We start from the raw sequence: 72,089 nt of genomic DNA, 5'->3' as shown, positions 1-72,089 counted from the left end.
AAACCGCCTTCACTCTCCATTCTCATAAACAACAAGACATTTAGGTATGTTGCACTTTGCCACTAATGTGACTTTAATTAGAGAACATACTTGTTATTAATTATGAAATGATTGATCTTGAAATCCATAAAATTATCAATAAACAACTTGTTATCTGTATCAAAAATTTACAACAGAATGAAACCGAATTATGAATATGATTAATATGTAAACCGTGATTACATAATATATGACGTAATTGATTACATAATATATCAAACGTTCTTGTGGTCTGAAACCGCCAAGTACTTGATTAAATTTATACTTTAATTAAATTTAATCAAGTTCAGACCCCAAGAAAAAAAGAAGCAGAACAATAGGGCAAAGTGCAATTATACCTGAAAAATAAAAAGAAATAATTGTTCATATAAATCAGCAGAGATATACATATGCCCTGCTTGTCATTTTAAATGTTTGTATTATATTTCTACACATATGAACAGATAGGAATAAACATATGTCCTATCATGTACAACTAAGATGAAAAAGTCCAAGTCAGAGATAGACATATGCCCTGCTTGTCATTTTAAATGTTTGTATTATTTTTCTACACATATGAACAGATAGGAATAAACATATGTCCTATCATGTACAACTAAGATGAAAAAGTCCAAGTCAGAGATAGACATATGCCCTGCTTGTCATTTTAAATGTTTGTATTATATTTCTACACATATGAACAGATAGGAATAAACATATGTCCTATCATGTACAACTAAGATGAAAAAGTCCAAGTCAGAGATAAACATAATTATGCCCTGCTTGCCTTTCACAGAAGTAATCAAGTCTAATCATGTCAGTTCATTAGTAAAACTACTGCTACCGAGGGAATAAATATGCCACCAGTGTACTGTTTTTTTTTTTTGTTTTTTTTTATTCAAACCATGGATAAACATATGCCCTGGAACAAATATTTCACGAAAGGTTTATTCAACGACAATGATATAAACTTTGGTAAATTATAACTGATGACATCATGTAAACACGTGTTCTTGCCTAAATTGAACGTTTGTCACAATCCGCATGATGAAAGGTTTTCATCTAACCTATTATATATTTTTTCACGTTACTGCTAAAACTTGTCTTCAAATATTGTATGCACCAGAAATGATAAGGTGTCCAATGAAATGTCCAGGGCTGGTAATTTCCCCTTAACGCCGATTAAAATGGAAATGGCGGAAGAGGAGGTATCTCTACTGGATGTCTGTTCTGCCCAAGTATCCAGTTCCAGGAATTGTTGTACCTTGGAACAAGAAAGATAGTCACATAGAAAATTTTCTTTGCTTGACAAATGTCTTGCTCTAAAATAACTATTAAATTCTATACAGGTTAACACCAGTTATCTCAATAAAAACATAAGCTGTTTGCTTATTGATCACGTGAATCAGTGCTAGATTGTCAGTGTTAAACAAAATACATTTATAAGAAATATATTTTGATTACGTTTGCACAGCAAGTACTATAGGATAAAATTCCGAAATAGTCACATTCTGGTATCTCCAATTAATATCCCAATTTTCTCGAAACCACCAACTACCAAGCACTGCAGAATATCATACAACATACCCTGATGCATCAGTAAACAACTTTATTTTAGTAGAATTTAACAACCTGTTATACAAAACCATGGTAGATCCATTGTAATTTGAAAGAAAACTCAGCCAAACATTAAGATCTTCCTTTACTTCTTTTGTCAATCTTTTCTATAGTATTTTTTTATTAGGTATTTAGATTCCTCTTCATCATATCCAGCTTAACATTTTGCAAACTACTTACTTTTACTGGTGTCACCCCTTTGGTTGGAAGGTTTGGTAAATTCGTTGATATTTTTATTTGCTGGGGTGTGGGATTTTCTAAGGAAACGAAATGGCTGCTGTGTTTGTTTGTTACATTGATTAAATGGGTGATGGCTACCACAGTTGTAACACCTATGTTGGAAGCGAGAGGATAAACCTGCAGGACACTGCTTACCTGCATGATAATTTAAACAAGCCCCTTTTTGGATGGGCCCTGATGGTGCGTCTTTTACTTCACTACTTACTTTTGTCAATAGATCAGTTTTGAGTCTAGCGTTAACATACAATTCCATATGAACATCACCCCATGCAACCTGTCCTTGAGATACAAGTTGTCTAAATTCTGCATCGTAATATTTCAAACTACCTTTGGCATCAGCAATATCTCTAACTGCCTCTAAATGCTTAGCTAATTTTGACTGCTGTTCGGGATATTTTATACAATATATTGCTGCATACCTGTTCCAAGCTGTAATCCAGTCATGCATAGAAGAAACAGTTGACATGTCCTCAGCATCGTTCTCAATCTGGTGAATGGTTAACTTCCCCTGAGTATCGCTATTTTCTACTTGCAAAGAAAACTTACCCCTATTCTGTTTTTCCTTTGACAAAAGTTTAACAAAGTCAATGCACTGATTAGACCATATCTTAGACTTGATTTGGTCAGACACAAGAGCTTCTATTGGCACTGTAGTGCTGTCAAATCCTGTTTGTCCCTTACCTTTATTTGAATCAGTGGCTACGGGAAATACACTAGACTGAGAATTTACCATGGCCCTATTATCTGAGATGGTAATCTGTGGAGATGCATGCACATTACTATTATCTATACTCCCCTGATTATCCAAATCCGATGATCTAGTGTTGACAACCTCTTGAAGAAGTGTTGTTATTGAAGCCGTAGCCCTTTCAGTGACAGTTTTGGTGATTTGTTCCACCACATCATCAGGTACAGAGATATGGTTTGCTACTAATCGTCTTTTCTTTCCTTGTCGAGAATTAGTAGGTGGAACCGCTCGTGCCCTATTTGACTGTCTCTTTGGAGGCATTGTATATATAAACTGAAAATATATACTTTTAATTCTTTAGTAATGCTGTAAAAAGATAAACTTCTTGTAAATAAAAATTAATAGATATGGTGAGATTTATTTTCTCTAGATTTGTCAATTTAACAACGACAAATAGATAATTAAATGTATCTAAGGTCTCCCTTTTTATATGTATCATTTTTTATATATAATTTAGGCTTTTGCGAACAAGGCAGTTACCCTCTTAAGTAATGCTGATTTCAAAGAGAATAAAATCTCACCATGTATTGTTTAAAAAACGGAAATAAGAAAAAATATATATATATAATTATATTGTCCTCAGGAAACACTAACAACTTGTGTTGATCCTTATGAGGAAAACCCCAGTAGAGGAGTTTGTAATATTGTCCTCAGGAAACAGAAACAACTTGTGTTGATCCTAATGAGGAAAACCTCAATAGCGGAGTATGTAAAATTGTCCTCAGGAAACACAAACAACTTGTGTTGAACCTTATGAGGAAAACCTCGATAGAGGAGTTTGTAATATTGTCCTCAGGAAACACAAACAACTTGTGTTGATCCTTATGAGGAAAACCTCAATAGAGGAGTTTGTAATATTGTCCTCAGGAAACACAAACAACTTGTGTTGATCCTAATGAGGAAAACCTCAGTAGAGGAGTTTGTAATATTGTCCTCAGGAAACAGAAACAACTTGTGTTGATCCTAATGAGGAAAACCTCAGTAGAGGAGTTTGTAATATTGTCCTCAGGAAACACAAACAACTTGTGTTGATCCTAATGAGGAAAACCTCAATAGAGGAGTTTGTAATATTGTCCTCAGGAAACACAAACAACTTGTGTTGATCCTAATGAGGAAAACCTCAGTAGAGGAGTTTGTAATATTGTCCTCAGGAAACACAAACAACTTGTGTTGATCCTAATGAGGAAAACCTCAATAGAGGAGTTTATAATATTGTCCTCAGGAAACACAAACAACTTGTGTTGATCCTAATGAGGAAAACCTCAGTAGAGGAGTTTGTAATATTGTCCTCAGGAAACAGAAACAACTTGTGTTGATCCTAATGAGGAAAACCTCAGTAGAGGAGCTTGTAATATTATCCTCAGGAAACAGAAACAACTTGTGTTGATCCTAATGAGGAAAACCTCGATAGGGAGTTTTTATTCAATACCCCCTGGTATTGTACAAAAGAAACACGAAAAAATTGTGTTGATCTAAATGAAGTAAAATTACTAGTAAGTAAGAAAAAAAAATTAAAAAAATGAATAAGTCATAGATTAAATTAGACCGATTAATAACTTAGTAAATAAAGAAACAAATTAAGTAATTGATTAAGTAAACTGATGATCAAGGAAGTGAGCGTGTCTTAATTATAAGACACAACCAAAGTTTATAATCAATTTCATAAATTAATCATTCCTCGTAGGCCGAGGCTATCCGCACGACGGTCGTGCCGATTATATTCGATATCCGCACGACGGTCGTGCCGATAATATTCGTTATTCGCACGACGGTCGTGCCGATTAGAAATCTTATTCGCACGACAATAAAAAGAGAGATAACTCCTCTAAAATACCCACAACTTATTGTGCACGCTGTTTTGCTTTAAAAATGGCAGTTAAATGGCGTAAAATGGCAAGTCATCATAAAAATAATGTGGCATTTAAAAAATTGGCTTTAACCCCCCCCCCCCCCCCCCATGTAATAGGATTTTTATCTTTTTTTTTTGCTTGTCAATTTCTTCAGGTAAGTAAAAAAAAAATTCTGGGTACCCCCACGTTCACAAACGAATACCCCTCTATCTTATTATGTATAGAGGAGTATTTTTTGTATGGAACGGTTATCTTCAGTTTTCTTACTCAATTTTTCGCATAGAAAACATGAAAAGACAGTGTAATAAATATAAATTGTACAATGAAAAAAAAATCAAGGGGTCAGATATTGGGGGATGGCTTTTTTTTAATGTGTGGCACTGTACCTCTGGGGTCATCCAGGCATCCCATTTCCTTTTCAGACCAGATCTGCAGCTATTATACAAATTGTGCTACATGCCTGTTGTTAAAAAATTGGCTTTAACCCCCCCCCCCCATGTAATAGGATTTTTATCTTTTTTTTTTTGCTTGTCAATTTCTTCAGGTAAGTAAAAAAAAAAATTCTGGGTACCCCCACGTTCACAAACGAATACCCCTCTATCTTATTATGTATAGAGGAGTATTTTTTGTATGGAACGGTTATCTTCAGTTTTCTTACTCAATTTTTCGCATAGAAAACATGAAAAGACAGTGTAATAAATATAAATTGTACAATGAAAAAAAAATCAAGGGGTCAGATATTGGGGGATGGCTTTTTTTTAATGTGTGGCACTGTACCTCTGGGGTCATCCAGGCATCCCATTTCCTTTTCAGACCAGATCTGCAGCTATTATACAAATTGTGCTACATGCCTGTTGTTTGTTGTTGTTATTTAACACGTACACATGAACGGTTTCGCTTTAAGACTATTAATGAAGTCAAAATGTTTTAAGAGTTCGAGTTATTTTTGAGACAATCCTTTTAAAAAGTAAAAGAGTTATTTCTACATAATATGTTGATTAAATATTTTTTTCTCAATATCACGCTCTTTCTTTACATATATTTATGGGAAAGATATTTCTTTGTGATATATATAATATACAACTACTGGACGTTTTTAACCTTTCTTATATCGTAAAGTAAAAAAATAACCATATTTCTATGTTATTATTATGGCTGCAGCATGGGGGATTTTTCATTTAGGCCATAGTTTTTTTATTTTCTGTTTAACGGGAAGCGCCGACCCAATTTTTTCAAAATACCGAATAAAAATAAAAGAGGTCAATTTTACTTTTATTTTTAAAATTCCCGCCGACTGTGTCATTCATTGCTGGTTTGAAATAAAATCGGGTTTGATGTACACCTTATTTCTAATGAATCATGTAAGCGTTTGACAAAGCTTGTGATAATCAAAGTCTTTTACGAGCGTCTTGTTGATTACGATGTCGTAACCAGTTTAAGGAACTAGTTTATCACACTTCGCGGGTTCTGTCAACAAGCAAGAATGTCAGCTCAAGACATTTATAGACCGTTAGGTGGTAATTTTAAATCCATTGATGATGAAAACAAAATGTTCTTGAAATGAGAGTTTAAGCAATGACAACCTAAATACACCAGATGCACATTAAACTGTGGAGCATGTGTCCAATTAGTTGGGGTAAGTGTTGAAATAAGCTTTCTCAGTGTTTCTGTTCAATTATTCAGTGTTTGGCATTTCAATATTTTTTTAAAAAGATGTTTTCATTCTAGATTTTATTTAATCACATATTGTGCATAACAAGGTGAGGTAAAATTCGCGGTAAAATTTTACTTTACAATGAATCTTGTCTAACTATATCAGGACATAAAATTGTGATTAACAGATTAATACATTTTAGATACGAGTCCATATGTAATTGATTGAATAAATTGAGACTAGGGTTCCTACAGAACTACAAGAGTTGCCTCTGAGTTTGTATAGAATACTGACAAGTGAAGTGACACTAGTACTGACAGCTACATTGGAGTTGCACATATCAAAGTGGAAAGGTAGGGATACATGTAGAAAGAAGTGGACAATCATATATTTTTAGTGCAAAATGGACAAAGAATGATATTGTTTTTTTTTATTTATCTAAGGAAAAACTCTTAAAATATTCTGTGTCTTTATTTAGAAAAGAAAATAATCTCATGTAAATATGTTTTTTTTTATCTTCTACTTTTTACCACTTGCTACATGTATTTGATTATATAATTAATAAACTTAAGTATAATAAGGAATTTATTTTGCAGTTTGATTTCTTGGCAGAGACCCAACCATTTCTGAAGAGTTCAGAAGACTTCCAAGATGACTTTGCTGTTGTTCATCAAAAAGTTCAGCTGACAAATTTCCATTCGGAACCACAAAAATGTGTTATCCCTTTATACTAAGATAGCATTGTCAAGTTAGCTATCAACTCCATTGCTTTTTAAACTGTTGTTCATTCATACATGTAAAATACATGTAGCTTAAAACATTTCTTATCATGACTTTTATTAATTTTATACAATAGATAGATGATCACTTCAAGACCTGTGTAAACTTCTAAGCAGTACATGTGGTTTTTCTGTCATCCGTGTTTATCGAACTTTATTGTAACTATAAAATAATTTAAATTATTATAATATATATTGATTTGCTTTTATATTAGGATAACTCATGCAGTTGTATCTTTTTATCCATATTTGAAATCTAAATACAGGGTAAACAAAATTGTATTGTTGTTTTCTTTCGTTTTTCAACATTTTTTTATGAAAAAAAAAATTCAAACCATTTTTGGGTTTTATTTTTATTATGTCCCCGACTCGACAAATTTTGACCTTTTATTTTTATTTTTATTTCGTCCCGTCGACCCAACTTTTTCATAAAAATTCCCGTTAAACAGAATATAAAAAAACTCTGGCCTTATTAAAAGAGATGTTTAAAACATCAATTGACTGTGATAGGAGATTAGAACCGTAATACACTTTTGTTTATCAGCAGAACTAGAATTATTATTATTCTTCAAATCTTTCGAGTACTGGTTTGTCATAATTTTGGATATTGCACGTCAATTCTCGTTTTTAAAATTCCCCCGGGTGATCAATGACCCGCCCCAAGGTACGGAATCGGCCGAAGTTGGCCAGAGAGATCGGAGGATGCTGTCGCGGGAAAATGAGATATCGCAAAAATGGAGGAAGGGATGAATGTAGACGGCGCATTCGATTCTTAAATGAAGATTTTGAAAAAAGCCTTAGAAGCCTACTGCGAAAGAGAAAATGTTCAATACACCATCACAGACAGCAATACAACTAAAAGCGAGAATGTCAATTAGTGAAGAGACTTTATGATGAAATGAAATATATCACTATATAAACTGTGTGTGAACAGTGAATTAAATTATATTAAATTAATATAATAATTATAATTAAATTATATTTCTACAGTATCTGCAAAAAATGTTAATGTAAGATCAAGAAAAGCTCAAACTCAGTTGGAACGATGATGTTCAAAAATTTCCACAGAGCTGATTTGTCAGGAGGCTCATTGTGCACGAACATAAATCATTTTATATTGAATCATTTAATAAAACAATAACTGCTGCTTTTTATTCAGTCAATTAAATGATTTAGCCACCTTCGAAGTACTTAATTCACCTCGCCCTTCGGGTTCGATGAAAATTGTACTCGTTCGGGGCGACATAAATAGTCGTTTCAATTTGATGCCCTCTGAGCAGTTAAATTGAGATTTTAAATTTTACAAATTAAAGATTTTTATGCCTTCCATATGATAATAATGCAAATTTAAAACAAAGTTTCCTGCAGCTCTGTTATTTTTCAGATAGAATGAAGAATCAAGAATAAGTATTGTTGTAAATGTGTCATTTATAGATGACACAAATGAAACACATGAAATTCCGGAAATCCTATGTCTATCTATAATTTGTACCTCAACCTTTTTATGGAACTCCCAAAAATTAAAAAAAAAACATTATGACAATACTCAAAAAACACAAATATTTCAAACAAATAAGCTGTAAAATAAGGTGGCAACAAACAATAGGCCACGAAACAAAAAAAAAATATCAAATGCATCCCAAAGTAAAGTTCAACATAAAGGTTCCGATCATCTCCAGAGCTCTGATTGTTTGATTGATTAGTATTATTCCACGCAGCTGACTCTGCGATTTTTTTTAATGTGATATATACCCTCTTCGGTGTATGTATGTTATTTCATAGACCAGTAATTCCAATATGTGTAAGATTGATGTAATTTTTATTACAAACGTTAATTTTTTATTAGATTTTTATTAAAGTACAAGTAACAGCTTTTTAAAAAGCTTGCCTGACTATATCAATCAATTTATCTGCATTAAGAGTGATAACCCTTTTGAGCAATACTTTGTGGGTTTAAAAAATATCCTAACTTTATATTTTGAGAACCTTATGTAATTGAAATTTTGATTTTACTGAACTTCTGGAAATATCATCTCTACACTGCATACTAAAGAACTTTGTAGTTGAAGAGGAGGGGGGGGGGGGGTCAGAAAGTGGAGTGATCTGCCCTTGGATCTAAATTGATTTCAAGGTACATTGTAACACCTATTATGAAATCTGTTATCAAATCACGCATTTTAAACATTTTAAAAGATGGATATAATCAAAAACACATTTTGTTGGAGTGTATTTTCTCCTTTGAAGTAAACAGTAGTAATGTGTGTTCGTTGTTTTTTCCTTAAAAGGGGTGGGGGATGACACTTTCATATAATACATGATATATTGAGAATGAAATAAGTAAATTCAATAGTTAGCTTTGTAGAAAGAAGTATCCAAGATTATTCACTACTTTCTTATTTATTGTGTGCATCTGAACAAAGACATAATAGATCATGCATCTGGAGACGATGGCTTGAACTGCGTTGTTTGTTATTATTGGACTCGTCCATTTATGGAATAAACCAACCGCGGGATCGGTAAACAAATTAGAAACATGATTTCTTTAGTGTTACATGTCCATATACCATGTATACTGATGTATATGACATGTTGTTTGAAAGAATGGTATAAAACTTGTAGATAGAATTTCTGAAGCATTAAAAGGACAAACTTTATTTAATTCCATGGAAGTTAGCACACCCATTCATACAATAGAACAATCCAAGGTAGCTTACTAGTGACATTTGGCGCGAAAAGAGCGATTCACCCCTTTCGTAGAATATAAATGGACTGATCCAGTAGTAAAGAAATGCCGAAAAAAGGATACACGGATATGTTGAAACGGCAAATCATATGGAATAATCTGTTCCATGCAAAAGATTATTAAAGGAAGTAAACACTGCAGTAATTCGCATCAGTAATATGTTTCTTTTTTCTGAAAACTGTTTCTTTTAAAATGCAGGTAAAGAATTCCAATGTAAATCAGCTTTCACAAAATCTAGCTCTTTAGATATGGTCGCACATTTTCGGATCTTGGAAATATCAATCCTTATACTGCTTGACGCCGTGACGTCAGGCAATAACCTAATGATAAATATGAAAGAAAATCATTATCATTTTATAGATTTAATTGCTCACTTTCCTGTATTTTCGCTTTGTTTGCTTTATACATGTATCTTCTTTGATATTTGTATAAATATAATACTGTAAAACGAGAATATTTGGCGCACTTCTAATTTTAACGCCTTCGGCGCAAGGGCTCCTGAGCGCTAAAATTTATTGTGCGCTAAAGGATTTCTAAATATCATTTTTTTTGTATGTGTTCAAAGCTTTTACATAAGTATACATGCAAACCGGAACGCACGATTACGTAATGTCGAAGGATCGTTAAATTTTATATACACACTAGCAATGCACATGTTCGGAAGCCAGAAAAGTCTGCCAAATTATAATTTTATAATAATTAAACTATCGTTTACCCGGTAGTTGTTACCCGATTATTATGATTAGCACCTTCAAAGTTTGGCTTCTCGGCATGTCAATCATCTATCGCCTCGATGTAAACTATGCAATCCATTGGCGGATCCAGAGGGGGGGGGGTGTTCCGGGGGTTGGACCCCCCCCTTTTTTTGCCAAGTGGGGAGAGAAAGAGAGAGAGAGAGAGAGAGAGAGGGGATAAAACGTTTCCCGAGAATAAATATTTGTACGTCTAACTTATGTATTGAATAGATAGAGTTTCACACATTTAGTTACCTCCACTCACTTTCACTTTTACTTTTTTATTGGTTGTGGCAAATAATAACTTTGTTTTTCGTCCTTTTTTTCTTTGAAAATGTACTGTCCTCCCTGTGCGAATTTTAAAAAAAAACGGAAACATTTCAAAAACTTTTGAAGCCTTAAATTAAATGGATTAGCAGCATTTCCAAAGAGTATAAAGAATTTTCTTTTAGAATTTGAAAAAAAAAGTCGGGGTGGGATGCGGATGGGGGTGTAAACCAAGAGTTATACAAGTTGGTTCCTTCAAAGGATATATGATCAAAAAACGGTAAATACTCTATATTATATAGCTAACAAAGCCTCAGATCGCGGGAATCTAATATTAAATTAAACCTCCCATGTTACATATCATATATGTTATATAAAATAAGTAGAATATGTAGGGGGGGGGTGGTCAAATGGGCACAACCCTGGAAATCCCCCCCCCCCCTTTAAAAAATTGCTGGATTCGGCCCTGCAATTAAGCATGGCGATTGAGATTGCAGACAATACCTGATTAGGATTACCGTTTAATTTAAGTTATTTTCTGTCGATGCATGCATTGTTTTGATATGATTTGAATGAATAAATGCTCCATTTCTTTTAATTGAAAATGGATATAAGATAAATTTCAGCATTGTACTACGTCCATGTGATAGCAACACGTACCACGGTAAAGTTAACGAATGTTTACCGATATACGGGATTTAAATGTGTTTCCGTGCTTGACCAACTGAGCCAAATTTGGGTGTGGATAAAAAAAATATAACATTTATATATTTTACTGACAAGTGCAAGTGCGCTAAAATTTATTTGCGCCAATACATTCCCACTTGTGTTTGCGTTAAAATACGTATGCGCCAAATTTTCTCGTTTTACAGTAATTAATACTTTTGTAGATAGTATTCACGACGCGGTTTCTAAACCTCAGGGATGGAAATAGCTTTGCATTTTTGCATGATATTTACATAAGGCATAATATATGTCCAAGTAAGTTACAGACTGTATCAATATTAATCTAAAAAGTTTTTAGTTACAATTAGAAATTAGTAATGAATTTCTTAATTCTACAAAACACGATGAAAGGAACTTGTCACATTTGATTCATGTAAATAAACTGATATCAAACAAACATTTACCTTTAACTAATAATAGTTTTAATAATCGATATACAATCGAAATAATCTACACATTATTTTAATATTTAGTTTTGAAACTCGGTTGTCATCTTCCTATTTATTAATATGTATCCATTATTTAATTGATATTACCATTAATTAAACTTAATAAATTTGGGGTTTATAAAGATATCTCTAAGATATCATCAGTCGACCGTTTCACTAACGCATCACTTATCGAAACAGATCTGTACTCTTAAACATAGGTACATGTACCATATTAAAGTCCTCGGGTTGCTAAATCGTCGTTTAACCTAAAACATTACAATACTGCTGCAATATAATTGACCATACTACATGTATGACAGTCCTGATTAGTTAAATTTAAGAGGTATAATTGTCCCTTTCCCGAGGATATTTTTTTTTATTTGATAAGTCTTTTGGATGACTCCATGTAAAAAGAGTTTATGTTACGACAGATATTTACTTTCACTTTTGTTCAAATCCTCTCAGTGCCAAAAAAGTATTTAAATGATAAAATTGATGGATGAGTTATGACTGCTACAATATAAAAAAGTAAAACATTGTCCAGATAACGACTACCGTTTCCAAGATTTCTATTTAAAAAAAATTAGGACGAGCTGTATGTCACACATGTGCATTTGTATCTTACTTTGTAAATTTTACTAATTTATGAGAAGAAATTCAGCTGTTGAACTTTTTTTAGGCAAAATATGCATCATTGGCAAGGACTTCTCTTACATTTTCTACGCTATTCTACATGTACTTTTAAGATAATTTATAATTTTTATTTTTTTTATGTGTGTGTTAAGATTTATGCAAGTATGTATGTGTGAGAAAATGGTTCGTGAGGGTATGTTTTAGCTCACATGAGCCGAAGGCTCAAGTGAGTTTTTCTGATCAAAATTTGTCTATTGTCTGTCGTCTTTTTTGTTGTTGTAGTGAATTTATCTTCTATTCAGGATCCGCTGGACCAATTTCTCCCAAGTTTGTTACACAGTTTTCTAAGTTTAAAGGGATTCAAGTCTTTTCAAATGAAGGGTCAGACCCCGTTCCAATGGGTGAATATTTTGAATTAATGAAACATACTTGGTAAATGACATCTATTGCAAATCTTCTCCAGAGCCCTTGGGTCGAGAAGAATGAAACCCAGGAACTGAGGAATCATCCTCAAGTAATTTCGTTTCATTATTTTCCAACTCATGACCACGATGGCTGTTTTAATAAATGTTTTAATTTATACGAAAAATATTTTAAAATATTCTTCTCAAGATCAGCAAAGCCATGATTTATAATATTTTATGTAATATGGAAACATCCTCAGTTAGAGTTGATTGAAGTTTGTTCATATCATGACCCATGGAATAGAATGAGTCCTAATAGGAAATCAAGGCTTTACATAGAAATATATAGGAAAACTCTTTAAAAATCTTCTCAAGAACAACAAATACATGGCATGATTGGTGATATTTATATGGAGGCATCCTCGGGTAAAGTAGTTTTAAAGTTGTTTAAATTAGAGTTCTTGGGAGTAGGGTGGAACACAATATGCAATCATTTTTTACATAGGAATATATACTAAAATATCTATAAGGTAGTATTTTTCTCTGATTTCTTACTAGATAAAATATTCAAAGTTCATTTGCTTTCTGTGTGTTATATGCTTAGGTGTAGGAGATTTAAAAGACAATACTTTTCTTTCCTCGTCACAACTGTACGACTCTAAATAGAAATGGTAAACCATGTTTGAACCACTAGCGGGGAATGGTGGCGTATGAAAGAAGGATATGGAAATAACGAACAGTATTCAATCTCAAAGTCCATAAAACCATACAAAATAAAAGCAAACCAAACACAGACCTCCCAAACATCAGAGGTGTGATCAGGTGCATTGGAGGAGTGAGCATCCCCTGCCGACCGGTCACACCCGCCGTGTGTAATGAAAATATCTTCTTTTCTGCCTCTCAAACCATTATAGAAAACGGATTTAGTCATAATTCCACACAATAAAAGTCTTGAAAAAAAATTAAATCGAAGTTTAATTAAATTATTGATAAGCGACTCAAGTTCATAAATATTTCAAATAAATATAATTTTTCAAACAAACAAGAACAGTATTAGCTTTTATATGCATCCAATCTGAGTACAGATTTGAGCAAAAGATTCGTAAAAAAGTATTCTTCTCTCTTAGTGAACAATCAAAACTTTATATTTTCTTTAAGTTTTTGTATCATTTTGTTTCTTTATGTGACAACAATATTATTAATGCCCAGGAAAAAAGGGTAATGAACTCGACCTGACCTTGCCTCTTATATAAGGCGGGTTTGTTAAGGCAGCACAAGGACCAGAATGCAGCGAAATGACACTTTTTATGATATGTAACACAAACAACTCAGAAATTAAAAGTTATAGATAAAACTTTTGCTATTATAACAGAATCTATAGACTTCAACGGGACTTAAACTACAGAAAGCACTACACCTCACTACGTGACGTCTATAATTAGAAAATATCCCTTAATAAAAAGTGAAAGGTTCAACACTAGCCCGAGGATAATAAATTTCAATTTATATTAATTGGTATGCAATAATATCTATGTACCATGAAAAGTGTTGCTAGAATCCTACTGTCCTTTAACAGAAATAATTATTCAATCCTTTTTGAAAACTTTCCAAAATTTTTATACTTTGTACATAAGATAAAAAAATACATCCATTTTAACATACGATTCTAGCAACACTTTTCAAAAACAATAGAATGAGAACTTCAGATAGAAATAAGAAATAAGTTTCAAAGTATATTGGTGTAGTGTTGAATTTTTGCGATCAGGATAGGCTGATCGACAAGTAAACACATTGTCTGCTTTTATTGTACGAAGAAATTGTAGAATTATGTAAGCATATCTTATTCATCAGCTTCATTCCCACATGAATCACAAAATATATTCATTCTAAATGCTTTTAAACTCCGATTTCTTGTGTTTGTTTACCTGGGTTCTCGTTACGTTTCACTTTCACTCTGCCAATACTGATAAACAGTTTTATTGTATACATGTACCTAATGTGTATCACCAAATTTTACTGTTGAATTTGCGCTATCACGTGACGTCGTGATCTGATTTTCCGGATCGCCAACATGTTGTTTTCTGAATCCATATCACCACTCTCTGAAACTGATGACGTACTACGCAGAAATATGACGTTATTTTTCTTGCGCGTTAAAAAGTTCCTTGTTTTTATGCTTTGTTTTATGGATAAATGTCATGCAATTTGATTTCTGAAGTTTCCTTTTGCTATATTTTGCTAGTTATGAGGGGATATATAATAAATTTATCATTATAACAGTAACTTGATCCGAAGAGCCGTATCACGTCTCGTTGACAGGCGCGGATCATCAGATCAAACTCGACGCTTCGCGTCTCGTTAGATCTGATGATCCGCGCCTGTCAACTCGACGTGATACGGCTCTTCGGATCAAGTTACTGTTATAATAATATATATTTGACGTCACGGGTTTGGTATTTAACCATTGTGATAAATACATAAACCGAGAAACGACAAGATTTAGTTGATATTATGACTCAGTATATTTAGTTTCATTTTTACGACCTCAAATCAATCGCAGATACCGATTTTAAGAAATTGTTAACTCTAAAGTTCACGTCATAAAGCTTACTATAACGTCATATCATATAGGCAACTAGAATTTTTGGTTGCAACCTTAACATACCTGCGAACACAGTCAAATTTAATTTGATACAATAACTAAGTGATATTGTCTTTTTGATTCTGTGAAAATCTAATATATTTTTAAGTACAAGAAATATACGAAGAATCCTAAATTAAATTTTTTCTTGAGAAAACCCAATCCCTGATTAAATTTTTTTTTCTATCTGGTTGATTTAGAGGCTTGTTTAAATCATAATCCTCCAGGTTAGGGTGTCGCCACAATGAGATATTAAAGTTTTGCATAGGAATATATAGAACAGATCTTTAGTTTGAAGGAAGGGGTTATTAGTAAGGGTTCAGAGTGGGATAATCTTGGAACATCTTCTCTTCAAGTATAACAAAGTTCTACATGTTTGCTTTATTGATCTAGTGACATTCTCAAGTAAAAGAAAATTCAAATCCCCTCTCCGATTTTTTCAACACTGAGCTGATTTGTGTTTTTAACTAGCCTATTTGCTGACGTGAGCAATGTGGCTTATAGGCCACTTGTTAAATTATTTTTTTTCATTTTAAAAGTGTCCTTCGTGTTTTATCTTTTTCATTTGTTTTTATGTTGATGTCAGTTGTACAGATGCCCTTGATATGCATGGTTCTAGACAAAAACATTTGATTATTTATTGGGTAAATAACAGTTGTTAAATGTAAACATTTCTTTATTAAACATTTTCACATGATATACTGATTTAATTGGGATGTTCTGTCCTAGGGTTTTTAGAATAGAAATTTGTGAAATTAATAAAAGAAAACCAGTAAATTTCACAGAAAAGAAAACATACTTAGCCGTAACATTAACAGCTTCATTTTGTTAATAGCAGGGACTTGTAGCATTACCTCCAATCTAGAATAAAAATTTCAAACTCTGTAATCTCTCACAAGGTGTAAAATACAGGTACATGTACATGTATTTCAAGTTGACCCCCTTATAAACATAAAACGGTTCGAAGACATATTCAAAATGCTCTAAACTGCTGTCTGCCATTAAAAAAGGTGGGGAAACAAAATAAGAAATACCCACAATCCAATCAGAGATTTGATCCACCCACAAGATTTATATTAATATTAAACAAGAAAATGTCACATAAATGAAATTATTTGCAACAATTACTATTTTAAGTTTGCACATTTCTTTCGATTCTTGATTTAAAACTTTTTTTAAAAACCAAAATAACATTTAAATCTTACTATTTTTTTGTTTTTATCTCTGTGCAATTATTTGTTGAAGGTACTGTTATTTGCAATGATGGAGGATTTCGTTGCCTTGAAAGTCAACAATGTATCAACGGGGCCATGTATTGTGATGGAAAATACGATTGCAGCGACAGAACTGATGAAGAAAATTGTAAGTTATATAAATAGTTTGATATTCAAAACAAAAACTGTATAACAAGGATGAAAACAGAATACGAAGATTTTTTTTCACAATTACTTGCATGTATGTAATAATTGACTCTCTCAAACAAGAGTTAGAAAATATTGCAAAAAATAATTTTTAAAAAAAGCAATTTTCTCTTTCAGGCATTTATAATACAAACAAACGTATAATAACCGGTATATCAGAGTATTCAATGAGTTCTCCCTGTGGCATCAATTTCAACAAAAACAATATTAGCAAAACGACTGATTCAAAAGAACCTTTTGGAGTGCCTAGAGAAGAATTGAATAAGAACAAAACGTTAAATATTACTAAAAATGTAGACAGGGATGATAAATGTGCGATATTTTCAAGTGTTTGCACGTGTTTTCTTAGCGGACCCACTCTCAAATCGTCGTCTTGGAAGAAATGTTTCAAAGATTACAAAGTAAACTACTATCACTTTTTAAGATTGCAGAATCTGACTTGTTTAAATGTTTCACTTACTGGGAACCATTCTCTTCCTTATATATACTCCTTAACCATAGAAAATTCAAACATAACAGATCTGCAGATTAGACGATATTTTCTCAAAAATTTACAACATATCATAATTCGTAATAGCATTATTCAAAGGCTGTACATTTGGCAGGACAATGATAGGACAGTTCAGATACAAATGCTGCAATTGATAAACTGCACGATAAAAGAAGTTACAATAAGGATGATGAGTATACTTGAAACCGATAAAATTACTCTCACTGCTTTTGATCCTATATCCATATTAAAAGGCGTTGTCGCTAATTTATCCTTTTATAACGCTAACGTTCAATTAAGTTTGCAAACAATGGATACATTTGATAATATGCGTAATCAAATTCCCTTTCGAATTGAATTTCAGTGTGAGGATACGGCATCAAGAAAGTATTCATATGTTTTTTTTGTAAATATACTTCAGACATCAGTAACTTTTCAATATGTTTGTAAAATAAATTTTTACTATTTTTTTACGAAAAGCTATATAAACTCTTTTCGAGATGCCAAATTCTCAAACGATTTATTTCGATGCAGTTACTTTACAAGGCAAAACAATGCAGTGAACAATATCAGTGAGACAACGTTACAGCTACGGGACATTCAAATGATTGATTTATCCTCCAACGAAATAACAATCATAGAAAAGGGAGATTTTAGGGAGTCTACTTCCTTGAAAATACTCAAATTACAGAATAATCTTATCCGAGACATTATGGACCATGCATTCAAGGACTTGATATCGCTATTTTTTCTTGATCTCTCAAATAACTCAATTACTTTTGTCAGCCTACACCATTTTATATCGTTAAAGAACCTTCGCTACTTGTTTTTAAACTATAATAGGATAAATGTTATTCATGCAAAAGCTTTTTCTAATCTAATTGCTCTACATACCCTAGATTTGTCGTTCAACAACATGAGGTATTTTGCCGAAGGTCAATTTTTCGGAATGGAAAGTTTGCAAAATCTGTATCTACAGAACAATAGAATTTTTTCTGTAAATGGAATGTTTTGGGGATTGTTTAATCTAAAGTTTCTTGAAGTTGATGAATTCTCTATTTGCTGTGCGAAGCCTCGTAGCCGTAATCATTTGCAATGTGTTTCTCCAGTAAATGAGATAGCTTCTTGTGAGAATTTAATCAGTGCTCCTGTCTTAAATGTTGCCATTTGGTACATAGCTTTTCTAGCTACCGTTGGAAACATTATTGCATTGATATGCAGTACTTCTACGTTTAAAAGATCTTCATTTGCATATTTCATTTTCTCAAGAAACTTGAGTGTTGCTGATTTCCTAATGGGTATATATTTATACATCATAGCCATTACGAATCTGGTTTATACAGGGAGATACGGGTTTGAGGATTATTCTTGGAGACATAGTTTTCTCTGTACGTTTGCTGGGATTTTAGCCACAGTATCAAGCGAAGCATCTGCACTTTTTGTTTTAATGATAACCATAGACAGAGTCGTAGCTATCAAAAATCCCTTTTCACGGCGTAATAAAGTATGGGTGATAGGATCATCTGCATTGGCATGGGTTATTGCTTTTTCTTTGGCTGTGTTTCCGGTATTACCGTTAAAGTTGTCAATGTTTGAAGACTTTTATGCCCAATCACCTGTTTGTATATCTCTTCCATTATCAGTTCATAGACAGCTTGGTTGGCAATATTCAATGGTCATTTTCATTGGCTTAAATTTCCTTATATTTCTTGGCATCATTTTTGGACAATTTCTTATCCTGTATGAAGTAATAAAATCTGGAAGCAATAGCCAGGCCTCAAACATACGTCGAAGGGAGATAACTCTAGCCAAGACTGTTGTTTCCGTGGTTGTCACTGATATTCTCTGTTGGATACCTATAGGAATAACTGGTGAGTTTTAGCGTTATGCTTAACATATGTTTGCAGATGCTGTCATACATTTTTTTCACTAATTTTATTATGTTTCTATATAAATTTCCTCTTCCTCTTTAATAAATAAAACTTTTACAATACCAATTAACTTAAGTGGATTTATTGGACATAAAGTACAATGTTTTATCAGACCTTATTTATCAAATGATTTTTTGGAATGGCTTTAACTACGCTTTTAATCAAATTTCTATTTCCATCATTTACAAAACATTTTTATTAATTTCTTTTCGCTTTTTGAACATATCAATGAATCAATAGATACGTTGAATAGAACTCAAAGTCTAAATTGCCTTACTTATTCCATTTACATATATAACTACGTCATAAATTCCATGTTTGATATGAATAACTATTTGTAGAATATGTCGCTAACAAACCTACGTTAACTTCGTTTGCTTCAGATAACCAATTGTACATGTTATATACAATTATATAGAATTAACCCATAAACCTTATTTTTTGCTGATGAAAGGAATGTTAACCTTTTACGGAATAGATGTCACAATGGAAATCTACGCTTGGATCATAGTGCTTGTTTTACCTGTAAATTCTGCAATTAATCCAATCCTTTACACATTGACTGCTATAATACGGGACAGAGGACGGAGGAAGGTAAGTTTCATGTACATGCATTTATCGAAAGTTTTTTTTTTATATTTAAAGCAAAACTTAGCCGTAAAGTGTATTTGAACAATGAAAAATGATTTCTTTTATTTGTCATTATATTATACTGTAAACGAGTTTTTTTTTTTAGCGTTTAGCAGATTTAACGACTTGTCATTAAAAATCAGAATTTAAATTAATCGAGAAATGATTTAAATTCTGTGGTGCCTTGAAAAATAATGGTGACAATGTCTTCATAAAATTTAACTTAAACTAGATCAAGAACCTCGCTAAAATTGAATCTGCGCTAATATTCCTGATTACATATATAGCTTATCTTATTACATGCATTGGTATAAATAAGATTGAATAAAAGGAAAATACAGACTTTCCACATATCATTTCGCTACTATTTTTATTCATACACATACGGCCAAAGGTTTTTAGTAATTTGATACGGTTGTTTTGATAAGAGATTTTCACTACAACGGTGTAAGAGCATTTGTATATAAAAAATAAATCCCTAACGTCATAATAGAGAAACAACGACATATTACGAACGAACGTAACCAAAAACAGGGATCAGTTATTGTATTGTATTCACGGTTGCATTATTGAATTCTTCAATTGTATTGGGATTTCGATAGATAATACCCAAACAAGATACCTCAAAGCCACGTCTTATCCTAGTCGCTAAACCCAAAAACTTTAAAGACATTCTTGTTCAAAATACTATATGCTGCGAAAAATAAAATTAATATGGCTTTAATACATAGGTATTGTAACCATATTTTAAATCCAAGGGGATGCCCGTTCGTAATTTGTCGGTTGATTAAGCTTCTTCTTACCAACATGTATCTTAAAAATCTTTATATAATTCTGAAGGGTGCTTGTGGAGAGGACCCCCCCCCCCTTAACATCCCAGACCCAAAGCTATTTTTGAATTTCATTGTAAAAGCTCAAAGGCTTCTCGAGATACAAGTATTGCTTGAGACAAAAATGTAACAGGTGTAACAGATCTAGACGGACAGAATTATAAGACGAACGGGCAGACCGAAATTAATATCCCCAACTTTTGGGGGAGGGTGGAGGGAGAGGGGTTGGTGCAAATATGGATGTTTAGTGAATTGTGTTTTTTACATAATTTTAGATATTTGAGAGCAAGTTCCATATTAGCATGCCATCATAGGACCTATGTCCCCATCCCTCTCAAACCTTGGAATATATATAAATCCGGGTCCAAGGAATTTTTTTGGCTTTCTTTCAATAATAACATTTACAATTTACAACATACAAAATGGATACCTGCAAATAAAAACGTTAGAGGTGGTTTGAGATACTACGGGATTTTTTTTTTATTAGAAGTTAATTCTATGTACTTTTTGGATTGTTCATATGAAATATGAAACAGTATCTTCTGAGATTATGTATTAAATTGCGATTTAACCTCAATTATCCTGGGCTGCTTTTATTTTATATATGTAACAGGCATGAAGCAAGCAATTTCAGTTGGGGGGAGGGGTGGCAAACAAACAATTTGAGTTAAGAGTCACTACTAAACAATTCCTTGGAAAGCCAAAATGAAAGATTTTTTTATTGAGGGGGCACAATTATACAGTAGCTAAGTTTTCTATAATATTTCATGGTTTATTTATCGACTTCATTAGGGGGCGGGGCTTATCCCCAACCCCTCAACCCCGTTCCTATATACGAAAGTGTGTACATGATGTATATCTCTCTATACATTTGGATTATAATAAAGGCTGAATACGCAGGGGTGATAAGGAAGCATACAAAATATTCTACCTTGACTAAATCAGTGCTACATTATGACGTCATAGTAAGCGAGATGACGTCAATTTTAAAACACAAGTTTTCGTGATATTGGTATTAGAGAAGTTATTTAACTCTAGAAAATAAAAAGAAGCGTGTAAACATTAACAAAAATAAAATATTTTTATTTTGTTATGCTGTATCTGTCTCTTAGTTAAAATATACAATCGATGATGTCATAAATGTACATCAAGTAACTTGGGAATTCATCATGTCGTGTAAAGAGAATTTGGCTATGACGGCTTGTACAAAGATACGTGAAATGGAGTTTAAAAGCAAATATCATTGATTTTATGTAGAATTTATATGGATTTCAGTTGATAAAACAGGTATGCTTATTTATTTTCATCAATGATATTCTCTTTCGAAGACAGTCGGCTATAAACGTATCCCGGTCGGACTTTCCTCTGTCATTTGTGACAAAAATAATGCAGCAGAACAACAATAAGCTGGGTATTTCAAGACATAAGATTTGTACAGATGGAAAATTTTGCCGTCTGACAAATTTGGAAAGTGCTGCTAGAATCCTGAGATAAGCATAAATTTACGAAAAATTTCGATTGATATGTATGAAATTCAAAACACAGGGTAAGATTTTGTGCGAATGTGTGGAATAATTATTTTACTGACAGGACAGTGGGATTCTAGCAGCACTTTTTAGGCAAAATAGATGTTTTTCAACTATATTATTTACTCAAAGAAATTAGTAAACTCCGGGGTATTGTTGTTCTGTTAGCTTTTTTATTAAGGAAAATTTCGCTATAAATAGAAGTCACGTGATCTTGTGGCAGTGGTGCACGTCTTTGTTCTAGACACTTTTTTTATCTGTATTCAGTTGTTAATAAAAGTTGACGTTTATCAGCGGTTTTGGTAATTTATCAAACTAAATTTTCTATCAAAAGTCTACATTGTCCGAGAAATGACTAATATGCTTCCTTAACATACCCGCGTATATGCATTTATGTATGGTGGTGCATTTTTTTTTAGTAAAGTTCTTTTCTTTACTGCTCCACTGTGTCATTGTTTGTTAACCATGCATTAATCGTCAAAATATAAAATTAGAAGATACATTTTATACTTTTGACCACACACAGAGTTATTTTGATCGAAGGTCCAATATACATATAAAACCATAACCAAAATTATAACTTGCTTCATTTGTAAGGAAAAATATATATTCACTATCCTGTTGTAAGAGAAAAAAATCTACCATGGGGGAAATCTACCATGAATGCTCGTTTATTTCTTTGAAGCGATATTCTATTAAATTTAAAAAAGAATCTCTCTCTCTATTTCTCTTTAGATCTTAATGTAAGACGTTCGCTTCATGATCGGGATGCCCGGGTTCGATTCTCGTTCCCGGCGCCGCGTCAAACCTTAGACGTAAAAATAGGTAGCGACTGTTCCTTCGCCAAGCGCTCGGCATCAGAAGTGAAAGTCACGGGTCTTTCGGATATGACCTTGAAAACGAAGGTCCCATGTCACGGTAGGCGCTGGTACGATAAAGAAATCTCACTGCTCAATGGCTCTGAGTGCCGAGTATAGGTCTAAATTTGAAGCCCTTCACCGGCATACGGTGACGTTTCCATATGAGTGAAAAATTCTCAAGAGGGACGTTAAACAATATACAATCAATCAATCAATCAATCAAGACACTTTATAATGCGCTCTACCAATTTACTTGACTGCACAGATTTATTTTTTTAAGCTGTAAGAAGTAACCTTTTCCCACAGGGTGATTTATACCTATTCTTAGGAGAAAAAATTCTAAGAATTTTCCACTTTTCTAAGCTTGTGACATGATATTAAGTCTCCTCCATAGACAAAATTTGTTTGTATCATCTCTCCTTATTCATTCATTAATGTTCTTATTCAGATTTTAAAACTATATGTTAAAGATCACTGGTCGACACAAATAAAATTAAAAGGAACATTAATATCACTGTACTCAAAGGTAAAATAAGTGTTTGGATTCAGCAAGATTAGTAAATCATATATATATATATATATATATATATATATATATATATATATATATATATATATCTTTAAATTTCTATAATATTTCAAAATTTATAATAGATCATAATTCATACATATTTTAGAATATCCCTGCTGTATTATTTTTCTTTGATTATTCTTTATCAAGTATAGTTACGCCATATTGAGAGAATGAAACAATGTACGATTTACTGATTGTCGTAATTAATTAGCATAATTAATTCGTTCAATTATGTAAATCGCACTTCACCCGAGCATACCCGATAGACCGGACGTATTTCTTAGCGGTCCGGATTTCTTTCTTTAACTATAGTGTTCTTAAAAATTTCCAATTCAACATGTAACTAAGTTTGTAGTAATAAATATATAGTGTTTAGTAGTTTAGTAGTAGTGCTAGTTGTTTTTGTTTTTCTTTTTCCTTTGTTCTTATGACCTAATAATTTTTTTCTTTGTCCTGAGGAAGGGACACAGCGTCCCGAAAATTTGACAATTTTTATTGTTCGTGTCGTTGGTCATTTTAGTGCTTTATATATATATATATATATATATATATATATATATATATATATATATATATATATATATATATATATATATATATATATATATATATATATATATATATATATATATATATATATATATATATATATATATATATGTCAAAGGTTAGTGAAAGCAACATCCAAAAAGAGAAAGAACTGTTAGCCCAGGAAAACTCTCGTCTTAAGCAAAAATTGAAAATCGTAAGTACTTCATTACTTATTTTCAATCTTGAAGCAGCGAGTTTAATTGTGGATTAATTATACCGGATGCATTTTATTTTATATTTTAAATCACTAAACATGATTTAGCAGACAAAAATGCCCCCAATTATCTATAACGTGTAATTGCAAAATGATATTGCTTAAAAATGATTTTGGTACACTCGCACTGATTTATTATATCATCACTTAATCCGTAACTAGTCTTAACTCAAAGTTATTGGCATATCATGTACAAAAAGTTTCTTCAGTCTTTAATTGATATATTTTTTCTTTTTATTTTCAGCAAAGAGACAGTACTAATAGCTACATGTGAGACAAGAAGTATTTATTGTGAATAATTGCTTATTTGCCTCTTATAATAGACACATTCTAATTTGTTTTTTCTTCAGTCGTTTTAAACTGCATATTGCTTTTTTAAGTTATAGCATTGAGGAAATAAAATTTGATTGTAATATTTCATCTGTCACAATTTTTCAAAAAAAAAAAAATACTTATTAGAACTTAGCGTAAAGAGGAACTCATTGTTTTCACTAGTTTTAACGTACTTTTTATCTTGCCAAATTATTAAAATTCCTCTAAAATACATGTATAATACATAGATCCTCATTTTCAGCTATAAGGTATGTGTACCTCTGCAAGGCTCAGTCAGAACGATACCTGTTAGATTAGCTAGTGAAATAATAGCATATATAGCTTACCTTACATGTTCATCTTATTTTCGTTAAGGTGGGGAATTGGGGTAGGGAAGTAAAGGTAGTCATAATGAAAATCATTCTAAGTATTTTCATCATTCAAATATGTATCAATGATCGACATATCATATCTTAATTAAAACCAAAATAACCACAACGCTGCAAGTTGTATTGACCATATTTTTATATCAAGATAGATTTGATAATCAATTTTCTATATTACGTAGAATTCAGAATGGCATTCATATATTGATATTTCCAATCATTTGCAGACTATTTACAATCACAACGATTATGAACATCGATCAAATCATTTATATAATCTATATCGGTAATTATTCTGTCTTATACTTGATTAAAATATAATAACAAAATTCTGTAAACATAAAATTCAATCATTCATCTTTTTAAAGCATGAATTCTTAAACAAACATTCAGTCGCCAAAATAAAATAAACTTTGAAATGTTGAATCAAATTTATAAAATGTCGAACAATATTGCACGAGAAGAATAAAGTAAACTGTATAATTCTTCTCATTTATTGCATATTATTTAGCCATAAGACATATTTCTCTAAAAAAAATTAATAGAAGATTTGAAATTTCTTATTGGATAAATTTAGAAACATAGTTGTAATGTGCAGCATATTTTCTATATTAATTTTTTTTCATATATTTATATACAATACCATACTTAGCAATCAAGCACTGAACATAACACTACCTGTTAAAGGTAATTAATAAAAGAATCTGATTTTTATACATGCATCAAAATATAAACATTTTTTTTATATCTAAAAATGAAAAAAATGAACCTAATTTGACTTCTCTTTTCCCAGAAAATGCTGTGATTATCATTTGCTTTACCAACTGTATTTCCTGAAGATAATCCCGTGATTTTTTTTAAAATTCTTTAATTTTTACATTTATCATGGATGCGATTTTTTAAATGCATGATCAACGTATGAAATGTATCCCCAGAATATGACACTTTATCTCCTGACGGTAATGTCTGTTGATTGATTTTCATTTGAACAATAAACGTAATTTTTTTTAATTAATTCAGCTGATAATTGATACATTTGTACATTGACTCTTCTCTTCTTTCCACCCATTTCTGATCTTGCAGATTTTGGTTCAATTAATTTCTTTTTAAATTTGTAAACCGATTGAAAGGATTTCATTTCAATTTCAAAGATTCTAATTTAATGGTCTTTAAATAATTTATAGATAAATACAAACACAAAAGCATGATTGAATGATACTTTAGCTGGAAAGAAGCCCTTTAAGTGAAGCTAATGATTAATGAAATAATCTGAGAAAATGATTAGATAAAACGAATACAAGGGATTTATTTAAAAAAGAAAAAAATACATTTAAAAACAAGATGTGTTTGTGAAATACTATGCGCCCGGCGGCAACAAAGTTCAAAAAATCTATTTTTAGCATATTGGTCACAGTCAAGGTCAGAAGGTCATTAACTTTAGTGTCGTTTGAAAAAACTTAATCGGTGGAGTACAGAATGTTGTTCTCCTCCATCCATGCTCTGGTGGACTTGTATGTATTTTTACTGTCGTTGTCCTGCATAAAAATGAAATATTTTTTTTAAGTTCCAGATTCCCTGATTAAGCCTTTTTCTTCATATCTATGTGTCTTAAATATCTTAAATGTCAAGCTACAAATATCAACAGACAATACTTATTGCTGTTCTTTTCTGTATAATAAAGTACATGATATTTAGGCTTTATTTCAAAAGACAGATGTAATCAACGTGTTGGTTACCTGATATAACCGATAGCCATCAGAAAACTTCTCCCTTGTAAAAGGCAGCAGATTATCCTGAAGAATCTGTTGGTAGATCACAGAGTCCATGATGCCATTGAAAATGCAAATGCTCGTTCTCCCTCTATAAGAAATCGCCGCCCAAACATTAATCTCTTAAGAAACAAAATGTGTTAATATTTTGGACATATATATACCTTTTTTGCTCACACAAACACCATTTTCAAAACACAAGTATCAACATGTTCAATGTTGTTGAAATTAAATTAAAATTTAAGTAAAATATTAGTTAATTAAAACTGAGTTTGGAAATATTGGCAGGAAGACTTCACTTCATTTTATTGAATATGATTTTATTTCTAAAATATTGTGTTACCTTATAGGCATGTTTCGGTTTGGGTACACGGTCACATTTCTTTTGAATATCTGAAGACTTCTGGTGGAAAATCAGCCTGCCACTTGAGCACATCTCTACACAGCTTTCATCAACAAAGATAACATTTCTGAAATCTTCCTTTCGCGATAAGGAATCCATACACCACTGAATCCGTACCTATAGAAATAAGTCAAATAAGCATGAAAAGCTTTTAAAATTGTAATATAACTAAGCCTTCCACAAATAACAGAAATAATTTACATAAGCTTTAGTAATATTACTATACTTTCTATAACACTTTAGCACTAAACTTTGGGGTGATAAAAACATTGTTTTTGTCTTTACTCTTCTGTAGACAGTAGAGCCATCAAAATTTAAACTATGAACTTAGTATTAAATGAAAAGACAAAAAAAAAATAATTAAATTTAGGAGACAGTGATTTGGTGAGATATTCATACGTACCTTCTTATTCTTTTTGCTGATCAGCTGACAGTTTTTGTTGCTTGACTGCGCCTCCCATCCAAGGTTTAACCGTCTCCTCTTGCAAATCAAACTATTAGACACGTTGACACCAAAAGTCTCAAACATACGTCTCTGTAGTTCTACAGCCTTAAGTTCTTGATTAGCATACATCCACGAATCCAAAAACTTGAGATGCAGTGTCTTTAACTTCACTGAATGCGGTTTAACATCTCGGCGTTTTCTCCGTAAGAGTCCAGTATAACTATATCGCCTCAGAAAATTATAAACAGCTGTCTGTGAAAATTTCACGCCATCCTCTTTCCATAGAATACGTATAACATTCTGCACTGAAGTTTGATTCGCACGAAGGTCTAAAATCTTCAATTTAAATCGCACCGAAAGTCTCCCTCCTTTACTCCTTCCGCCATCTTTAGAACTGAACATTCCGAAAAATTTTCACAAAACGAAAAAAATGAAACGAATACGCACGATTGAAAACACACACTAATGATTCTGATACACTCACGATCGCGCACGTTACACGGACGATCGCGCAACTTACACGAACGATTCTACACGATCGGTTTGTCAACAATAACGTTCCAGCCACTGTATGCATACCAAATATGAATTCCCTACCTCCTATGGTTCAAAAGTTATGGCAAAAAGTGTAAAAAGCTATTTTTAGCATATAAGTCACAGTCAAGGCCACTAGAACATTGATCTTGTAGTCATGTAAAAGGACTTTATTAGTGGAGTACGTATACCAAATATGAAGTCCCTATCTCCTATGGTTCAAAAGTTATGACAAACAGTGGAAAAAGCTTTTTTTAGCATATAGGTCACAGTCAAGGTCACAAGTTCGATGACCTTGATGTCATTTGAAAGGACTTTATTAGTGAAGTATGCATACCAAATATGAAGTCTCTATCTCTTATGGGTCAAAAGTTATGGCGAAGGTTAAAGTTGACGACAGACAAACAGACAAACAGATAAACAGACAAACAGACAGGACAAAAACAATATACGCCCGGGATCTATCGATCCGGGCGCATAAAAATAACACTTGTTAGATTGTGAACACTATAAATTTTGATCGATTACATGCATGAAATCATTGTTTATTTGTTTATTCAATTCTGAGAGATGTCATTCCAGAACATTCCATCTGTTCTGGGGTTTTCATTGCCAGCTTAGGCGGACCCTTCCGTAAGAACACTAAATTCGAGATCCTGGTCAGCATTTACGGCGTCAGAAGTTATAATCTCGGTATAATCATAAATGTTTTTCTCTTCCTGTTTTTTAACACTCTGTGTAGTATCATAATCACAGTCTCCACCCTCTACAAATCTCGCGTGATCATAGATGATCTCATTACCTACTCCCCTGGGATCTGATTCTCTTAGATGATCATAAACTCCTTCCTCTTTATGACAATATGAATTCTGTGACCTCAGCAGTTCAATATCAGCAGGATTGTTAGAGTTTGTCATCTGTGTTTCAAGCTGAAAATGATTCCTGGCTTTGTCCACTATTGAGTAGTGATTAGTATCATGTTTGTGAAATGCTCCCGTTTGGACATTTTTCTTTTTTCTGCTCTGTCTTTTTCGTCTTGAAATACACAATATTAATGAATATATATCCATTTACATAGATACGTATATGAAGCAAAAAGGTTCACTAAGGCTATCTAGATTATCTCTTGCTTTTGCAAAAGCATTAATACATTATTTGCTATATATAATACAGATATGATAAATATGAAATAATCTTCATTTGATTAAAGTAAATCTGTTAAGTAAAAGTGTGTTCGGCACATGTTGTATATCAGATTATGCTTAAATAATATTAAAAAAAATATTAATAATAATTGGCTAAATATCAGCGGTAAATAAAATTCAAATTGTACGTACAGTAACGTACACAAAGTGTTTTGGAATATTTTGGTTGTTTTCCACAACTGTCGATTCACGCAACTGAAAAGTATGCTTCATCGCCTTTCATCAATTGCAATCGAATTGGATAATGTGTAGTTTGCTCAAACACATTTTCATATTCTGATATCATTTACTTTATTTATATATAAACATGCAATTAAATATACATGTTTATAACATATGCCATACATGCATATCAAGATAATTGTATACTTATTATTTCCTCAATGAATGTTTACAATTTTCAAAATACGCACCGTGAAATTGGAAAAAAAAGTGACAAATATAAAATCTAATAACCCCTTTTCCCCTATAATGAATTTATCAAATAATAGAATATATTTATTAAAGGTATCTTATTCCTTAATTCTCTTAATTATAGAAATATTTTTTTACCTTATAAGGATCACACTAATCAGTACTGTGACAACCACAACAATTGGGATAACGACACTGAAGGGAATAGTAAGATTAAACGTTGTGTCTGTCTCTATAAATAAGGCAAAACAACTTTTATTTTGAATAAGCTTCACACAAATATTTTTATTTAATGATGTGAATGACTAATTAAGTACGGCTCCGTGTAAAAATCATGCAGAGGGTGATTCATGGGGGGTTTCAGAATTTCTTCAAACTTTGCATGTTGGTAGAGTATGCTAAGATACTCCAAAAAGAATTATAATTTTTTTTTAATTCTGCCATTGGTATCCATGGCAACCGATAAACTGTTTTGGGCAAAAAATGGCTGAAATTTCCTCTAAAACAGGCAAAAATACCAGTAATGAAGATTAAATGAAAAGAAAACTAAACAAAAAAACACATTTATGTTTATTTCTCATTAAAATACAACATAAGAAGTTACTGTCCCTATCTAGTCAAAATACTTTTATGACCAGTAATGTGTTCTAATTTTAAGCTAAAAAGGGGAGATAATCCATATTGGCAAAAAATGTAAAATATCCATTTTTTAGGATTTTTATTTATCAAAAATTTCTAAAAACCCCAAAGCCAAACTAAAAAGCCATGCTAGTTTCATAGAGACTGTAGTCTAAAGCTAATAGAATTATTAAAACATTTTTGTGCAAATGATTATTAATTTCCCAAAACAACTGATGAATTTTATACAAAAATGGTAAATTTCACTTTTTTGTCACAGTCCAATATATGCCTTTGTATGTTTGCATGTAAAAAATAAATAGCATTTCAAAACCATTTTTTTATATTTCCATTTTCAAATACAATTAAATTATTTACTTCTCATAATTTATCCAAATATTACCACGTCCAGGAATAATTTTTATTTTTAAGCTGAAAAGGGGAGATAATCCATGTCGAGAAAAACTGAAATTTTCAATTTCAAAAGGATTTACAAGCTAAATTCAGCTATATGATAAAAAATTTAAAGAACAAATACACTACAGCTAAACAGAAAGGCAGTGTTTATTTCATAGACACCATACCTTATGGCAAATAAAATATTAAAAACATTTTTGTGCAATTGATTATTAATTTCCAAAAGCCATTGAAGAGTTTTATACAAAAAATGGGAAATTTACTTTTTCGTCACGGTCGAATAAATGTCATGTATATATTTATGCATGTTAAATTATAAATAGCATTTCAAAACAATTTTTTATAGTTCCAAATCCAAATACAACACATTTATTTTCATTAATCAAATTATATCTATATCTACAGTATTATTTCTAATTTCAAACAGAAAGGGGAGATAATTCATGTTGACAAAAAACAACAAAATATCATTTTTTGAGGATTTCAGTTATCAAGAAAATAAAATATATCTATGATTTAAAAAATAGCCAAACAAAAAAGCTGAGTAGGTTTCATAGATACCATACCCTATGGAAAATTTAAAAAAATCATGTTCACGAAAATCATTGTGATTAATAATTTCACCAAAATTTTGTCAGAGTCCAATATATACACCATGTACACACGCTAGTACATGTTTACATGTAAGAATATCAGTTTACATTTTTAAATAAATTCTTTTACATTTCCAAATTCAAATACAACACTTATTTTTTTTTTTTCATTAATGAACAGTAAAATGTGTAAAAAAAAAAAAAACATTTGAAAATATTAATCATTTTAATATTGATTACTAGATACATTTATCATATAATCATTGTATATATATATACAATTTTAAGTTTAACATCTTTGTAAGGTGCAATCATGCCAAACAGAATATCACTAATCTCCACTGCTTCTCTTCTGCAGTAAGTGACTGTCCTTTGTTTATTAGCCTCTTCTAAAAGCACTTAAGATCCTTGCGAAGAGAATTGCTGCCTGATTGACATTATCTAAAGTACCCTCATGGAATCCACTGAACTCTAATCTTTGCTTTTTGACAGCTTTAAATATTTTATTTTCCATTATTCCTAAAATAATAATTACAATATACATGTACAGTAACATGTATTCATCATTCATCAATTTAGAACTCCTTAGTTTATGCTACATCATTATTGAGGTACTAAATGGTTATTTTGATTTTATAAATTACTTTACATGGAATATCAAGTTTATATAATGCAGTAATTTCATTAAAAATCTATAAATGGTTGCATGACATATTCTCCCACCTTTAGAGTCTTATTAGTTGGTGGTGTTCAATGATGTTTTCTTGCTGCCTGTAATAGATATTGTATCCTTTTCCTTCAAAACCATGATGCAGCCCATCGCGTACATTCTGTGAAAATAAAATGGGGTTTAATTCATCTAAAAAAAGTACTAATTTATGAAATACAGTAAAAAAAAGTTATAACAAAGTCACCGGGACCTATGAAATTACTTCGCTATATCAATTACTCGTTATATCCATATAAGGAATTTGTTAAATCTATATAGCTGGGGATCTAAAATAACTTCGCTATTTCCGTAAATTCGCTAGATCCATGTTCGTAGTAAACGAGTTTTGCTGTATGTTAAATATCTTTTCTAATAGTGTATTTTTCATCATTTGCAATATGTCTCCAGTTTTAACTTTAGTACAATTTAAACAGAATCTACACTACTTGAAGCTTCTTCCAATGACTTCAACAGCAGTACAATATTAATCATGGCTTTGCTGTTCTAGGGAAGATTCTCCCCTATATATTGCAATGTGAAACTTTGATCCCCATTGTGGCCCCATCCTACCCAAAGGAGGGTTTAACTTAAGCACTGTTGCTAAGAAAAAGTAGAAATTGGTTTATTATTGAAAAGTTTAAATCCAAAAGTAGTCCCATGACTGATCATGGCTTTGCTATTCTTGAGAAGAAGATTTTTAAAGAATTATCCTATAGGGTAGGGTGGTGTAATTTCGACCACCTGGTTAATTTCGACCGTTCATAAATACCTTTATATATTTTGTTTATGGCGTATAATTGTGTATGTACGTTTATATTATGCAGCAAGAAAACCTATTTTTAATATATTGTGTCCAAATTAATTTTATTTCCATGAGCTTTATTAAGATCGTTATTGAAAAATTACATTAAAGAATAGGCTTTATCACAGGAAAAAATTACAGACGAATATACACGGTATCTTTTGCCACTACGGAGAACTATCGACTCAGCAAAATCTTGTATGGAAAGACAATCAATGGATATCCCTCGCGTGACATTTATGAAATATTATTTTATTAATGAAATTTATACCTTTTTAATTTATAGTAATTAGTTTTTTACAAATTAAATTGCAAATCAGCTGAACAGAAATCGGTCGAAGTTATCCCTACATGAATACGGCGTCAGTGGGTAACTTCGACCAATGTAAAATGACGCAAATTACTATCTGTCACCAGAGAGAATTCATGACCGTCCGAAAAAAATATTAGGATAAGAATTATGTACATTAATACCTGGTAGCAACTAGTATTACAATACTGAAAAATCATTTGTTTTATTTAAATGCGGTTTAGATGCCTGCACATGTACATTTGTACATGTGTAGCATGCCTTAACCAATGGTGGCAAATCGGTGTCATAGACATATCTGGTGCACTCGATGTCTTCGAATTAAGTACATTTTGAAAATTGTCATTTTGTGGGGTCAATATTTTTACTCGATCTTTTATGCTGTACAACAGAGAAGTTTAAATTCATTTTTTTAAATATATTAGAGCTGATGTCAATTATTTCCTTTGTATTGGCTCATCGGTCGAAAATACCCCGCGTGCGGTCGAAATTACCCAACACACTTATCTTGTAAATCGAACGCATTTATTTCATATTATGACCAAAAATATATACAAAATCGGTGTAATCTAAAAGATAAAAGGTATTCTGAAGGTAAAGGGATCTAGTTAAAGTTGTAGCGTAACGTAACAGTGACATAATTACCAACTCTTAAGTACAAAAAAATAATCGGTCGAAATTACACCACCCTACCCTATATTTCTATGTAAAACATTTGTCGGCCATTGTGGCCCAGCCCTACCCCGGGAAACTTGAATCTATACTACCTGAGGATGCTTTCATATAAATATGATCAATTCTGGCTTGGCTATTCTTGAGAAGAATATTTTTAAAGAATTTTCCTAAATATTTATATGTAAAACTTTGGTCGGCCATTGTTGCCCCGCCCTTCCCTCGGGGGTCAAGATTTGAACAAACTTGAATTTACACTACCTGAGGATGTTTCCCCATAAGTTTCATCTTTTCTGCAACAGTGGTTCTTGAGAAGAAGATTTTTAAAACATACTACCAAATTTTCATTAATTCCCAATAATCTCCCCTTGAATGAGGGCGTGGTCCTTCATTTGAATAAACTTGAATCCCCTTCACCCAAGGATGCTTTGTGGCACGTTTGGTTGAAATTGGCCCAGCGGTTCTTGAGAAGTCAAAAATGTGAAAAGTTTACAGACAGACAGACTGATGGACACCAGACAAAATGTTATCAGAAAAGCTCACTTGAGCCTTCTGCTCAGATGAGCTAAAAAGAAACTCTATTGATTTTGGTGATGAAGTAAATAAAGTATGCAGTAAATCGACCAAAACCGTGTGTCACTTCTGATTTGTATTAACAAATAGTAGACTGTCATGCTTGGGGACTCATTCAATTAATTGTAGAATGCTAGAGTAGAGACAAAAACATTGTGCTGAAAATTACCTTCCATTAACGGTAGTGTACCCGAGCTCTTAACAAACTGGAAATTTGTCTTTTGCTTAATTAAAAGTATTCAACAGCTGCAATACTACATGTATCTATGATTTTTTTTTAAGACTCAAAATACATTGTCATACAATGACTTGTAAAATACTTTTGACTGCATATAAAAAGCTTTACCAAGCTATTTTGAATAGATTAATAGCGAGTGCAGCGAGGGTCGCAAAGCGATGCACGTAACTGCGAGCTCTGATGACAACGCCTGGGCAAAGAGAAAATTTGGACTACTGCACATTCATTCCAAAGAATTTTTTACCGCAGTAATTTAGACCCACAATGCATTGCTTCCTACACAAACTCTAAGGCAACGTTCTCGCGAGAATAGAAAGGTTAAGCAGATGACCGTGTACGTCTACGTGTAAGAAATCCCCTAATTTAATGCAGTTTACGTCAGCAGTTTTGCATACCCCGTAATTCTGTAGATTCGCAAGTACACGTAGGTGAAAACTTGTAGCTTCTCGAACTCAAACTATGGAATAAATATTTTTCAATCGGTGTTTGGTATGAAGTTGAGAGTTTATTACGAACATCCAATGTATCTTTTTTATTTTAAGTCATATATTTATTTGATACAAGTGAATTGTAAAGTGCCTTGCTGAAATGGCGTTTTACACGTACCGGTACACGTTCAATTTGTTAAACAGAACACGACTTTAGTTACGCATACGTGTAAAATCACTTCTAGGTTTACATGTACAAATAGACGTACACGATCAAATGCTTAACCTCTCTAATAACAACAAAAGTTAAACGAATAATAAACTTGTCTTGATTTAATGAATATTTCTGTTTATTGCAGAAAGATAGTCATAAACTGATTGAAATCAGCCTTGTTTAGGAATCGGTTTGGTAAAGCAACAATATACAAACGACTTCATGTGACGTCAATGTCACGTGCGGATTTACATGTCCAATGTAAATGAAAATGGATAAGTATATGCGCTCACCCTAACGGTCGCACCGTCAACTTATCAAAGCTACATAGCTATTTCAAGCTACAAAAACAATTATCTTAATCAAGAAATTGTTCTGCAGTGTTCTCGACCTTATCTTACCTGGTCAAATGTAACCAGGTCCAGCACAATACCCCGATAAAGGTATATAGCTTGATAAAGCTATATAGCTTTGTCAAGGTATTTAAAATACCTTGATCAAGGTATTTTATGTAATGAAAATTCAATTCAACTTTCAGTAGTTAATTTTTAAAGAATTTTTTTGAATTTTCATTACATAGAATACCTTGATCAAGGTACTGTAAACCAACTTTTATTCGCGACGACTTTATTTCACGATTTACCGAGAGTAAACTAGTTTGCGACGATTTATTTTCGCGATCAAGCTTTTATGGAACTGTTTTTAACAGAAAAAGAGACTTTAAGGACCCGTTCGCGGCGAGAAATATTCACGATGACGAAGCTCTCGCGAACCTCGCGAAAATTTCTCGCACGCGAATAAAAGTTGGTTTACAGTATTCTAAATACCTTGATAAAGCTATATAGCTTTATCAAGCTATATACCTTTATCGTGGTATTGTGCTGTACCTGGTAACTGTCCAAATGTACATTATCTTCCCTCTCCAAGTCGAGTAAGCTGACAAAATCGGACTGCCACCCCTCTCTGAGAGTTTACTCTTGGACTCTGATGGATTACCGTAGAAGTTAAACTTCCGAGATAGATCACAATTGTGTCAGTTGGCGATTACCATTTCGGGAGAACGTCAACATGGTCAATATAATAATCAACACAACACATGGCTATAATTTTGCCCGAAAACTATGCCTAATATGTTCTTGTAGAATCCTTGCAACCAATTTATGTCACTTCACACATATTTTTGCAATAAACATCACAGGATGCATCAAAATAACTTTGCAGCGTACAGCTAACCATGGACGCTGCCATTTTTTTTACTAGCGCCACCTATGTAAAATTGCAAAGGGAGATAACTCATTTGAAGAATCTTAACAATTTCTCGATTTTAAACACCTTGTATCTTTTCAATACTTCGTTTGCACAAAAATATTAAAGTAAATTTTTATTAAGCCTTCCCTTTTCACTTAAATTATGTATTAAGTTTTTGTACATCTTCTAGGGTTTTAAAGATATTCTTTTCTGAAATTGGCATTGTTTGCAGACTATCTATACAAAATTACACCTCAAGTACTTTATCCCTGGCTCTATGAAAAAAGAAAAATTATAACAAAATCAACTGTTTATATTCATTTTAGACCCAAACGAATATATTAAACCCAATTTTATTGAATTTGAAGATTATCGATGAATCACCTTTTCTGTACTATCTGCATAATTTTTACACGGAGTCGTACTTAATAGTTTCTCAATATAAAAATGCTATAGATTTCTACAGGTAATATTAAATAAAAAAGTATATCTAATCTGCATGCAACTTACTGATACTGACATGTAAAAAATAAGTTTGATTGAGTTATGCTCCAGAACACATCACTTTTATAACATGATGAATTAGATATTGAGTAATCAATAAAGATTTTCAAAGGAAAATATGACAAAAATCAAGCTAAATTGACTGCTTTTCCAGTAAAAATTCACAAAATAAAATTTAGAATATTTTCGACAATTTAAGTTTTCAACGTTTTTTCTTGTGCCTCTTCCTTGAAAATATTCCTAAGGTACCAAATATTCTATCTTTACAATGTTCATAACATGAATACTTGCATATCAGTATAAAAATTAGGTACGCACTTATTCGGAAAATAGAATTTTAAAGCAAATGTAGTTCTTTTCAAACTTTGAAAGATAAATATTGCTAAACAGATTCAGTTTTTTTTAAAAAAAATAGAATTTTCCAAGAAAACTCTATGTCGTCAGCTACATCGAATCAACAGTTATACAAATAATTACTATAAAAGGTGAACTTTTTATTTGCTACTACATGTAATTATACTTTAAGATTAACATAAAAAAAAGCTTTGGTTAGTTAGTAAGAGATAATTTTTAAATGGATTTTTAACATCCATTTTGGTATAATCCCAGATAGCAAGACATAGTTGGGCCAACGTTGGCCCAATTTTTTTTCCAACGTTGGCCCATTGTTGGTAACCTTACGTTGGCCCACGGTAATTTTGCTCATCGGCCCAACGTTGGTCCAACATGTTGGCATATTGTTGGGCCAACGTAGGTATAATTGTATGACAACTATCAGCCAACCTTAATGACTGGTTGGTTAGGTTGGCCCAACGTTGGCCCTTTGTTGAAATGTGAGATGGCATATTGTTGGGCCAACGTAGTTATTAGTCTATGCCAACTAGCAGCCAACCTTAACAAATGTTTGGTTAGGTTGGCCCAACGTTGGCCCTATGTTGAAATGTCAGATGGCATATTGTGGGCCAACGTAGTTTGTACTTTTTGCCAACTAACAGCCAACCTTCACAACTGGTTGGTTAGGTTGGCCCAATGTTGACCCTTTTTTACAATGTCAGATGGCAAATTGTTTGGCCAACGTAATTATTACATAGAAACATTTTCAGTTGGTTAAGTGATGTTTTACATAAACTTATTTTATGACTGGTTAAAAAATTAATACACAATTCAATCTGCATTCATAATGCATACATGGACATGTTCAATGAAAACATTACTAATGATTCACTGTGAAAATACTTTATATACATCAATTCAATCATAATTTACAAATATAAATTTTAAAATAGACAATAGAGGTAAATAATTAAAAATTATCAAATCAAAGTTCTTAATCAGGGCTCACTTCCTTTATCACTGTCCTTTTGTTGTATTCCCGCTCTTTTTCCGTCCCTTCGTCGCCTCCCGATTTCTTCATCTTGATCTTTGTCTCACGTACTCGTACTTTATACACTTCTTTATGGTCTTCGATTTCACTGCTATTTACCGCCACAACATTTGTTTTCCTTGCAGTCTCTGACTGAAAATACAAAATAGTTTGATATTATGAATAAATATTACTTAAATTAAAATTTTTATAAAGAGAATGATGTATTATACTAAAAGTGCACCTTAATTTCCTTGTTACAATCGTGTCTGTAATAGACAGTTAAGAATTAGATAGAAACAACTTAAAAGATGTCATTTAACCTTAACTTACAGCGCTTGTGTGCAAAAACATGACAAGAATGAATTCCGAATAAATATATTTTAACAGTTAACCTGAATAAATAAGAATAAATGTACTTACATCGCTTCTAAATGCAGCTATAACAAGTGTATAATCCACAAATTTAAATTTCACTTCTTCTTGCTTGCCCTGCATTTTCAGTCTATGAGCAAGTCTGTAAGCAATTGAATCTGACAACTCACTCCACAGTTTGGTGTAATTTGATACCCGCGCGACTCTCCTATCTTTAGAGAACGCCTAACTTTTGTTTCTATTTAATTATAAAGCTGTGCCATTTTGATTTATGTATATGTAGGCTTCATTCACATCCTGTTCCTGAGAACTTATATTCAGTCTTCTCTAAATTCTCATGAATACAACGCTCATGAAAAAAATCATTATTTCAAGGGTTTTATTTCAAATAAATAAATAAGCATGCATGTGCACAATTCAAAAAATATAATAAAACACTCTTTGGTGCTGTGATCACTTAATATTGAAAATAGCAGATCTAAACAAAAACAGTCATCCAATTAAAAGCATGAACATTGAATGTCCTCTTAATTATTTCAGAATGTGCATCTAAATTAAAACTTAATTAGAACCAACATTGTCCCAACGTAAAGCTCAACAGCTAAAACTGACACCAATCCATCATTTAGTTGGCAGTATAATAATTGGGCCAGCGTTGGCCCAATATAAATATCCCATCTTTGAAACACCTAAACAAAAGAACACTCGTGCTAACATCGGGCCAACGTCGGGCCAACATACTACTACCAACTTGATAAGACACTTTCTTTAAGGGTGTATTACAAACATCTGGCCAACGTTGGGCCAACATACTTACCAATTTGATAAGACACTTTCTTTAAGGGTGTATTACAAACATCGGGCCAACGTTGGGCCGACATACTACTACCAATTTGATAAGACACTTTCTTTAAGGGTGTATTACAAACATTGGGCCAACGTTGGGCCAACATACTACTACCAATTTGATAAGACACTTTTTAAGGATGTATTACAAACATCGGGCCATCGTTGGGCCAACATACTACTATCAACTTGATAAGACGCATTCTTTAAGGGTGTATTACAAACATCGGGCCAACGTTGGGCCAGCATACTACTACCAACTTTAAAAGACGCTTTCTTTGAGTGTATTACAAACAGTGGGCCAACGTTGGACCAACATCCACATCAGTGAATGGAAGTTGCTAACGTTGGACCAACGTTGGGCTAACATAGGAATTTTGTCATGGTCGAGAAGGTTGGCATAGTGACATTGGTCCAACGTTGGCCCAACGTTGTTCCCCCAACGCCAACCATACAACCTTTTGCCAATGTTGGCCCAACATAGTCTTGCTATCTGGGTTATCCAGATTTATTCTCGGTTACTTGTTTATTGTAAATTGCTTATACATGTAAGAGTGTCATTAGCTCATAAACTTGTACATGCATATAAGTGCTAGTTACCAAATATGCCTATCTAAATCAATAACACGTACATGTAAGTTAACAGTCCAGAGATCGTTGGCAAAGTATAAAAATTATATAAAATTACAGATATCATGTTTGCTGTTTTTAAAGCTTTTTTTGATTGATTCTAGTGTTGGAAGTCAAAAGCAACACATTGCTTATGGAACATGCCCTTTTGTTCACCATATTATTTAAAAGAATGTCTCTTGATTTTATCGACAGGAAGAATGATGCCTGGAAGTTTAAAGTCGGTGTATATTAAAAAAAAAAATATTTTGTTTGTATTCTGGCCTCTCGTAAGTTAATTTCAAAAAAGAAACGCAAATTATTTTCTTTAATCTGGATTGGTATGGGGACATACACCCTTGACAACCAACTGAATCATCTGTATCCATGCAATCCCCTCATTTCCAGTCCTCGGGATCCATGGAAAATTCTTGATCTAATAAATGTACCTTCAACTTCAAACAGTAGCTCGATCTTACCTCATGTAAACAAACATCATGCCTGCTAGATCTATGTATCAGTTATTACCTTCCCTCTTTTTCCATCACTTCCATTACTACTGTTGTATTATTGCGCGGTAAATTTGAACTCATAAAAAAGCAACACAATTTTATATCCGCGGTTGTTTATTTTAAAATTAAATTATAAGGATTGATTCTAATTCTTCGCGGATAATAAAGCATAAACTGACCCAAACCAGATTATACTCGATAATTTTGCCAAGAATTAGAGGGATTAGTTAAATAAGAAGTGGATGAGTAAGATGCAAGTTAAATATCAATTGAATTTATATTGAATAACTTTTTTCTAATATTTAGGTTACCGGTTTTTTTAAATCAAGTCAGTGAATAAGTAAAATGGTTTTGTTGTTCTGTATATATACAATAAGTAATAATAAAAAAAGTTAAATACTCTCGAGGTAATTAAAAAAGAGTATACGTGTTAGTAAAAGAGGAAAACAATCTCGGTTACTATATTTATTATACTATATTTGTACTATGTTTATCATACTATTTTCCAAGAATCGAACATAAGTTATAAATTTACCATAAAGTTGAAGAAAACAGGTTAAATAAAAACATGTTAACTAAACGTTTGAAGCATAAATTTTAAACATAGGCGATAAATAAAGTACTGCAAAAACCTTTTCTAATTCATCGTTTTTAAGCTTATTTGTTAACGAAAAAAAGAGATGCATCTAAAGTTTTAACATCTGCGTGTCTTCTTCGCTCTCTGATAGTGTTCTGTAATTTCATAGCATGTTCATTTAGTTAAGCAGTACATGTGTGGTGAAAATTAAATGTAAAATGTCAAACTGAAGCGCTTCTACTGATTTTATTTTTTATAACCATAATGAATTTTTAATCCATAGTTTCACCTATTTTAAAAAGACCTTGCTTAAAAGTTAGCATCTACATGCATTTAAATACCTGTAGAAGGTGCTACTGTAGTTTTCGTCAAAGACATTGACTTTGTAAAAATAGCAAATGATATTGCCTTGTTGTAAATCTCTGTGATCTTTTCTACCTTTCTGGATGAACTAAACTGGTAAAGACTTGTAAAGTTGACTGATATAGGTTTGCGGGTCGCAATAGGAACCTACAAATAAATTCTGACACATTTAAAACACGTTCATTTATTTAAAAAGAATCATAAATACAGTCTGTATATGTGGGGCTAAATCCTACAAAAATAATGCAAAGTTTTAAACCAAATTTGGCACAGGGCATCTATGGGTGAAGGGGAACAATAGTTGTGAATTTCATGTTCCTTGTCCCCTGGGGCCTAAGCGGCGGGGTCGAAACCACTAAAATAAATGTAATCTTTCACATCCTTCTTTACTCTTGGATATTAACCAATCAAATTGTTAGGATGCTTGTAATAAGCATTGAGTCCTCTACCACCATCGTGGTATTCATGGCCAAATATTTGGGGTTCTAGTGCTAGCTAGGGCGCGGTTAAAATATTTCAAATTAATTTTTTTTTTTTAAATCTCTTTCTCTGCTCCTTGGCATTAAGCAAACATACGGGTACTTAATCAGTATATACCTTTGATACATTGTTATGGAGAGCAAAGGTGCTTTCTTTCGAAATGATACCCCGGAGTCAGTGGTTCCCGAGTTAGGGTGGAACTCTTTTTATTATAGATTTAAAATGCATTTATGCGTTTATTCAAATTCTTTCATTAAAATTACGTTCGCCTACATTCACTGAGAAAATTCAATGAATATGTTCACCGAAGGATTTTATCAGTGCACGTAAATGAGTGAAGACGATACATGATCATTTAAAAAAAAGAGTAAAAAACGAATGTTTAGACGCACTTGAGTCTAGATAACAAGAATTATTTCAAAAGACTATAGATCCAATAATTCTAATCGTAGAGAGTTGAAGATTCTTCAAAACGAACTGCAGTCGCCTGCGTGACGCAGTGATTAGAGCGACAGCTCTAGAGTCGCGAAGTAAGGAGTCAATCCTTACGTCGCGGGTTCGAATACCACTGAGGGACATAGAGACCGAATAAACCGAGGCCCCGTGTCACAATAGGTGCTGGCACGAGAAAGATCCATCCCTGCTCAATGACCCTGAGTGCCGGGTATAGGACAAAATTTGCAGCTCTCCACCGGCAAATGGTTGCGTCTCCATACGAAAGAAAATTCTCTACAGGGACGTTTAACAATATACAATCAATCAATTAATCAATTGAACTGTTATTATGTTCCCCAAACGAAGTTGGGGAACATATTGTTTTTACTCTGTTTCTTATTATTATTAAGGTCTTCCGTCTTCAGCGGAAGACCTTATTGTTTTTCTTCGGTTTCTTTTTCACTTTTATTATTAAGGTCTTCCGTCTTCAGCGGAAGACCTTATTGTTTTTCTTAGGTTTCTTTTCCACTATTTTTATTATTATTGTTTTTTTTCTTACCGATTTTGTACGCACGTTTTCTCGAGAACGGCTCAATCGATTTTCATGAAACTTTCAGGTCTGATAGAACATCAAAAAATCTAGATATATATTTTTTTATTTTGATGACGTCACTTCTGGTTCGGAGTTTTCTGCGATTTCGTGATTTTTATAGGGTCACTTTGTCCGGCAGTTTTCTCAAAAAGCACTTAACACAGAAGCTTGAAATTTTCAGTGATGCTAGAGCAACTTTTGGAGAAGTGCACTAAGTATATCACAACTACCGGAAGTACGAAGCGCCGACGCTCGCTATGGCCCGAAAACAGTCCTATCAAGAATTTCAAAATTTCAAGCACTTTTTCAACGATAACTTTTTACCTAGAAATATTTTGTTAAAACATAGAGAACAAAAAAGGTGTAGAATTTTAAGATCTTTCAAATGACATCTCGAAAAAAGGGCTGGCCCCTTAAATCAGGGGCCTGGAGGGGCCGAAAGTTTTTCCTTTATATCTCAAAAAGTATTGAAAATTTGTGATACGTCTAAGAAGCAAAATTGTTCAAAATGTCAAGCTTAATCTATTGAAGTCGTCAAAATACGTACGGCGTCGTCACTTCCGGTCAAACCGGAAGTAGTCGGAAAACGCGTATTTTTGCCGTTCTTGACAAGTTTTCTGGTAACATATGTCTCTGGGAGCATTTTAATTAATTTTCCGTCCGTCGTCGTCACTTCTGGTCAAACCGGAAGTAACAGAAAATGGCTTATTTTTGCAATAATTAACATGGATTTAGAGGAATCATACCTTTTTTGGACGTTATTTCTCATTTCTGTTAAAAATGAAAGCCACTTCCGGTCAAACATGACGGAAGACCTACTCGTTGCTTTGCAACGAGCTTTGCTCTAGTTATTTTTTTTTTCTTACCGATTTTGTGCACGCGATTTCTCGAAAACGGCTCAACAAAATCTTATGAAACTTTCAGGACGTATGGAACATCAGTTGAACCTTATGCGTTTTTTTCCGTTTCGATGACGTCACTTCCGGTCTAGAGATATCGTCGATTTTCTGATTTTTAAGGGTCATTTTGTCCACAATTTTCCCGAAAAACGGCTCTAGATAGAAACTTCAAACTTTGAGGCTAGGTAGAGCTATGTCTGGAGAGGTGCATCAGGTATATCAAATTTACCGGAAGTGACGCTCGTCGGCGCTCGCTATGGCCCGAAAATAGACCTATCACAAATTTCAAAACTTCTCACACCTTTTCTTCGATATCTTTTTACCTGAAAATATTTTGTGAAAACGTATAGAACAAAAGAAGTGCAGAATTAAAAGATCTTTCAAATGATATCTCGAAAAAAGGGCTGGCCCCTAAATTTAAGGGCCTAGAGGGTCCAACAGTTTTTTCTTTATATCTCAAAACGTATTGAGAATTTGTAATACGTCAAAGAAGCAAAGTTGTTCAAAATGACAAGCTTAATCTATTGAAGTCGTCAGAAAACGTCCGGCGTCGTCACTTCCGTCCAAACCGGAAGTAGTCGAAAAACGCGTATTGTTGCCGTTCTTGACAAGTTTTTTGGTAACAAATGTCTCTAGAAGCAAAAAAATAATTTTTTCGTCCGTTGTCGTCACTTCCGGTCAAACCGGAAGTAGCAAAAAATTGCTTATTTTTGCATTAATTAACATAGCGTTAAAGGATTCAAACCATTTTTAGGCGTTATTTCTCATTTTTGTTAAAAATTAATACTACTTCCGGTCAAACAGGACGGAAGACCTACTCGTTGCTTTGCAACGAGCTTTGCTCTAGTTATTATTATTTTTCTTCTTCTTCCTGGAACTTTTTTGTCCGGGAATGATCTTGTAAACTGTTCGTCCGATGTAGGTAAAACCTTTTTAGGGTTAGTAGACATGTTATGTAGATTTGCGGAATCAAGGTCATTTTGCGCGCACGTGCTTGCAAGAGCGTGCACGTGCAACACGTGAAATGACCAATATAATAGATATAGCCACAACTGTTCTATTTTTAAATGAAATGCTTTGAAACTCATAATGTGAGGATATATTAGTAGTGTAGACATGACGACATGGTGAAAATAGCAAGATCTCACGCGCATGCACGTGCACTTCGCTCTGATTGGCTGCAACTAAAGTCTCAATATCTTTCTTGTTTTTTGACGAAATCCTTTGAAATTTTGAACATAGCCATGCATCAGGATATCCTACAACACGAAATAAAGCAATTATCATGAAAACACGTGCATGCACGTGCGCTGCAATCTGATTGGCTGAAACTTTAAACAGCTATAACTCCCTTGGTTTTCAACCAAACAGGATGGGATTTGGAACATAGATAGATATAATGGACTTCTACAAGTAAGTATGGTCACCATGCACATGCATACACGTGCGTGTACATGTGCTGCAATCTGATTGGCTGAAACTTTAAACAGCTATAACTCCCTTAGTTTTCACCCAAACGGGGTGGAATTTAGAACATAGATAGATGTAATGGACTTCTACAAGAAGGTATGGTCACCATGCTCATGTATGCACGTGCGTGCACGTGAAATGAGAAAAATCAAACATACACTTGAATGAGCAAATTTTTTTAAAATAATTTTGGATTAAATACTTTAATATTCAGTATATTAAAAATATAGATTGTGTAGACAAGATGATATGGTCATGACGCATATGCATGACCATATCCACGCGTGCAATGCTAAAGTTGAAATGATTTTTGTACACTTCTTTGTTAATGTTGTTAAAATCTCAGATGCATAGAGGTTGTCTTATTTAATGAAGCTTACAGGAATATGGCACCAAAAGGGAGTTGGGGAGCGTTTGGGGAACATCTGTAACGGTCCCCGTTACAATTAGCACTAGTTTTTTTTGTGTTTTCATTCATTTATCTGCTCAATTTTTTTCTACCCTCTCCTTATTAAATAAAAGTATAACCTTCATGCACAAATATTTTAATCCTTTTAAATCTGAATATCCATAACATTTATTTTACCTTAAATCATGTAATTCGTGTGAACATTTTTTTTTAAAGAAATCATATACAATTCATAAACATATAAAATGCATTCCAATGCATCCAAACCAAAAAAATAATAATTGCAATACATCTTATTTGTTCCAACACATATTAAAAATGTAACTGATTCTAATCCTTCGAAATATAATACCTTTTTATCTTAAAAGCAAAATAATATTCATCATTCATTTTACTGTAATGTTTTTTTAGAAATTTTTTTTTAGATATTTCGATAAATAAAAATTAGAATCTTATAACCTATATTTATATTTGCTTTGATTTTTTAGTAAGCCAACGGGAAAATTGATGTGTACTATTTTGGTGCACATGTATACTCATGCGAAGATATATAAATAGAAAACACGCGCTAACGTGACGTCACAATGAGGCTATAGAGACATGACAAAATGTAACAAAATAGGGCAGGGGAAAATTCAAATATTGAGTATATTTTTTTTATGTTTTATGACATGGAAAATGTTAAAACAAAGAATGCTTATAAGTTTAGTGTGAATTCTTGGTGCAAGAATCACACAGACTTGTCACGTAGACATATTTCATAAAACGTAGACTTGCGCACTTCATGAAATATGTCTACTTGACAAGTGATTCACACACCAATAACAAAGCTTAAAAACATTCCTTAATTGTAAACGTTATAAATAAAAAAAACCTACATTGATACATCTGTATTGTTCTCCATTTGCACAGTCTATGAATGAACAATTGTTCCATTTACACCTTTGACATTGTACGATTGTTTCCTTTTTGATGCTTTGGCCTAAAACATATTAGAAACAATCAAATACGTTCATAGGAAAGGCACACATAATAATGCAGACAGAGAGTTTTTTTTTTAAATATGAATTGGTATTTACGTACCTCATAATGTAGACTTTTCAACTAGTTTTTCAAGTTGCACATATGGTAAAAATATTGTATAGATAGATTTATAGGTACATGAAATTATCAAAAAAATAATAACTTATGCATACTTTTAATTACATAATTAAAAAGTTTAATCATTTATAATTGACTTTTCCGATGTTGTGCTTAAGGACAGGTAACCCAGGTATGAAAAATGACCAACTTAGTGCCGATTTATGAGACAGTGATCGTTTATATGAATGACATATAGGTTGCTTAAGCATTGGTATTGTTATATACACAAAAGGGTTCCTTACATTGTTTTATACACAAAATGTTTTGACCAAGACAAAGAGAATGCCTTCACTCTGCCTGAAATAACAGGGTCAAATGAACGGGAAACAGACTATATTCAATAGTTTTAACTCTCTTTGGCGATTATTATGAAGAAGAAAATTTAATGTCATGTTTTATGTGTTTGCGCTTTTGTAAATGCAGCAATTGATCATCTTATTTGTGTCACTAAGCACGAAGGAGAACGATCGAGTATAAAAATTTAATTAGGTTAGAACTGAGAAGGAGGGTAGATTTCACTTTTTATTTTAATTAAAAATTTTAATTATATGCAGTAAGCTGGTGTCCACATTTACAATAAATAAGTTTAACATTGGTGCTAAATTTTAAAACTACTGGATTCTACTGAGAGCAAAGAAACACTTGGGAAATGCTGAAAACTGCCTTGCGTGTAAACAGTTAGATAACCCGAGCCTGCTCTAAACAAGTTTCAGCAGTGAGTTATCGTGCATAACACCGACCCCTAGCGGCAGTTGAAAGGCCTACATAATGCAAATAAATCTATTCTGATATTCAGGTTTTGATAAAGTATTCATAATTTATGCAATGGTAAATGAATAAGCCCAGTAACTTACCCTTATTAAAACTTGTGTAAATTTGCTGTGCAAAGCCAACCCATGATTGACCAAGATTTGTCTGATTTAGCCTTCCACATTCTGACTCAGCATCTGATAAGTTTAGATTTCCGAGTAGATATGAAGGATCTTCAGACAACTTACATTCGTCCATTGATTTTCTCCATGACAATGCAATGCCTTGACCTAATTCTAAAAAAAATTTTAGTTTCATATTTCATATACACATTGTACACTGTAGCATCAAATTTGATATAGTATACCAATAATTTATTAGAGTTAAAATCATCCAGCGTCAGGCATTTTATGGAGAGTAAAAATTTTATTTTTTCAAAGGCTTTTGGCATATGATTGAATCCTAAAGCTAAAACATTTATTTTAAAAAGGGACATATTAAGGTCAAGATCTAGTAAATGACTTTAAACTAATTTTTTGGTGCAAGATCCATTACGACGTCATAATCAATTTCAACTTTCTTTTTCCCGTACTTTACGGCTTTAGCAGAATTATGTAGAAAATAGGGTATTTTCATGACATTCAATTTGAAATCTTATGAAAAGTAAATCGGATACCTATATATTAAATTTGATATTGATTTAAACAAGAGGCCATTAACATACCAATTTCCGTTTTCAGAGAGACTGTAGGTAATCTGGATCTATTTCCTTTGTTGAATATAAAAAATAAACTCCCATATTTATGACTGGTTTTCTTAATTTTTCAATAATTGATTGTATATTGCTTAACGCCCCTCTTGAGAATTTTTCACTCATATGGAGACGTCACCGTATGCCGGTGAAGGGCTTCAAATTTAGACCTATACTCGGCACTCAGGGCCATTGGGCAATGAGGGTTCTTTATCATGCCAGCGCCTACCGTGACACGGGACCTGCGTTTTTAAGGTCATATCCGAAAGACCCGTGACTTTCACTTCACTACATTTGTTTACGTCTCACGTTTGACGCAGCGCCGCAAACGAGAATCGAACACGGGCTTCCCGATCACAAAGCGAACGCTCTACCACTAGGCTACCGTGACCGGTGAATGGACACAGATTTGAAATTGATATATTCTGTATAATATTACGAATTATATATTTCAATAGCATTTCAAACAAAAATAAATGAAAAATCTCATTAATCTAAACGTTATTAAACTTCAAATTTTTAATTGGGTTTGATTGACACGTCCTCGCGCTTCAACATTCTTTTTTTATTCTTAATGCGTAGGAGAAATGGCAATCTTGTTGTGTATAAAGGAAAATCATTTAAACTATAATCCAGAAAGTTCAAAGCAGACATGTTCGAAAGCAAAACATACACACAATATATTGTCAGTCCGTGCAGTTGTGGTGAGTAGACTTTAATGTTTGAACGCACCCGGTGAATCGTAAACATCAACAATAACAGGGTTCGAGCCCTGTTTACAAAAACTGTGTACGTTTCAACTGCATCGGGGGTTCAATGTTGTGGTTTTCGTACGGATTTAACAAAATACGCATTAAGTCAAGTAATATTAAAAGAATTGTGTTCTTTACAACGTAGCCAAGAATTTAAAACAGTTTTTGTCAGTCGATTTACATGTAACCCGTGTATAAAGAGAATATTCCGGCAGTAAACAAGACTTTGTTTTATGTCAGGTATACAGTCCCTAACGTTTACCTCCTTCCTTTAGTTCCATTTTCATGATAAATATTTTTTTTCATCAGATTCTACTAACGACGAATTTGTAAATCTGCTAAAATTTGAATATCAAAGCACTGCAATTACGCAACAAATAGCTGACAAACACCTTGGCGTTGTCGTAACAATCTAAGCTGTTGCCAGTGTCTCAGTGTCTACATCATAAATATGACTTACTGAAATCGAAGATTTAATGTTTACTTGATTGCAAATTAACTGACTCGAATTAGTGTCTCAACTGTAGGTATTTTATTTTTACTGATTTTAATATGACCGTGTGTCACATGTGTATTAGACTAGTTCCCCGTCAGAGAAAGTATAGTAAGTGGAGCAGGTGTATTTCAGTGCCAGGACATTCGTCGTCTAACCTTTTCGACATTTCTGTCAGTCATATTGTTAACTTTGTTTAATATATTACAACATATTACTGTTAAACGTTAATTTTTGTCTCTTGTCCATAACGAAGTCTCACACCATCCATCGGATCCATCCATCCCTTTTTCATGTTGCTGAACGAACGAAATTCTTCGAAGTTTTCATCATCTTTGGACATGTGTTTGTGCCTTTTTGCTTAAATTATCAATTATCACAAAAACAAATATTTCCATAAAAGAATGTGTTCACTATTATGATAAATGATCATAAGTAGTCTTTCATAATATATTCCCATCGAGATAGAATCCTTCTACCCCTATAGTATTTTTTTTTCTAAAATCTACGTGTAGGGTTAGTGAAATAATTAAAGTTCGAAAATATTCAATTGTCTGTTTCAAATTATATATAAGTAATAAATAACAAGTTCAAAATTTCTAGGGCTCCGATAAAATGGGTTTGGCAGTTACGGAGAAGCCACAAATATTTACGCGGAAGACGCACGAAGGAAGAAAACAGGTGGCAATAGGTCACCTGAATGTCCCAGGTAACATAAAAGAATACACTGTCTTACTTTCATTCTTGCAAACCCTTTGGAGTGGAAAACTGCACTCTCTACTTAGATATCTAGAATCACCACACTGTAGGGCCATGCACATTGAAACCTTCTTTTTTGTTCTTTCTCCAAATGATTTGACTACAATAAAAATCAAAATCTTCATTAAGAATGCCATAAAATATTATTCAACTTGTTTGTTGATCTAAGTAAATTTATTGATTCATATAATTATTTATTCAATGATTTTATTCTTAACGTTCTTGTATTCCTAATATACTTATTTCTGTACTTCAGATATAATTTTTTTTTAAATAAATTGATCGTCAATCATGCTTAAATGAATAAATGAAGTTGCCTTCTGACCTTAAAATAAGAAGCAGCAATTAAATAATACTCTCAACAGCCCCCTACACGTACCCCCATGCCATCCCGATATATAGCATATACCTTATGATGGTTTCACTTGCAATATACGTTATAACGGACATCGTATTAGTGTCAGTAACTGTTAATTATCAGTTTTATTGCAAAGACAAATAATCTTTATGTAAAATCATCGACTGGATAAATAATTCTGAAAACACGGAGTGTTAAAAGAAAATTAATGATGTTCTTAAGAAAAGGATGATTTAATGATATAATGATACATATCTCTTGAAATTGAAAATCAAAAGCATGTTAAATGTGATTTACCATTTATCCCAGACGTGTTGAGGATATTACCCATGAAATAAACCACTGCATTGTTGGTGCTTTATTAATGCCAGTTCCAATTTTGACACAATCCGTTGCTTTCAACTTTAAACATTGAGTTTTGAAAATTCTTGCCTTATGTTTCGTTAGAAGTAAGACAAATACTCGAATACCTCAATGAATTGTCATTGAAAAACGCAGGTATCAAAGATTTTATTATTTTTTTTCTTTGATTCTTTCTTTTGGCATGTCAATATCAACAGCACGACGTCATAAATCTTCATATAAATCATTCATTGTTTTACAGGGGTTATCTCAAAGTTTTCTTGAAAGCGAAAATCGAATGAGATACATGTAAAACAAATATTTATGATTGTGTTATTTGATATTTCCTTTATCCCAATCGTTGAAATAGTGTATATTTTCTCGGCAAGCCTCGGAAAAATATATCATTTCAACTCGTTGGATTAAAGCAATGATCAAATTCTACAATTCACATATCCTCTGTTTATATTATTTACATCTCAAATGTAGGTTTAAATGGTTATAATAGTTTTAAGTAAGCACTACATAAGAATAAAATGACACAGTACTAATATTAATAAACTACGGTTTCAAATACAATTAACACGCATTTAAGTCTTAGACTTATAAATCAGTTGATAAAGAGTTTTTACTCAGGAAAGGTGGCGGGGGTTATCTTAGTGCCATGATATCATTTTCTCTAGCTTCCCTATAAATTTGTGATCGTTTCGATATTATTATTTATTTTAATTGTCTTGTTAAAAATAGTTATTTTTTTTCATTTCCCTTCTACACTTCCTTACAGTCGTCACTCTTCCTTTTTTTAACTTAGCTGGCTTTAACATGTGTTTTAGTCTTGGTTATCATTTCAAATATTTTATTTTATCCCCCCTCCCTCTTTTTTGAGTTCATGTTTCCCTTTTGACATGTCAGGAGTAATTTTTGATATCAGCTATTTCCAACCTGATTAGATGTTTTCCATGAAAGAGGCATTTTTAAATCTTCGGGGCTGAAGAACTCACATGTTAAAACATGTAATCTTCTGACTTGTGGTTAGATCCCAGCTAGATTGCTAGTGCAATCTAGTTTATTTTCAAAAATACATCATATATGAATAAAAACGTCTCAATAACATTGAAAATCAGGCTACGGTTCTAAATGAAATTCACACGCATATGAGTCTTGTGAAGCAGTTTATAAAGAGCCTCTGGTCGAAAAAAAGTGGCGGGGATTATTTAAGTTAGTACAAAAAGTGAAGAATTGAACATTATTTTTCCTGTATTCTTTTCATTCTCTGTTGTCAAGAATCGCTGATGTTCAAAAACATTTGTGCTTTTACCCATTATTTTTTTAAATTAAGTGCATGTAAAGCATTTTTAAGACCTTCAAAAACACGAAATACCCGAAAAATAAATGTTGTATGCATAGGGTCCCCCGCACTCATACAATGTCTTCCTATCTGTATAAGTACTGCAATTGTAGCTACACATTTTTGGATTTTGGGAATGTACCCCGTGTAGTAACTCCGTTTGAATGCAAACACAAATGTAATTCTGGAAGAGTATATAAATTATTATCAATTATAATTATGAATTCGATTATTTGTAGTTACAGTTTTTTTTCAGTTGTTTTTGTTTGATATATGTACAGTCGTGTATATTTTATCTTACTGAAATAAAATTCGAACTTTAAATTCAACTAGATATCTAATAAAACAAACACCTTTACAGCAAAGGACATTATTTCTTTCTCTAAACATAGTTCCTGACACATTCCAATAGAAGGTATTCTCATTTCCATGGAAGTAGAAGTGTTGATGGCAGAATCTTGGTAGCAACCCGATTTAAACAATAAATATGTTAAGAATGATGTTGAATAAAAAAGTTCGGTCAAACGTGTACGAACTCTATACAAATTGTTAAAATATAAAACAAATTCACATAAACAGCGATTTATAATCAATTGTTTATGCCTTTTAAAAATTAAATGTGTTCATAATCATGAACAGTATCACATTTTATTGTCATTGCAATTCAAGAGTTTTTTTTGTTTTTTTTTAATTTTAATGATGATTCAATATGTTTAAGATTCAATGTAATGTAAAGGCTTTAATGACTAAAAACAAATTTAATAATAATACGGAATTTGAAATACCGATAATTTGAAAGATGGGATTGTTTTGGAAACGTTTATTATTTTTCTAAACGTGTTTCTTTTTTTTTTTTTTTTTGATGATCAATAAAGATCTAAATCAGACCTAACGTCCCTATCCACGAAGACAGTCTTTTATAATAGGGTGTCCAGTAGAAGTTCGTTGCTTGATATTTATACAACAAACGGCTTCCTGTTTCCCTGCATCGACTTTGTGCTTCGTACCAGTTAAGTTTCATACCTACGACAATAAAAAAAAAATCAAGCATTAATTACACCAAGAAGACTAAATAGTGTTAGGAAAAGGCAAACAAACTGATATAAAATTTTCAAGTTTAGTAGAAAATTCTTCTTTATCAATGTATACCGATCCATTAGCTTAAATCTACATTTAAAAATAGAATTTTTAATCCATACTTATTGTTAGTAAATGCATAAAAGATATATATACACGATTCAAATTTTCTTTAACAAGCTTAGAGTACGATACAGTGTAAAAATGGTCACTGATAAACATGATTTTTATTTCATTTCATTAAATGTTTCTCTTATAAATAAAATAGTGTCAGTAAGTTTATTTTTTTAAAAAAACCTGTGATTGTAATCTCCGACATTGGTATAATGCAGAGGAGCAACATCCATTCAGCTTCTCCCTTCATATTCTTATTGGGATTATGTCGATGTACCACTTCAGACTTTTCAATTCTTCAATTGTGAAATACATGTATTAAGGGTTTCTCTCATGGTTACCGTCATATGTTTACTGCTTTATAATACATGTACTAAAGAAGGATTATTTAATCGTAAAGTTTATTTCATGAAGTTAAAAATATAAGAAATTCTTTTGTGTTCTAATTGGCATATATGTAAGATTATAAATTTGAGTCACGTAGATGCAATATTTCGTTTAATATAGCTAGGTATAGGAATGAAAAAGGTTAAGAAAACCCTTTGACTGACTAAAGACATGCTATAAAAAATTTTAATTTTTAGAGAGGGTACTAAACTATGATCCCTAGAAACTAAGGTATGATCCCCAAATGTATTGTACAAATTAACATTACCGATACAGGTGTATTCCATTTTGAGGAGTGTCGCACATTTTGAGCCATATTATCAGAACTTTCTGTAGTCGAATTCAGTAAAATCAAAAGCCTTTGTATGGTATAAAATAAAATACAACCCAAAGCTAGGTTACAATCGCAAACAAGTACTTTAATCGACCATACAATTAAGAGCGTGTCTCAGAGAAAAACATGCAAAATGGTCCAATAGCAAGGTTCTCCAATTGCCTTCAAATTTTGCAAGCTAAATCTAGTATGCATGAATGGAAATTGGACAAATTTTTATTGTGCCAATCATACCGGTATACCTTATATGACCTGTTACTAAAAATAGCTCTTATGCAACAAAATCTCAGGTCATATTTTATACTTTTTAGTCATATTTGGAGAAGAATGAAAACTGCAACTCTCATTATTATCAAAATATTTAATTTTGAAATAAAAGAACACAGGTTAGTACTTCTTAAGTGCATAGTAAAAATGACTGACATCCATTTTGTTTAAGTGCAAAAAGGTCATAAAATTGGCAATGTTCCATATTTTTGAAAAAATGTCAATTTTCTAATAAATTGAAATAACACTTACTGCCAAAATGGAAATTTTAATCTAGTAAATTTTACTGCTTATTGTTAAGGATGATTATGTGAACAAAACATGAAAAATTGCCGATGGCAAATTCAAACTTTAGTATTCACTGAATGTCAAAGTAAGTTGATTTTTCACACTCAAGGTATCAAAAATACTTAAAATGTTATACATAAAATACTTCAAAACTTTTCAAAACATTAAAAAAAAAATGTTTCTGTGGTAACATTCATATCTGTATTTTAAAAATTAAACATATATATTACAGTTCAATAGATAACACCTCTACAAATCAAAATAATCCATTAGAAAGGGGTGGGGGGGGTGTTACACACAATATTATGAATCCCCTTTCATCTCTTAAACTTAAAATGTAAGGAAAACAATATTGTTGTAAATGTTTTAAGTAAACAAAACCAAACTTCTGTAAAAATTAATAACTTTGATTATTTTTCAACATCTTTTGAATATGATAGCTCTCCTAAAATAGAATTCAGTAAACAAGTGCATAAAGGTCAAAATTAGCATTGTGATCTCTTATTCTACAATATATGGTATGTAATACATGAACTTCATGTACATAATGTTGGTTACAGTAAACACACTTAAAATGAATTCATGTTTACAGTTACTGTAGTTAATTTCATTCTCTGTTGATTCCAAAACATGTTACACTGTATTGGGAACTAATTACTTTTATAATGATTCATACATTCTTTGATAGAAGTCATATTGTGATGTAGGAAACAGAGTTTATAAATTTAAAAAAACTTATTTTGATATCCCATCAAACTGAAAATACTGTAACAATCAGAATTCTAACATTCTAATGAACATGAAACTTTTGATCATAATGTAAGAATGTCAAAATTAATTCCATGGTTAAGTATATTGGAACCTTTAATTTCCAAGGTTCCATTTTTTTTTTTGGGGGGGGGGAGGTAATTTTCAATGTATTTGGGGCATGGAGAGACCCACAAATTTATGACTATCATGAAATTTAAAATTTATATGCTTAATTACTACTCAACACTTCAACAACTACAAAATAAAATCAAAATCCCCACATATCAATATTTTTTTCCTGAATCCTCGATTCCCCTCTTTTAAAATATGTGATTATACAGCTTATAAACTTACTGAATATTTACAGATGTAAATACATCATTCACCATACCAGTCATTTGATTTTCATATATATTCGAGTCTAAAGCAGAAACAATCTCTGCAAGTTTTTCATCCTCATCAATACAAACATCTTCAAAACACCTTTCAAACAACAATTGATTTTTTACAGAGGTAGGTACAGAGACACTCTTAGATTTTATTGACAAATATATGGGGCAATATATCCTCTTACTTGTGAAATATTTAGCCATTTGTCTTTCTTAAAAAGTCTTTCACCATTTTTATCAGTTACTTTCTTCAGCTCATCTGCCAATGAGACACTATCGGGGCATTTTCCTGTTCTGTCACATTCTTCGCATATCATGCACAAGTAGTCCTTTTCTTTCTTGAAGAATTGCATTGCTTTCTTCTGCTCTCCAGTGCCAAACCCATGCTTCCTCCTGTTGGCTCTCTCTGGACTCCATCATCAACTCTACCTGATTTGACTGTTTGTATCAATAAATTTTGAGACTCTCTAATGCTTTCACATTTTGTAGCATATAAATTTGCTGCAGTGTTCCTACTTGATCTTGAATTTCTGTAAGACTGATTTCCAACTCCCAGAAGATTTTCGTGATTGCAACATTTTGAAAATACTTTCTGTTATGATGAGTCCGGACGGAGGTAATACATGTATTTTTCAGTATTAATCTCTGTGCTTCCAGCAGAACTTTCATCTGTAAACTGCTTCATATTTCCCTTGATCAGTCAGCTCAAGGTGTTGGGTAAATGAAACAGTTCCACTCCTGTGATCCTCCTCTCTTAGAAAACCCTGTATTACCTATAATATGAATTAAAATGCACCATAAGCAATTTACTTTAGATGAAGGTGGTGATTTATTCAAAGACTTATTATTAAGTGTACTTTTCATAAAAGGACCATTTACGGTAGCCTAGTGGTAGAGCGTTTCCTTCGTGATCGGGAGGTCCGGGTTCGATTCTCGTTCCCGGCGCCACGTCAAACCTAAGACGTAAAAATAGGTAGTGACTGTTCCTTCACCAAGCGCTCGGCATCAGAAGTGAAAGTCATGGGTCTTTCGGGTATGACCTTAAAAACGTAGGTCCCGTGTCACGGTAGGCGCTGGCTCAATAAAGAACCCTCACTGCTCAATGCTCTGAGTGCCGAGTATAGGTCTAAATTTGAAGTCCTTCACCGGCATATGGTGATGTCTCCATATGAGTGAAAAATTCTCGTGAAAGACGATAAACAATATATACATTCAATCAATCATAATGATAGGATGAATAAATATGTTGTTGGAAAACAAACCACTTTAAGTACTTCATTGATCTTGTACTGCATCTTGAAAAAAGTGCCCCAGTGCTTTTAGAATAAAGTTGATAACTGACCTCTTTTGAAAAAAAAACTTTACTTTGACTTAACCATGTTTACCTACCACAATCCCAATATATCATATGTTATGACATGTGAATTTTGTAAATGGTTAAATTACAAATTAGAAGATAATGTATGGGTTTTTTTAATTTTGATGAACAGTGTTGCCATGGTCAATAAAAAATAGAAATTTCTATGAAATACTTTCAAAAGGCTATTCTAAATACAGTTTTAGTCTGATTATAATATAATGTGGCATGCAAATAGACTACACAGAGAAACATAATTGTTATTTTTGTTTTTTCATATTGATGAATGATTTTGTCACAGTAACTAAAATTGAAATTTTTGTAAAATTTTATAAAAGCAGCTCCTACAGTTGTGGTTTTATTGCAATCTTGCCACAAAAAGAGGCTTTATCAAGAATTATTATTCTATTTATTGCACTTGTAAAGTTTCAAAACCCAACTGCTACTTTTTTCTTCCTTTGTCTGTTTGTTATAAGTACAAACCAATAGAGCTACAGTCTCAACAGAGACTTTTGGTTTGTTCTGTTACATGTATGTTGCACTATTACAAAGTGTCATAACATAAACAGGTATTACATGTACTATAAATTATAGTTATGCATTTTGGACAGTTCTTTCAAAATCAACTGGCCCAGTGGGATAATAAGAGAACTGAGTTATTAAAAAACCAAGGTGATAGCCTAAGTGACAAGTAAAAAAAATATAATTATTAATTTTCTAGCCCTACACTTTACCATATGAATTTGCTTCAGGGTTTTTTTTCTGCTTTGGTTGGATCCAATAAATACTGCAGCACATGGACAACTGTTGCTATAAGATAGAATTTTAATCAATTGTAAATAATGTATAATTCAAGAGAGGAATGATAAAATGTATGGTAGATGTTTAAAACCTCTATAATATACTAGGTGTACTAGCAATCATATATTGTCTAGTACATGTACATGCTAAAATTTTTAGTATAAACTATATGAGTGGCAGTATTTTTTTTATGATTTTTTACCAATGTTCTTGATTTTCAAAATATCATCAATTTGAAAAAATTATAGGCACTCAATTTAATTTTGTATAAATCTTTATGTAATCATGGTGATGAAATATTTGTGTGATCAACTAAATTTTAAAAATTGTCCTTGCATGTATTAAAATATACCTATTTCCTCTTCTAAAACCACTGTCCAAACTCATTACTGCCTATGAGAAGCACACTGCTTGCACAATTCTTCAATGTTTTAGCTCACCTGAGCCAAAGGCTCAAGTGAGCTTTTCTGATCAAAATTTGTCCGTTGTCTGTCGTTGTCATAGTCGTTGTCGTTGTCGTAAACTTTTCACATTTTCATCTTCTTCTCAAGAACCACTGGGCCAATTTCAACCAAACTTGCTACAAAGTATCCTTGGGTAAATGGAACTCAAGTTTGTTCAAATGAAGGGCCTAGCCCTTTTCTAAGGGGAGATTATTACGAATTAGAGAAAAACTAATGGCATCTTAAAAAAATTTCTTCTCAAGAACCACTGGGCCAGGAAAGATGAAACTCAAGTGGAATCACCCTCAGGTAGTGTAGATTCAAGTTTGTTCAAATCATGACCCCCGGGGCTAGGGTGGGGCCAAAATGGTCGACCCAAGTTTTACATAGGAATATATAGGAAAAATCTTTAAAAATCTTCTTCTCAAGAACCACGGGCCCAGGAAAGATGAAACTCAAGTGGAATCATCCTCAGGTAGTGTAGATTCAAGTTTGTTCAAATCACGACCCCGGGGCTAGGGTGGGGCAAAAATGGCCGACCCAAGTTTTACATAGGGATATATATAGGAATACCTTTTAAAATCTTCTTTTCAAGTACGTCAAAGCCATGATTAGTGATATTTATATGGAATCATCCTCAGGTAGTGTAGATTCTAGTTTGTTCAAATCTTGAACCCCTGGGGGGTTAAAATTCAAGCCCCCCCCACCTCAGTAAACTTTCAGTTCTGATCTGATATATGCTTTTTCCTAGCCTGATGTGATCAGGTGAGCGCTGTGGCCCCTGGGCCTCTTGTTAGAACTTGTATTCCATGTACATGTACTCCTAAAAAAAAAAAGATCAAACAATTGTTTAATCTGAGCCGAGTTTAATATACCACCTGTCTTCCTCCCCTATTACAATCACTTGTAAAATAGAGAACAAATACATTCATTATTTTAACTTCCAACTGAAAATTCTTTGTCCTACCTGATCCAACTGGTATATTGTCTCCCTCATTTTCAACCAGTATAGGGGTAGCCCATCGGTCTGCTTTTGCTTTCTTCCTTATGATCGGGACGGCAGCACCTTGACTTACTTCTTCGTCATTTTAATCCTTAATTGTCTTTGACATACTTATTTAAGTTATAATTTTAATGTGCTAGTAGTGTCAATGGAAAAAATACCATTTCTATAGGCCTACAGAATGCAGCAAAACAATCGCCTCTGGTACGTCATAAATTTTCCATACAACCCAGCTAGGGTATGTTCAGAAATTTGAGTAAACGCAAATGGTTTGACAGATCCTTAGTATATTCATATAATTGAATTTATTGGGCCATCACTACTTGAAATGTTTGAAAAATTGCTGAAATCACATAAGATTGTTCTTCTGCCCCTGCCATGTTGCAATATCACTTTCCCCCTTTTTTGTATGGAGAGTTCCACTACGGGAGATAACTCTTCAACACACAAATAACACTCATTTTATTATCTTTCTTTATCAATTTTGGTGAATATTTTAAACTTTCATGAAGGTTTTAATTTTGATTGTCCTTCTCAGCATCTATTTACACTAAAATAAAATTATTAATCATCAATTGAAGAAATATTCATTACATTTGAACAATTTTAAGATACAAATGGAGAGCTTGGCTAACATCGTAAGGTCATCATTTCCACCAATTATTTGTTATATGTCCTATTAAAAGCCATCAGTGAATTTTTTATATTTGATAGAACATAGATAAATTATTATAAAGCACATTATTAGATCAAATTATTTTCTCCATTTAAGCTGTACCATTGCACTAAACAAGGATAATAAATCTAAAGTTCTAAATTTAGCCTTACTCGTGGCTCGATCATAGAATACATATAGACGCAATCATTGTGAAAAATAAATATTTATCATCTTTGACATATATGTGTTGATGATTTAATAAATATCTGGCATTGCAAAAATTTTTCAATTGATTTTGCAAGGTCTCAAACTTTCATATTTGCACCTACTATTTTATGCCAATTTTTGCCAAATGTAGAAACATGACTGTTACTAAAAATAGAAACACGTGGCACACTTTCCAAATTTAAATTTTAGATCCTCAGACAACCTAGACCTTAAAAATATATGATAAAATGAAAAGTTTTGTAGACACTCCTGGACGATTTTTCAGATTTTGCATGTGACACGCTCTTAATGAAATGCCGACGTCGATGTCGTTAAAATTCCAGGAAAATCAACTTATCTAACAATAGACGACGTGAAAAAACGGTAAAAAACATGATCCAACTCAGAGCATTGTCTTGTATATTGGAATAAGTTAGAAGTTATGGGGATATATCTACCTAAATAAGGTAATTTGACGATGGAAAATTAGGAGTTGTGCAACTTGTTTGTCAAGCAGTTTAGTTTTAAATCGGTCCTTATCCTTTAAATTAACAAACATCCAAATATGAAACATATTTGACATGGCTTAATTGAGTCTTTGAGTCAAAAAAATTGAGAGATATTGAAAAGCCATATCTAATGAATGAACCTCCATGAAAATAAAATGACATGTAAGTATATGAACATGTAATACAAAGTTCTTTTGATTTCTCAAAGTTTTATACAGTAGAGAAAAATTACATAAAAATCGGAAAATATAGAAATGCATTATCAAAAATGACATCATCACCAGCGCCAGTATTTTATGTGTGTGTCATTTTTTTTTTTTTTGTATAATGATCCGTGGAGAATTTTTTATTCATATTTGGATGCTATCACTTAACGGTGAAGTTCTCTAATGTTAGACACGCGCTAAAAACCCACGACATTGCGCGGCGAGGGATCTTTTTGTGCAGTTCCTCCTTTGACACTGAACATCAGTTTGTACCGAGTCATTGAAAATACCGGACCCCACTTTCCGCAGTGGGATTCAAACCCACGTTATAAGGACAACTTCTTACTCCATAACTCTGGACCAAATCTTTTAACCACAGCTTTAGTGAACGAATCAAGAAAGGTATTTGAAGTCTAAGGATTTTCATATTTTTTCAAATCATTTTAAGGAGTAATCGGCGGATGTGAATGGTCAACAGTGGATACCCTTCCATGGCACATGATCCCATGTCTGACATTAATATTTCATGTTACACTGTCCCAGGTTTTTATTGTTTAAAAGAAATTTTAAGATTTTTTTATTGACTCTTTAATTAGAGAAACATATTTACCTGATCCAGAATCAAAGCTATTGATATAATAAATAGAAATAAAATTCACTAACCTGCATGTTATATTGTAGGACTCCACACTTCTCTCAGAATCAAATTAACTATTTTTTAGAGGGAAGTAGTATGAATGAGCTTCACTTCCCTGTGCATGTGTCTAGTATATACATTAATAAGCGTGTTTGTAAAATCAATTGAAAATGTTATATAGAGGATGACTTATTATGGTACTTATTTCAAAATTTAGCTGTCCTTCTGGTACCTTTAATTTCTGTGCTTTTGAAAATCATATTAATTCCTGACACATTGCAATTAGCAAAAATAATGTTTTCTTTTTTAAGAAACATTCTGTCCTGTGATCAGGATCAAAATGTTACAATGCTAAAATTGCACCATTATTGTTTATTTTTTTATTATGTATTCCTCTTTTGAATCGTCGGATTGTGTAAAATTCGATGGATTATCAATAAAGTTAAGTCTAACTAAATTGCAGAGGTGTACAATTTAAATGAGACGTCAAGCAATCATGGTCAAATTGGGGCACAGATGGGTACTCCGGAGAAAATCATTGTTCCTGTACGATTCCTGTATGATTTTAAGATTTTCAAGGCCTGGTTGCTTCTTGCATTGATAAAATTAATAGACCTTTTTAAACTTTTATAAAAATCAATATATGTTCGTATGCCAATACATGTACGTGTATCTAGTAACAATTTATATAATAATTTTATAATATAAAAATAATACATACTAGCATATATATCCCCCCCCCCTTATAAATTCTTTTAAAAACAAAGTGCTTTAAAGCGGGAACTTGGTTGATTTCGATGTTCTCATAATTTACATTTTTGTTCACGTTTATTTCCTAGCTCTAATTGTACTAATTATGTTCCCCAAACGAAGTTGGGGAACATATTGTTTTTACTCTGTTTCTTATTATTATTATTATTAAGGTCTTCCGTCTTCACGGAAGACCTTATAGTGATTCTATTGTTTCTTATTATTATTATTAAGGTCTTCCGTCTTCACGGAAGACCTTATAGTGATTCTATTGTTTCTTATTAAGGTCTTCCGACTTCCTTCGGAAGACCTTATTGTTTTCCGTCGGTTTCCTATTATTATTATTATTATTATTATTCTTTTTTTCATTTTTATGGCGATATCTCAGCTGTGACTGTACGGATTTCAAAGATTTTTACAGGAAAGATGCACCAGGTTAATATCTCCAGACGTGTTCTTCATTTTTTCTAAATTTTCTTCCATTCGCGATTTTTGGGGAAATTTGTATTTTTTAAATGGATTTTTGTACACAATTTTTCTCGAAAACGGCTAAAGATATGACATTGAAACTCATGGACATGAAAGAACATCACATGTAGATGTGCCGAACGTCCTTCATTTTTTGTCGTTCCTACTTCCGGTCGCAAACGGAAGTGAATTCAAAAAGTCCAATTTTTCAACTTTTTTGTTTTTCAATATTTTTCTTTCGGATTTTCAGGGTTTATAGAGGGTCTTCAAAGATATCTATATATGTTTTCATTTTCTTCATATGTGTGTTTATTGCAAAGATATGACCGAACCAAACTTTGTCTTACTGTCGGGGGTTCGAATCCCGCTCGGGGCGTTCCCCAAATTTTTTCTTTCTTTTTGTCTTTTTTCAGTTGCAAATTACTTTTCACTCTTTAATAACATGTGTGGAACATTTTGCCGATTTTTAAAAGCTATATTTGGAGATATTTTGTGAAATACCTGGAACAATCACGATCTGTGTTGTGAAACTACTGTAAATGAACGTAAACGAAAAAATACATTCTGAAATCTATTTCATGAGATGACGCAGCATAGAACTCTAAGGAAAAATCGTTCGGAAGACCTACTTGTTGCCCTAGCAACAAGAACGCATCTAGTTATTAAGGTCTTCCGTTTTCACGGAAGACCTTATAGTGATTCTATTGTTTCTTATTATTATTATTATTCTTTTTTTTTTAGACAAAATTTTGTGCAGGCGATTTCTCGTAAACTATTCGGTGGAATTCAATGAAAATTTCAGGAATAATAGGTCACTATATGAATTTTATATAAAATTCCGTTTGTTGAAAAATACGCTACCAGTGCCAAGTAATGGGCAATTTCCTGATTTTAAAATGCAATTTTGTCTTCGAATGTTCTCGAAAACGGCTTAAGATATTTACTGGAGACTTGTTAGAGATGATAGACCATGAGTTATAGATGTGCAATTTTGACTTCGTTTGCGTCGTCAGTACTTCCGGTCGCTGCAGGAAGTGAATTCAAAATATGCACTTTTTCAATTTTTTTTGTTTTTCAATATTTTTCTTTGATATATTCAATATTAATGGAGACCCTACTGGAAAGGCCTAATATATAGTTTATTTTAGAATTGATCAATCCACACACTAGATATTCGCATTTAAAAATCTGAAGCGTGTCCAAGATGGCGGGGCGTCTCCGTGAACTCCGCCATTAAGCAAGTCGGGTTCTAGAAGGTCAGCTGAGCGTTTAGATGAACGAAACTTCTACCAAAAAGATTTATGAAATGTAAAGGATTATTTAGATTGCTACATCGCAATTACGTTGCACTGAGTATAGTTTTAATATGAGGTTTCCTCAAAAGTCTATTGAAATTGCTTTTGTCTGCATTTCAAAGTAGAATACAACATGACTACAAGTGGAAAAATAATGACAACAATCTTTTGTTTTGCACCAGGGAAAACTTATCCTAAACCATGGTTATAAGTAATAGCTTTTCAAGAAACTTGCCTGACTTTATATTCACTATGTTTCTGAAGTATTACTTGACTTCTGTTTATTTTTGCACGCAGGCTTGTGACATATTAAATGAATAGAAAAGACAAAAATAAGAAAAACATTTTTTAAAAAGATTGTTTATTAAAAGTTATAAAAATATTCTTGAAATAAATGCAAGTTATTGAACATAAAAAGTATCACATTCCTTGACCGTCGGAGGGCGAGTGATTTTTTTTTCAGTGAAACATTCCAGTCTTTTCATGAACGTGTAACTCATCTCCACTTTGGGGGTAAACAGGATACAAAATTCGTGGAAAATCTTATTGAATTCACAGCTTTTGTGTTACTTGGCCGTATACGATATCATATTTGTATAATGTGATATATATACTTTCTAACGCTCGAAATTCCGGTTTTAAGAACATACATTTCTAATTTTCATTGAAGCTATCAAATCCATCAAATAGATCAAACATTTCAAAGGAATAGCGTTAAGAACTAATTGTGACGTTTGGCACGAAATAATGTATCGTGACCCGACTTAAGTAGTAGACAAATAGTGACAATAGTGCAGAAATATATAACATTGGCATGCCTGTATATGGAGTTGCATGGAATAAAAAGTTGAATACATATCGAAAAAAGGAAAGAAAACAGTATCATCTGTTCATTACTAATAGAATATCTATCCTAAAAATTACTGTTAAACAATTTCCGATGTGATCATCTTGAGCAAAGTTTAGCAAGCTGGCTGTCATTTTACAATTCCAAACTGAATTTTTAAAAAAATGTAATGTATGTTGGAATCAAAAAACCAATCTTGCGATATTTGAATGTTAAATTTGAAGCGGGTTCCAAAAGGCGTAATGGGTACCGCAATGGATTGTCACGCTGGCGACCCGGGTTCGATCCCCTTTGTGTCCGATTTTTAAAATCTCTTTTAAGTCTGATTTTACGTTGTTTTTTTTTTCTGAATCGGACGGAAGACCTCTCGTTGCTCGCAACGAGTTTTGTTTCTAGTTATTATTCTTTTTTCTTCTGACCAAATTTTGTGCAGGCGATTTTTCGAAAACTATTCAGCGTATTTCAATGAAATTTTCAGGATTTATAGGTCATTATATGAATTTTATATAAAATTCCGTTTGTTGGAAAATTCGGCACCAGTGCCAAGTTATGGGCAATTTCCTGATTTTAAAATGCAATTTTGTCTTCGAATGTTCTCGAAAACGGCTCGACATATTAACTGGAGACTTGTTAGAGATGATAGACCATGAGATATAGATGTGCAATTTTGCCTTCGTTTGCGTCGTCATTACTTCCGGTCGCTACAGGAAGTGAATTTCAAATGTGCACTTTTTTCAACTTTTTTGTTTTTCAATATTTTTCTTTGATATAATTAACAGTAATGAAGACCCTACAGGAAAGGCCTAATATATGATTTGTTTTTGAATTGATAAATCCACACACTAGATATTTGCATTTAAAAATCTGAAGCGTGTCCAAGATGGCGGCGGTCTCCGTAAACTCCACCATTAAGCAAGTCGGGTTCTAGAAGGTCAGCTGAGCGTTTGGATGAAAGAAACTTCTACCAAAAAGATTAATGAAATGTAAAGGATTCTTTGGATTGCCACGTCGCAATTACGTAGCATTGATTATAGTTTTAATGTAAGGTTTCTTCAAATGTCTATTAAAATTGCTTTTGCCTGCATCTCAAAGTAGAATACAACATTACAAGTGGAAATACGATAACTACAACCTTTTCTTTTGCACCAGGGAAAACTTATCCTAAACCATGGTTATAAGTAATAGCTTTTCAAGAAACTTGCTTGACTTAACATTCACCATGTTTCTGAAGTATTACTTGACTTCTGTTTATTTTTCCACGCAGGCTTGTGACATATTAAATGAATAGAAAAGACAAAAATAAGAAAAACATTTTTTTTTGGAAAGATTGTTTATTAAAGGTAATATAAATATTCTTGTAATAAATGCAAGTTATAGAACATAACTAGTTTCAGATTCCTTGAGCGTCGGAGGACGAGTGATTTTTTTTTGCAGTGAAACATTCCAGTCTTTTCATGAACGTGTAACTCATCTCCACTTTTGGGGTAAAGAGGATACAAAGTTCGTGGAAAATCTTACCGAATTCACTGCTTTAGTGTAACTTGACCGCATACGATATCATATTTGTACAATGTGATAAATATACTTTCTAACGCTCGAAATTCCGGTCATAAGAACATACATTTCTAATTTTCATTGAAGCTATCACATCCAATCAATAGATCAAACATTACAAAGGAATAGCGTTAAGACCTACTTGCGACGTTTGGCACGAAATAATGTATCGTGACCCGACTTAAGTAGTAGACAAATGGCGACAATAGTGCAGAAATATATAACATTGGCATGCCTGTATATGGAGTTGCATCGAATAAAAAATTGAATACATATCGAAAAAGGAAAGAAAACAGTATCATCTGTTCATCAATAATAGATTATTTATCCTAAAAATTACTGTTAAAACTGAAGTAACAAAATCCGATGTGATCATCTTGAGCAAAGTTTGGCAAGCTAGCTCTCATTTTATAATTTAAACTGAATTTTTTTTTAAAAATGTAATTTATGTTGGAATCAAAAAAAAGCAATCTCGCGATAATCGAATGTTAAATTTGAAGCGGGTTTCAAAAGGTGTAATGGGTACCGCAATGGATGTCGACCCGGGTTCGATCCCCCGTGTGTCCGATTTATAAAATCCCTTTTTCAGTTTGATTTTACGTTTTTTTTTCTGAATCGGACGGAAGACCTCTCGTTGCTCGCAACGAGTTTCTTTCTAGTTATTATTATTATTCTTATTTTTTTGACTTTCTAATTTTGTGCACGCGATTTCTCGAAGACTACTGGATGAAATTACATGAAATTTTCAGAACAGATGTGTTGTAACATGAATTTAGTATATCCGAGAGAAAATTTGGAAACTCACTTCCGGTGCCAAGTTACGGACAGTTTTCTGAAATTAAAATGACATTTTGTCCACGATTAAACTCAAAAACGGTAAAAGATATCAAAGTGAAACTTTCAGGGATTATAGATCGTGATATATAGTATCCAGGACGCGACTTTTTGTTAGTCGTCGGTATTTCCTGTCGTTACAAGAAGCGAATTGAAAAAATCGTATTTTCTAACTTTTTTGTTTTTCAATATTTTTTATTTATTTTTGGAATATTAATAGAGACCCTTCTATTGATGCTTACTATATAAGTTGTTTGAATATTGGTTAATCTGAACTCTAGATATTAATATTTGAAAATCTGAAGCGGGTCCAAGATGGCGTCTGCCTCTGTCAACTCCGCCATTTCGCGAGTAGGGGTTTATGAAGGCAGCTGAGCGTTTGATTAAACCATTCTGACATAAGGATACATGAAATGTAAAAAACTACTTGGACTTTCACGTAGTAGTACGTTGTAATTACGTGTCAATCTTAAAACTTAATTTCCGTTTCACTGCTTTAGTTTAACTGGCCTAGATACGATATGTAATGTGTACAATGTGTTAAATATACCTTCTTAACGTCGAAATAAAATAAAGGCGATAAGAACATTTTATTTATTTAATTTCATTGAAGCTATCACACCTATTTAATAGATCAGTCCAAAGAAAAGGTGCGAATATTTACTCGTGGCCTTTGGCGCGATATTATCAATAGTGGCCCGCCTTTTATAATTCTTAGACAGGTGTCCTGTTGCAAATGTATACACAAGTATATTTAGAGCAGTGCTCCCAATAGCTTAATGGTTTTCGTGTTAATAGATCACGTAGTAATTACGTTACAATACTGTGTCAAACGAAAGATTTATTCCAGGGTCTTCTCAAACGTCTTCTGTAACTGGTTTTGGTTGGTTCTCAAAGTAGAAAAAGAAAAGACTAAATGTGCAAATGAGAGATACCTATTATCATTTGTTTTGCAAGACGGAAAATCAGATCTTAAATCATAGTTATAAGTTATGGTTTTTCAAGAAACAATATCGATGCATGTATATATAGTAAGTATAAAACGTATAACCACTGTTTTTCCCATGCACACTTGTGTGATATTAAACGAATGTTAGACAAAAATAAGAAAACCATTTTAATAAGATCGTCTAATGGGGTTTATATTAACATTCTTTTCTCAAAGATCTGAATCAAGTTATTGAACATAAATGGTATCTGATTCCTTGACTGTCGTAGAGCGAGGCATGTTTTTCGGCGAAACATTTCAACCTTTTTATGAAAGTGTAACTAATCGGCATAGTTCACTTCTGAGACGGGAAACAAAAAAAAATCAAACTATAGTCATTTCACTGCTTTTGTGTTACTTTTCTATAAAATATGTACAATGTTTTAAATATATTTTCTAAACCTCGAAATGTACGCTATGAGAACGTTCTTTTTTCTTAATTTCATTGAAGCTATCACACCTATTTAATAGATCGGTCCAAAGAAAAGGCGCGAAGATTTAACGTGGCGTTTGGCGCGAAATTATGAATAATGGCCCGTCTTTTATAATTCTTAGACAGGTGTACTGTAGCAAAAGTATACACAAGTACATTTAGAACAGTACTCCCAATAGCGTAATGGTTAGCGCGTTGGGGATAAAAGGGGAAAAAAGCGGATGGGATTTTCACGCTGGCGACCTGGATTCAATTTGTGACCAAAATTTTTAATCATTTCTCAGCTCGACTTTACGAGTTTTTTTTCCAGAATCGGACGGAAGACCTCTCGTTGCTCGCAACGAGATCGTTTCTAGTTAAGGTCTTCCGTCTTCAGCGGAAGACCTTCTTGTTATTCTTAGGTTTCTTTTTCACTTTTATTAAGGTCTTCCGTCTTCAGCGGAAGACCTTCTTGTTATTCGTTTGTTTCTTTTCCACTGTTTTTCTTATTATTTTTTTTCTCACCGATTTTGTGCACGCGATTTCTCGAAAACGGCTCGTTAGATTTTTATGAAACTTTCAGGTCTGATAGAACATATTAAAAACTTGATGCATTTCTTTTCATTTTGATGACGTCACTTCCGGTTCGAAGATTTTCGCAATTTTGTGATTATTAAGGGTCATTTTGTCCGTCGCTCTTCTTAAAAACCGCTCATCACAGGAAGATGAAACCTTGTCTGGAAGATAGAGCAACAAATGTAGATTTGCATTGTGTTGTTAACTTTCACCGGAAATACTGCACGTTAACGCTCGGTATGGTCTGAAAAAAGCCATATTGAGCGTTTCAAAATTTCTTACACTTTTTCTATTATATCGTTTTACTTGTAAATATTTTGTTAAAACATATAGAACAAAAATTGTGAAGAATTCTAAGATCTTTCAAACGATATCTCGAAAAAAGGACTGACTCCTAAAATTAGGGATCTAGAGGGGCCAAAAGTTTTTACTTGATATCTCGAAAAGTATTGAGAATTTGTAATGCTTCAAAGAAGCAAAGTTGTTCAAAATGACAAGCTTAATCTATCCGAGTCGTCAAAATACGTCCGGCGTTGTCACTTCCGGCCAAACCGGAAGTAGTCAAAAACGGGTATTTTTGCCGTTCTTGTCAAGTTTTTTGGGTAACATATGTCTCTGGGGGCATAAAAATTAATTTTCCGTCCCGTCGTCGTCACTTCCGGTTAAACCGGAAGTAGTAAAAATTGCTTATTTTTGCATTAATTAATATAGCTTTAGAGGATTCAAACCATTTCTAGGCGTTATTTCTCATTTTTGTTGAAAATGAAAGCTACTTCCAGTCAAGCAGGACGGAAGACCTACTCGTTGCTTTGCAACGAGCTTTGCTCTAGTTATTATTATTCTTTTTTTTCTTACCGATTTTGTGCACGCGATTTCTCAAAAACGGCTCGATGGATTTTCATGAAACTTTCAGGACTTATGTAACATAACTTGAACCTTATGCATTTTATACCGATTTGATGACGTCACTTCCGGTTTGGAGATATTGTCGATTTTATTATTTTTGAAGGGTCAGGTTGTCTCCAGACTTTCTCAATAATGGCTCAAGATAGAATCATGAAACTTTGAGGTATGATAGTCCAAAGTCTATAGATATGTATAAAGTATTTAATTTTTTTCGGAAGTGCCGCACGTCGGCGCTCGCTATGGCCCGAAAATTGTCGTATCGCAAATTTCAAAAATTTTACCAACTTTTCTACAATATCTTTTTACTTGGAAATATTTTGTTAAAACATATAGAACAAAAGAAGTGTAGAATTCCAAGATCTTTCCAATGCTATCTCGAAAAGAGGGCTGGCCCCTAAAATTAAGGGACTAGAGGGGCCGAATGTTTTTCCTTTATATCTCAAAAAGTATTGAGAATTTGTAATACGTCAAAGAAGCAAAGTTGTGCAAAATGTCAAGCTTAATCTAGTGGAGTCGTCAAAATACGTCCGGCGTCGTCACTTCCGGCCAAACCGGAAGTAGTCGGAAAACGCGTATTTTTGCCGTTCTTGACAGGTTTTTGGATAACATATGTCTCTGGGAGCATAAAAATTAATTTTCCGTCCGTCGGCGTCACTTCCGGTCAAACCGGAAGTAGCCAAAAATGGCTTATTTTAAAGGTTTTTGATGCAAAATTGAAATTATAAAGTGACTGGAGACGACTTAGTTCATTGCTTTCTTTTTTGATGTCACTTTCGGCACCTCCGGTCAAAACAGGACGGAAGACCTACTCGTTACTTTGCAACGAACTTTGCTCTAGTTATTATTATTTTTCTTCTTCTTCCTGGGTACTTTTTTGTCCAGGAATGATCTCGTAAACTATACATCCGACTAAGGTGAAATGTTTTTAGGGTCAGTAGACATGTTATGTAGATTTGCGGAACGAAGGTCATTTTGCGCGCACGTGCTTGCAAGAGCGTGCACGTGCAACATGTGAAATGACCGATTTAATTGATATAGGCGTCACTTTTAAAATTTTTGA

At 32.7% G+C, this 72,089-nt stretch overlaps 2 protein-coding genes and 1 long non-coding RNA gene across 4 annotated transcripts; 1 reads left to right on the top strand and 2 right to left on the bottom strand.

Moving 5' to 3' along the window:
* The first annotated feature begins 17,927 nt into the window (after nt 1-17,927).
* On the top strand, nt 17,928-24,912 carry LOC134276889 (G-protein coupled receptor GRL101-like). The gene is made up of 4 exons (XM_062759168.1): nt 17,928-19,267; nt 19,782-19,921; nt 24,415-24,492; nt 24,797-24,912. The coding sequence occupies exons 1-4, from the start codon at nt 18,001-18,003 to the stop codon at nt 24,824-24,826; spliced, it is 1,515 nt and encodes a 504-aa protein (XP_062615152.1). The 5' UTR covers nt 17,928-18,000; the 3' UTR covers nt 24,827-24,912.
* A 3,821-nt stretch (nt 24,913-28,733) lies between these two features.
* On the bottom strand, nt 28,734-53,398 carry LOC134276896 (uncharacterized). 2 transcript variants are annotated; one of them, XM_062759175.1, is made up of 8 exons: nt 53,326-53,398; nt 53,006-53,156; nt 50,902-51,024; nt 48,274-48,465; nt 47,155-47,258; nt 41,970-42,138; nt 30,159-30,252; nt 28,734-29,436 (listed from the first exon to the last, which is right to left on the bottom strand). In XM_062759175.1, exons 1-8 carry the CDS (start codon nt 53,395-53,397, stop codon nt 29,019-29,021), a joined length of 1,323 nt encoding a protein of 440 aa, XP_062615159.1. In that variant the 5' UTR covers nt 53,398; the 3' UTR covers nt 28,734-29,018. The 2 variants fall into 2 exon arrangements, with proteins under 2 accessions (XP_062615159.1, XP_062615160.1); XM_062759176.1 differs by having other exon boundaries at nt 48,274-48,453.
* A 414-nt stretch (nt 53,399-53,812) lies between these two features.
* Nucleotides 53,813-54,444, bottom strand: LOC134276888 (uncharacterized). The gene is made up of 2 exons (XR_009994135.1): nt 54,347-54,444; nt 53,813-53,995 (listed from the first exon to the last, which is right to left on the bottom strand). It is a non-coding gene; the product is annotated as an uncharacterized LOC134276888 (long non-coding RNA).
* Nucleotides 54,445-72,089: the final 17,645 nt, after the last annotated feature.

This window comes from Saccostrea cucullata, unplaced genomic scaffold, assembly GCF_032062105.1.
Source record: "Saccostrea cucullata isolate Sc308-1 unplaced genomic scaffold, CSIRO_AGI_Scuc_v1 ctg548, whole genome shotgun sequence".
Classification (NCBI taxonomy): Eukaryota; Metazoa; Mollusca; class Bivalvia; order Ostreida; family Ostreidae; genus Saccostrea; species Saccostrea cuccullata.
This window is presented reverse-complemented; position numbering and strand designations above follow the sequence as displayed.

Bases quoted from the DNA above. Each gene is read 5' to 3' on its own strand.
- LOC134276889 (XM_062759168.1), top strand. From the start codon at position 18,001: ATGATTGATTTATCCTCCAACGAAATAACAATCATAGAAAAGGGAGAT. The intron at 19,922-24,414 runs GTAAGTTTCATG...TATATGTCAAAG, and splicing joins GGGACAGAGGACGGAGGAAG to GTTAGTGAAAGCAACATCCA. The intron at 24,493-24,796 runs GTAAGTACTTCA...TTTTATTTTCAG, and splicing joins TTAAGCAAAAATTGAAAATC to CAAAGAGACAGTACTAATAG.
- LOC134276896 (XM_062759175.1), bottom strand. From the start codon at position 53,397: ATGAGAATACCTTCTATTGGAATGTGTCAGGAACTATGTTTAGAGAAA. The intron at 47,259-48,273 runs GTAAGTTACTGG...AATATGTTTTAG, and splicing joins TTACACAAGTTTTAATAAGG to GCCAAAGCATCAAAAAGGAA. The intron at 42,139-47,154 runs GTAGGTTTTTTT...ATTTATTTGTAG, and splicing joins AACAATACAGATGTATCAAT to GTTCCTATTGCGACCCGCAA.